We start from the raw sequence: 72,089 nt of genomic DNA on the forward strand, positions 1-72,089 counted from the left end.
TTCTAAATTGTGTGCGTGTGCATAGTAATTTAAATTTGCATACAGAAACGCCCTCAAATTACCTTATTTGGCAAACAACCTTCCTTATAAAAACCCAATGCCACCAGGGCACTATAGATCCCGTGAAGAGAGGAAAGAAAAAAAACTTCACAGACAATGAAGTGGAAGTGCTTTTAAATGAGGTACAACGTAATAAGACAGTTTTGTTTGCTGCTTTTTCAGGCGGAATGTCAAAGAAAAAAAAAGACTTGGCGTGGGGGCAGGTTGCTAATGCGGTAAATGCCGTCTCACCTGTATGTAGAACTACTGCAGAAATCAAGAAAAAGTGGTTTGATTTGAAAGTGCCCTCTAAAAAAAGAATTGCAGCCCACAAAAGAGACCTCGGTGCCATGGGAGGAGGCCAGAGTCTTATTTCAGTGTCACCACTGGATGACAAGATAGCGTCAATTTTTGGTGAAACGTCAATGAGCGGAGTAATCCCCGATGGTGACACTGAAAGAGCAGTCCCATCAACTGCAGGAGAGGCCGAGCCATCCGAAAATTGTTAGAAGGTTTTCAAATGTTTGTGTTGCGATATATTATTCATAGATAAATAACACTCACATTGCAAATGATTTGGATTGTTCATTTAACATTTATTTTATAGATCTGCCAGTTTTGCCAGGTCCTGCTCCGCCTGCCACTTCAGCACATCCGATGCGTTTCGAGGCACGAGTCCTGACTGATGCGGTTCTGAAAACACAGGAGGAATTAGTGAGAGGCATTGCAAGCGTAAAAGAGGAACTGCACCAAATCAATGTGAACTTGAGGAACATTAGTGATTCACTAAATGCATCATGCAAGTTTAATAAAAGCTCCAATTGATCTCACAATTTTCTCACAATTACTCCTTATTGTGAAACAGATTTAGAACCGTTGGATTATCCCTGCTCTTAGTTGCACGGCCACAGCATTTGGCATGGGGTCAAAACCTTCACAGGTGTGGGGATCGATCTGTTCTTAACTCAATTTTTCTTTTTGTAAAATCTTGATTGCTTTGTATGGATTGTAATAAAATTAATAAAAATTAAAAAAAAAAAAAAAAAAAACCTTCTGCCATGTGGCGATTTTCTTGTATCGGCATCTCATCCAGTGGTATACCGTTTTTAATGGCAATATTATGCAGCACACTGCATGCTTTAACTATATAGCACACCTAAAGCAAATTGATAAATATTGTAGTTATAAAATATAATTAAAACTTAATTTAAATATTTAAACATTCAAAACCTTGTCGGGTTTGTATTGCAATATGCCTCCTCTGCCTGACAGACACAGCCATCGAGCCTTCAGCAAGCCTGTTGCACGTTCTACTGTGCTTCTTGTGCGCTCATGTGCTCGGTTGTAATTCAGCTCCTTTTGGGATACAGGGTTTGCCACTGGGGTCATCAGCCAGGATTTAAGGGCATATCCTCGATCCCCTGCAATGATGTAGATTAACATAAAATACAGTACAGTAGATGGTGTTGAGAAGTAATCTAATCTTTACATACTTACCAATAAGCCAGCCTTTTCCAGCAGCGCTTTGCTGAAGAAGAAGTCCCACGATGCTGTTCTGCACAATGAAGGAATCGTGTGTCCCTCCCGGGCTGTTCGTAATGACATTTAGCAGGTTCAAGTGTGCATCACAGATTACCTGCATGTTAATGGAGTGATAGCCTTTTCTATTTACAAATACAAATTCATCAACAGTAGGAGCTTTCAGGGCAACATGTGTGCAGTCAACTGCCCCTATTACACTTGGAAATCCTGCGATGTTATAGAAATCGGTCATAATTTTTGTCCTTTCCGCTGCGGTATTTGGAAACGTAATGTACTGTGATGTAAGTGATATAATTGCATGTAAAACGTGTGGCATAATTCGGCTCACGGTGGGTTGGGAAATACCAGACCTGTCACCAACTTCCCTTTTAAATGTGCCTGTGACTAAAAAGCCGATAGTAGAAAGAACCTGAGTGTGCACGGGGACTGCACTGGTGCGCTTTGTCGGCCTCTCCAAAAGTTGCGAGAACTGCTCACACAAATCAAGAAAAATTGCCCTTGGCAAACAAAAACGACTAATGAGTCACTCATCACTCTCAGCGAGTAAGTCTGTGCAGTCCCTGAAAATGCGATCTCTGCGCAAAAGTGCTTGTTGCAGATCTTCAAGAAGCGCAAGGTCTGCCATTGTAGTCAATGGATTTCCAAAAACAGTTCTTCAGTTGTGGATTTTATATTATTTACAGTTCCAGATAACTCAGAATCACCTGTTGTATTCAATTCATCAATTTGTCAACACTGACATTTAAGTGGTGAAGTATAAGGGCACTGGGTTTATATGTGATTACAGTTCTCTACCACTAAGGGATTCTGCTTACGCACAGTCAGGAGTTCTTCTAAATGTGCCCACATTTTCACGCACACGTAAAAAATTAATGAATCACATTCTATTAGTGGAAATGTGCGTACGCATGATTTACACATAAAACCGTGTGTATGCACGCTTGATAAATGAGACCCCAGGAACTTACAAGAATGTAATGCCACATGTACATTTTCTAATTTTTTGATTTATTTTGCAGGGAGTTACCACACGGTTACTTTCTTTTCACAGTTTATTATTTGTTTTAATTTTATTTAACAATTTCATCATTAAATGTATGTGAATAGTTAGAACTAGTTTATAAATCAAAAAATGTCCCATGTACTTCAGCAGACATAAATTGCACACACGCATATGCACCAGGTTTTAAGAATTTGATAATATCTGTATTATTTCATTTTACATGATTTGTTTAACTACTCCCTCATTATTTTTGTTGTTTATACAGTTTATCATTATTTTGGTGATGTAATTGCATTGCCATTTTTTTTTTTGTTTTTAATGGGTGGTCCAGATATCCAAACTATGAATTCTCAAGGGAAACACTTTGTAAAAAGATATGGTTGTTTGCTATTTACAAATAAATAAATATTAGGATATTGTTTGGGTTTTAGTAACATTTTACAGCATACTAATTAACAAGAAACAATGTTTTTCAGCTACATTGCCGTCAGCTGTGTCATTATTTTCTCTTTCTGTTTTATATTCAAAATATATTGGCGTGGCGGCCCTGTGCAGGTGCACAGTTTGCACATGCCTAAGGCCGTGCCTGCTGCACGCTGCTGCAGCCTAGCACTTCAGTTGTGACGTTGCAGCTCATTAACTTTGGTCAAGGCTCGAGGCTATACCAGCAGATAACGTTTCCGGTACCGTAATGCCATGGGAAAACGCGCTTTTGTCAGAAGGCAAAAGTAAGAAAAGTCGATAAGTAACGCCGAAGATGCAGAATGATTCGATCACAAACGACAGTAATCATTTTGTACAAGTTCAGTGCTAACTAGGATCTATCATGTGGGCCGCACAGATTTCAAAAAAATTAAAGGAACACTTTTTAATCAGAGTATGGCAACAAGTCAGATAAAACTTCTGGGATATTGATCTGGTCAGTTAAGTAGGAGAGGGGGTTGTTAATCAGTTTCAGCTGCATTGGTATTAATAAAATTAACAACAGGTGCACTTTTTCCCACCTCATCTGTTTTTTCACTTGTTTTGCATTTGGCTATGGTCAGTGTCACTACTGGTAGCATGAGGAGATACCTGGACCCTACAGAGGTTGCACAGCTAGTTCAGCTTCTGCAGGATGGCACATCGATACATGCCATTGCCAGAAGTTTTGATGTGTCTCCCAGCACAGTCTCAAGGGCACGGAGGAGATTCCAAGAGGCAGGCAGTTACTCTAGGAGAGCTGGACAGGACTGTAGAAGGTCCCTAACCTATCAGCAGGACCGGTATCTGTCTCCTTTCGGTAAGGAGGAACAGGATGAGCAATGCCAGAGCCCTACAAAATAAACTCCAGCAGGCCACTGGTATGAATGTCTCTGACCACATAATCAGAAACAGACTTGATGAGAGTGGCCTGAGAGCCCGACATCCTCTAGACAACGCCTGGCCTCATGTGGAGAGAGTATGCAGGCAGTTCCTGGAGGTTGATGGGATTGATACCATTGAATGGCCCCCACTCTCGCCTGTCCTAAATCCAATAGAAGACCTCTGGGACATTATGTTTTGGTCCATCCACCACCGCCAGGTTGCACCTCAGATTGTCCTGGAGCTCAGTGATGTCTTGGTTCAGGTCTGGGAGGAGATCCCCCAGGACACCATCCGTCGTCTCATTAGCAGCATGCCCCCCCACCATGACGTTGTCAGACATGTATACAAGCACGTGGGGGCCATACAAATTACTGAGTATGATTCTGAGTTGCTGCATTGAACTTTTGGCACAATGGACTAGCCTGCCGCATCATTTTTTCACTTGGATTTTTGGAGTGTCTTTGAATTCAGCCCTCTGTAGGTTGATCATTTTCATTTCCATCAACTAATGTGGCATCCTTTTGTTCCTAACACATTACCCAGTCCATATCCCATTGAGATCTGATGTGTTTTCAAAGTGTTCATTAATTTTTTTAAGCAGTTTATTTTCATACACATACAGAATGTATATCATGGATTGAAGAATAAAGCAAATTACTGTAGTTATGGAAATGATTAGCAATTTTTTAAAATATAAAGAAATTAGTCGAGAGAAAAGTCAGTAAAGGCTAAAGAAATACAACCCCAATTCTAAATTAAGTTGGGACACTGTGTAAAATATAAATAAAAACAGAATGCATTGATTTGCAAATCTCATACCCATATTTTATTCATAATAGAACAAAGAAAACATATCAAATGTTGAAAGTGAGACATTTTGCTATTTCATGAAAAATATGACCTCATTTGGAATTTGATGGCAGCGATACGTCTCAAAAAAGTTGGGAATGGGCAACCAAAGGATGGAAAAGTAAGCGGCCCTAAAAAGTAACACCTGGAGGAACATTATGCAACTAATTAGGTTAATTGGCAACAGGTTAGTGACATGATTGGGTATAAAAAGAGCATCTTAGAGTAAGGAGGGATGGCCAGAGGTTCAACAGTCAGCAAAAAACTGTGGATCAATTTCAGAATAATGTTCTTGGATGTAAAATTGTGAAAACTTTGAATATTTCATCATCTACAGTACATAATATTATCAAACGACTCAGAGAACCTGGAGAAATCTCTGTGCAGAAAGGATAAGGTTGAAAAGTAATATTGGAATCCCATGATCTTCTGGCCCTCAGGTGGCAATGCATTGAAAACAGGCAAGATTCTGTCATGGAATCAGGCCCGGCCTTAGGCATAGGCGAAGTAGGCGATCGCCTAGGGCCCCAGCGTCCGGGGGGCCCAGGATCCACGGCGGCCAGGCCCCCGGCCCGCCCCTCCCCTCGCATGTTTAAATCACGTGGGCCAGTGGGGGCATGTCCGCGCGGGCATCTGTCTATAAAAGCGGAGCGGTTTGAGTCAAGATCTCTATGGGTCGAACGTTCACATTAGTGAATCAGCCCTCATCATCATTCGTCGAAGAAGAAAGAAGAAGTCAAGATCTCATAAATCCTTCCACCTCGTCAGTGTCAGCAGGTGGCATGGGAGCGGGAAGGCAGAACCGCAATCTGAGTTGCGAGAACGAATGAAACCCCTGTCTGTCAGTATGTCCTCGAAGCGTAAATACGAATCTGGAGCAGCTAAGCGAAAGAAAAAAGCCGATACTAATGCTTTCATTGCGTCTCAGAGAGGAGCTTTGCTCAATTTTGTGAGAGTTGGTGCTAGTAACAGCGTTAGTCGCAGTATGGAGAGCAATGAAGGCCCAGGCTGAGGCCCCCACAGAGAGAGTGCGTCATCGGTAGAATCAGATTCAGAAACTGCTGAAACACAAACACTTAGCCTCAGGCTTTGTGACACTGATGATGATGCAGAAATGAAAACTCAATCTGGTACCGTAACCATTAGACGCGACTCTGAAAACGAGCGGGATTATGAAGATTCTGAACGAGAAGCTGAACTTTCTCGGGTTCCCGAGTTGCAAGGCCGAGCGATTGCAGGCGCGGATGATGATCAAGGAAATGCAGCTCCTAACAGTAAGAGTAACAATGACACATCCGGTGTTTCTGAGTGGTGGAAAGATCCAGGGTTTTGGCCAGAGTTGCCAATATCTGATTCAGAACGTACTTTCCTAGTTGAAAAGGGGCCTCATCGCGATTTGAGCTTGAAATATCCCCCTGATGACAATTTACGCCATTTCTCGAATGGGTTCTTCTTAAGAAAGCTTCCAAATGGCGAGACAATTGATCGGCCTTGGTTGATTTACTCACCTAGGAAAAATGCTGTATTTTGCTTTTCCTGCAAGCTATTTTGTGAGCAACAAAACAAACTTACAACTAATGGAAAGAGTGATTGGAAGAACCTGGGCAAAATTTTATCTACTCATGAATCTTTTCATTTAAAAGTTTTCACATCTTGGATTGATTTACAGATCAGGTTGAACCAAAACGAAACAACTGATAAACGTGCACAGCAGCTAGTCTTGCAGGAAGTTCAGCACTGGAGAAATGTCTTGACCAGAATTCTCTCAATCATACAATTTCTTGCGGAAAGGAATTTATCATTTCGCGGTAGTTTCGATCGGTTGTTTCAGCCACACAATGGGCATTGTTGAATTTCAAGGCAAATTTGATTCATGGATGGCAGAGCATCTACGCAGAATAAAGAATCATGAAATCCAGGATCACTACCCGGGGAAGACGATACAGAATGAGCTGATTCTACTCATGGGGGATGCTGTTTTGAGGAAAATTATGACAGAGATACAGAATGCTAAATACTACACAATCATCCTTGACTGCACTCCTGATGCCACTCATCAGGAACAAATGACAATGGTAATCCGAACAGTAAATGTTGGGGCAACGCAAGTAGTACACTTTGTTGGATACATACCTGTAGAAAGCAGTACTAGGTTTGGGTTGGCTGAAGCATGTTTGCAAAGGCTTCAAGAATTGCAGTTACCATTGGCCAACTGCAGAGGGCAAGGATACGAAAATGGGGCCAATATGAAAGGCATTCATAATGGTGTGCAACGGCAGATTCTTGATAAAAATCCCCGAGCATTTTATGTGTTATGTGCGGTGTCATAGCCTCAATCTGGTGTTGGCTGACATCGTGAAATCGTCGGAGCCAGCTCTGTCTCTCTTTGGCATTCTACACCAAATATATACGTTATTTAGTGCCTCCACCACGAGATGGCAAATACTGACAAAACATGTGGAAAATCTGACACCCAAGCCCATTTCAGATACCAGATGGGAGTGTAGAATATCAAGTGTTAAAGCAGTCAGATACCAAGTGGGATTCATATATGATGCTATCGTTGAGATAGCTGAAACAGCAAAGGATCCGAAGGCCAGAAGTGAAGCAGCGGGACTAGCAAAACAAATGAAAAGCTACCCTTTTCTGGTGTCATTAGCTGTGTGGTATGATGTTCTGGTGCAGGTTAATGTTGCTAGCAAGATCTTGCAAAATGAGAACATGCAACTTGACGTTGCACTGAAATGCTTAGAAACAGTGACTGATTTTTTGAGATCTTACAGAGAAAATGGATTTAAATCTGCACAGATTGTAGCAAAGGAATTATCTGAAGAATTAGAGATGACCAATGAGGAGAATTTTTTCCCATCTCTGTCAACTGTGCGCAGGAGAAAGAAAAAACGCCAGTATGAAGCTGCTGACGAGCCTGTGAGCGATCCAAAAGACAAGTTTCGTATAGAGTTTTCTAATACCCTTGTGGATCAGGCCATCGCATCGATGAATCAAAGATTTGTCCAAACAAAACAATACTATGAACATTTTGGCTTCTTACACAACTTACAGAATGTTGTGATTATGACTGACGATGAGCTGATGAAATTCTGCATGGATCTTTCAAATATTTTGATGGATCCATGTGAAGGTTCAGACATTGATCCAGTTGATTTGTGTAGTGAAATACGTATGTTTGCTGGCTTAGTCGCAAGTAATTGTACTGCTCTGGGGGCGTTTCAATATCTGCATCAAAATAGACTAGCTACCACAATGCCAAATTTAGCTATTGCTTTGCGCATAGCACTCACAATTCCAGTAACAGTTCCTTCTGGGGAGAAGAGCTTCTCCAAACTGAAGATAATAAAGAATAATTTGAGAACAACAACAACGCAAGAACGCTTAAATAGCACTGATTTCTATAGAACAAAACATTGTTCAAACTTTGGATTACTCTGAGCTGCTTCATGACTTTGCCTCAAAGAAAGCGCGCAAAATCAATTTTTAATCTCATGTAGCTCAGTAGTAGCGGAGTAGCAATAACACTTTGTTTACAGTACGTGGTTTTTCGATTTTTTTTCCAATCACTGCTGCTACGCCTGCTCACTAGTTGTAATCTTATTGTTGCTTCGTTTGTCATAAAGTGTTCCAGAAACAGGAAGTTTGAAATATATCCCGAGACTCATAATTACTTCAGTAAAATAAAATAAGAATTAAGTATTAACCCAGAAAATTATCATTTCTCAAACATTCCAAAAGTTTCAAATATCCCAAAAAGTAAAAAAGGACAAAAAAACTAAGCTGGGCTTAGCTACATACTGCCACGTGGTGCCCAATGGAAACAGTTCAAACTGGCTAAATTGTAGCAGCTAACTACTCCAGGCGAAAAAGGGACGCAGGGTGATGACCTCGTAACGTTACAAGAAAACGTCCCCTTTGTCTAATTTTCACGCATTTCGCAGAGCTTCCAGGGGCTCCGCGCCCCTCAGGGGGCCCCTGGACCCCCCTTTCCCCTAGGGCCCCATAATACCTAAGACCAGGCCTGATGGAAATCACTGCATGGGCTCAGGAACACTTCCAGAAATCATTGCCTGTGAACATAATTCCACAGATGCAAGTTAAAACTCATGCACATGATCATGCAAAGAAAAAGCCAAAGGTGAACATAAACTAGAAACACCGTCCTTTCTGGGCCAAAGCTCATTTAAAATGGACTTAGGTAGTAGCAAACTATTCTGTGATAAGATGAATTGAAATTTTATATTCCATTTGGAAAACATGGGCGCCACATCCTCTGGACCAAACAGAAGAGGGACCATCCTGCTTGTTATTAGCATTCAGTTCAAAAGCCTGCGTCTCTGATGGTATGGTGGTGCATTAGTGCCTATGGAAGTGGCAGCCTGCACATCTGGAAAGGCACCATCAATGCTGAAAAATATATGCAGGTTTTAGTGCAACATATACTCCCATCTATACAACATCTTTTTCATGGAAGGCCTTGAATAGTGCATACTGCATCTATTACAACAGCATGGCTTTGTAGTAGAAGAGTACAGTTGCTGAACCAGCCTGCCTGCAATCCAGACCCTTCACCAATTGAAAACATTTCAGAAATTATGAAACAAAAAATACAACAAAGAAGACCCAGGACTGCTGAACAGCTAGAATCCTATAAAAGACAAGAATAGAACAACATTCCTCTCGCAAAAATCCAGCAAGTGGTCTCCTTAGTTCCCAGACATTTACGGACTGCTGTTAAAAGAAAAGGGGATGCTACACAGTGATAAATATAGCCCTATCCCAACTTTTTTGATACTTGTTGCTGCCATCAAACTCAAAATGACCTTATTCTTTTCTTAAAATGGTACATTTTCTCAGTTTAAACATTTGATACTGTATGTTTTCTGTGTTCTATTGTGAATAAAATATGGGTTCACGATTTGCAATTCATCGCATTCTGTTTTTATTTACATTTTACATGGCATCTCAACTTTTTTGGAATTGGGGTTGTACAAAAATGGAAACAAATAAACACCTAAAAATAAGGCAATAGCTGAGAAGGCAGATGTAACTTCACTATGAGCTGTGAAACTTGAAGTCTTTCGCAACGTTGAGCTCTTATTCAAAAATGATTTTGAGACAGGCTGACAAGGAGGGTGAACACACATTCATTTGAATATAAGCTTGTAATAAATTTACAAAATTATTCAAATCACTGTGTTAGACAAATAAGCAGGATAAATGTCATCACATAATAGTGTACTCTTTTATATAATATGTTGTGTTATGTGCATGTGTTGAGATTGACAAGAAATAAGAATTGCTAATGATTTCTGCTAAGCTATTATGCACTATTTTGTCTCGAGTATGTGTGACTTATGATTAAATAAGTAATTATCATCGGTTTTACAGGAGTGAACTTCAAAGCTGCATCTAAAAAGAGCACAGGTGATATTTTACTACTTTGTTTATCTGTGATATGAGTGATAAGAGAACCTTTACCACAAATTAAACATGTATCACAATATTTCTGTTAACAGGAGTATCAGATGGCTGAGTTTAAAAAGCATGGCCCATTTTTTCTGAGTATCATTAGAATTAGGACACATTCAGAGGGTATTTGTTTGTAGTTTGAATATGAGATACTGTAAACTTGGAATGGAACATTAATTTGCCATGCAAATATGTACGAGTTACTCCCAGTGGCTAAAAGTCATTTACATGCTCTCTCAATAGAGAAACACTGTTTTAACGTTGACAAACCTTAACCTATTTTAGATTTTTGTGGATTCAAATCATCAGCACTGTAAACAGAAAAATGGCAGTTGAAAAGCAATGTATTTGAAAACAGCTTCAAGAGAAACTGAAGAAAAATGGGTACAAAAGTGGAAAACACCTAAACCATATGTATTATTCTTTCATAAAGAATTGTAGCTATTAATTCATTGGAAATTATATCTAACTAAAGTATATTTCCTACTGCAAAATCATTTTGATTTACTTGAACTTATTTTTTTTTCTAAGTCCATTTAACATTTGTGCTTTATATGTCAGGTTACTGCAAAACAAATTTAGTTTAAACATTTCTGTGTATATTCATTTTATTATTAGCTGCCCATTCATGAATTTTGTGAAAATACTTACAGTATTTCATTACAGGGTCATAATATTAGGAAAAATTTCAGTGCTTTAGACACATGTCAGGAACCAATAGTGGACACACTGACACAACCATCTGTTCTTATTCATATTGAGCGATTTTAGAATTGTGAGCTAGCCTGATAAGTATATCTTTAGGATGTGAGTGTTCTGGGATAGCACTCACATGGACACAGTGAAAAAGACTAAGAAAATGACCAAGTGAGAAACTTAACCCAGGTCCTTGGAGGTGTGAGGCTATCCTTTAACTAACATGAGATAAATGATTCAGCTTATTTATTTATGTTCAATGTGCTATGTTGGCACAGTAGATAATGTGGCTGCCTCATGGATCTAGGATCCTGGGTTTAAAATCTCTGCTCTTCTGCTCTCTGTGTGGAGTTTGAATATCTTCCCCTTGTCTTTGTGAGTGCCCTCCACATTGTCCTATTTTAGTCCCATGTCCTAAAAATTCCAGACCTGCACCTGATATTGCTGTATCACAACACCCCGTTTTGGATTAAGCAATATGAAATATTCCGATGTGTAATACATGTTTGTTGAATTATTTATATTGTTTTACAAGTCATACATTTAATTAAAAAATAACAATAATACTGTATCTGTTATGCAATGGTAATTCAGTCCAAATCATTATTTATTATATACTAAACTCTTTCAGAAATGTGACTTTGCCTTTTAATAAAAACTCTCTCTACTAGATCTCTGGAAGCTATCTTTGACAGACTGTTTTATTTATTTTATCAGATCAGATCAGATAACACAAAAGATACCAGTTAATGTCAGAATCAGCTATGCAACTGTTACCTGTAACCTCTTACCTGTGTCACTGTCAGTACTGTACCTTGTGTATTCAACCATAGCTGCTTTGCAGACTTTTATTTTCGCTACTTTACTTCAACAGAGTTTACCACCAATACAGCGTCCTTCAAGAGCATCCACTTGTGCCCTTAAGGGACGGCGTTAAAACAGGAATGAACAATCTTAGCTTCTTAGCTTGCTAATAGCAATAATGGGACATAAGCTGGCTTCAAGCATATACTTAAAGATCATGTTTAATTGCATCAAAACAAATAGCTGCAAATATAAGCAATAAAAAGAATTATACAAAGTGGTTTGTTTTTTGCAGTAGTGAGCATTACATATTCAGATTACTTTTTAAAGTAATGAGTAATGTGATGCAATACTTATTTTATTGATGTAAAACTCTTGTGTTACTTAAAAAAAACAGATTTGCATACTGTGTTCCTTCTTTTTTTCAGCTTTGAAAAGAATTTTCCACGCTCTCTGACCTTTCCCAAATTTGCTTGAAATAATGCAGGTGCAAAGGGTGCTTGGCACACAGACGCCAAAGACAACAATAGAAAAAGTCACATTCTTTTTTTATATTCCAGATATTTTATCTAATGCATTTTCTTCACTAAAGTTTTTTGGCTGTGTATTATATCAATGCAGCAGTGTGACTGACACCCACCCCAATGTATGTGCTTGTCAGGGGTTTCCAGACACTGGTCCAAGAAGGGTTTGCAAAAAATGGATGGATCTATTTTATTATGTTCTTTATTTTGTCAAACTAATATTTTAATTATATGCAATTTTCCTGTATGTTAAATTGTTCAAAAATTGTGATACAGCATGCTGCTTAAAAGTGTTATCACAAAGACATGATCTTTATGATTGCTTATTTTATTTTGCAGTTACAGGCTGCTGTTGTGCTCGCTCTCTCCAAGTGCTTGTGGATATTAGATCATTCTTTCAGGTAGCTTGCTTGCTGTTGCAACACTTATTTAGAATTTTTATGCAACTTTCACAGGCTTGCCATTTGTGTTAGCTCTTCTACAGCTGGCACTGAAGCTGCTTTGTATGATGGACTGGGTCATGCATGCGCATCAGAGGATCACCTTCCAGGCTCATCTGAGGTATGTAAAACTCCACCAGGGTGAGAGGGGATAATGTCACTAACAGCATTTTCTCTTTTCCCTTTTACAACGCCGAGCAGATACCCAGTGAGGGCAGCTGACTCTGTCCTTTCTAGTTGGATCCCTATAAGACCTGGAAATCCAAAGAATAAGATGTCTCAATTGGACCCAAGCTTAACTGAGAATGACCTTCCAAATTGAAGACCTGCTGTACTGATGTGTCAAAGCTGAGGAGGTTATATTCTTTAAGTTGTCTGTTATTTTCTGTTTTGCACCCTCAAGCGCTTGTTTTGTTCACTCCAAACGAAGATTAAATGGGGAGACCCAGCTGGCACATCAACATTTATTTGGACTCTCCTGTGCTTTTGCTTGTCCACAACTGCCAGCTCATAATATGGGTGACTCGTCCCTTGGTAATGTAATAAAACTAAATATTTTTTCCTTCTTCAACATATGAAGGCATAATTTGCTTGATTTCACACAGTAAAATATTGTCATGAGCTGGCTCAGGGCTTCGGATTTATTAAGAAAGGCTGATCAGTGAAATGAACAATTTTTCATATAAAGGAAGAAAAAGTCATGTAAAAATAATACACTGTAACACGATACATTTTATAATACATAACAATATAAAATATTTATTTAATTTTTTTGCGAGTGACGAGTAAGGTAACTAAGTTACTTTTAAAAGTAAGATCGACAACACTGGTCCTAGATGTCATTTCCTACCTGGTAATATACGGACAGATGATCCACTGTGGCAACCCCTAATGGAAGAAGTTAAAAATGATATATCCTTAATCAAAAAAATTAAAAGGAAGATTTATTTCTGTGTAGAGAGAGCTCCTTTTCCAAGTGTTCATCAAAGGGTCCATGGCTCCCCAGGAAAATGTTAATTTTGGAAACTGACCTGAGCTCTTTACAAACGTGACAGAAATAAACTAAAAGTTCAATTTTTGCAACAAAGCACCAAATGAACTAAACTGAGAGAAGTCTTTTTAAAAAAAAGTCTAACAAAATGCCCTTTTTGCCCAAATTAGGCACACACATTTATCGTCCTATCTGTCTGAAGTTTCTCAAAACACAGAAAATGTTACTAGTTCATTATCACTGAGCCCAAGTCAATTCCTTTGAGAATCAAATGCTACTTGAAGATGGAAACAGACGGGCTATACAGAATATTCTAAGGTTCTGCTTCAGTTTCGAACTATGTAAAATACTCTGAATCCTGTTTTGACTTTCAGCTTTCAGAAAATATGTCTCATTTTTGTTTTGCATGACAAGACTTTCAGGCTAAGGCCTGTTACCTGAAATCTGTCAGCTGCAAAGTTTAAAGTGGGCAGTAGGCATATGCAAACAAGAAGTGCTTGCTTCTTACTCGACCTGATCAAATAAGTCATTGTGCAATGGTAGAGTCAGCTGATCATCAATTTCATCTTTGTGGAAAGGTTGCACTTTTGTTAGGGCAGCCATGTAATAGGACCTGTACTAGAACTCCATTCCTTTTTTTTTTTTTTATTTATTAATTTTATTACAATCAATACATAGCAATCAAGTTTTTACAAAAAAAAAGAATTATGCTAAGAACAGATCGATCCCCACCCTTGAGAGAGAGAGCAAGCCAAACGGTGTAAAATTTAAGGCTTTTAAAAATACCTAAATCAACAAATTCTCTGTGCTTTATAAAATCATTTCAAAATATTACTGATTAGATCCTGCCATGTTTTGAAAAAAGTCTGCACAGATCCTCTAACTGAGTATTTGATTTTTCCAATTTCAAATAATATAACACATCGGTTTCCCACTGACTTAAAAGAGGAGAGTTTGGGTTCTTCCAGTTTAGCAGAATGAGTCTGCGTGCCAACAGTGTAGTGAATGCAATCACAATTTGTTTGTCTTTCTCCACTTTAAGACCCTCTGGAAGAACCCCAAACACAGCTGTTAATGGGTTAGGAGGGATTGTGAGTCCAAGACTGTCTGAGAGGTAATTAAAAATTTTTGTCCAGAATAATGTTAATTTGGTTAATCTTAGGCAAGAAGAACTCCATTCCTGCACCATTCTGCATGCTATTTGCACATTCTCCTACTATCTGCCAGAGTACACTGGTTCTTCTTTCACTAAGTTACACTGATTGGTATATATGTTAGTCATCTGTGAGCACGTTTGGTTGTGTTCATGTGTGCCTCATCCAAGGTTGGTTCCTGTCTATTATTTGATGCTGCCAGGATAGTTGTGACACCTGTGAATCTAAAATTGATTAAGTGGGTATTTGAAAATCATTATTATTATACAATTGAATAATGCATTTTTTCAACATGATTTACAAGATGACAATGAAGATATAGTACAATTGTTTAAACATGTATTTTACAAATATTACACAGCCAGGTTAAGTGACTTGGTCAGGTCCATTCAGTGAGTGAGAACTAGGGATTAAACTGCAATCAGTCTGGTTATAAAGTCTAGAGCTTTAGCTACTACACCATACTGCCTGCATGGATGGATTATTTGCTATAGTAAAGAGGTATCTTTCAAATAGTGAAGCTACAATTAAGGGATAAACTACTGGATATTATGTTAATAAAACAAAAAGCCAGACAAAAGACTAAATATGTTCCTCTAAAATTCTGCACATTTTCTTACTTTTACATTTAAGAATCATGGATAATGGGGCTAGCATACAGTGTAAACGCATGGCTCAGTGATGTTAGTCTGCCAAGAGAGCAAACTTTATTTGCATTAAATAAGGCATACATCTTTCAGTGGTCAATTGGGAGGCGCAAAACTCACAAGCAGTAGATATTTCTTTCCTAGAGCTCATTCTGCCCGTACAGATTCCCTGTAGACATACTGCATTCTCCTTGATCTTTAAGGCCCTGAAAACAGAAGAAAAAACAGCAAGAGTACAACAAGGTGCAAGAAACAATCAATGAGGATTATAGCCAGTTTATGCATTCACCAAGCAGCTGAAACTCTTACTACAACACAGGTTATCATTTGACATTTTAATCTTATTGGGCAAAGAAGCAATTTACATGGGCAGCAATGTTTCAGAGTAGTAACTGCATTGTAAGGTGGTTTAGTTTTGGCCTTGTTTACAGGAAAGTTTCCCTTAAGACATCATAAGGCACATTCTGGTAATAATACATCATGTTTTAGGTGACACTAATGCACCAATAAATCCATAATGTGGAAAGAATGAAAGTCTAATTATACATTTAAATCTTAAGGCACACATTGATACCAATACATTATGTTTTAGTGTTGTAATAATGCAAAACTAAGTACATAAGAAAAGCATTATTAAGCAGTCACTATTCTTAAGTGTTTCCACATGGATAGTGGTAAATTCACATATATAGTATATATGTGCAGGGAGCATTAAATTCGTTTATCTATGTGCAGGGAGCATTAAATTCGTTTATCCTATGTTCTTGTTAAAACAGGTTGTATAATGTACACAAATACCACAAGCAACCAATGCACTACACACTTAAAAATATTTACTGTTTCAAACTAAAACACCTGATTGCCTTAAAATATGAAATTAATTTCAATGAAGATGATCATTTTGTAGAAGTAGCATAAGCAGCAACTAGATGAATCACTGTAAAAAATTATTTGTTGTTCCAAAAAATCAGGTTACTATTTAATCTATAAAGCACACTCTGTTTGTTTGTTGGTTCTTTATGCACAAATTTGTTTGACAATCCACTGAAATTTGCCACACAGCTACTTCTCACTCAAAGTCACATTTTTGACACAGAATGTTGATGGAAAAGTTTAGAGAAGGCCGGAAGGAGTAGCATTGCGTCTTTGTGGACCTGGAAAAAGCATATGACAGGGTGCCTCGAGAGGAGCTGTGGTATTGTATGAGGAAGTCGGAAGTGGCAGAGAAGTACGTAAGAGGTGTACAGGATATGTACGAGGGAAGTGTGACAGTGGTGAGGTAGGAGTGACGGATGCATTCAAGTTGGAGGTGGGATTACATCAGGATCGGCTCTGAGCCCCTTCTTATTTAAAATGGAGATGGACAGGTTGACAGACAAGATTAGACAGGAGTCCTCGTGGACTGTGATGTTTGCTGTTGACATTGTGATCTGTAGCAATAGTAGGGAGCAGGTTGAGGAGACCCTGGAGAGGTGGAGATATGCTCTAGTGAGGAGAAGAATGAAGGTCAGTAGGAACAAGACAGAATACATGTGTGTAAATGAGAGGGAGGTCAGTGGAATGGTGAGGATGCAGGGAGTAGAGTTGGCGAAGGTGGATGAGTTTAAATACTTGGGATCAACAGTACAGAGTAATGGGGATTGTGGAAGAGAGGTGAAAAAGAGAATGCAGGCAGGGTAGAATGGGTGGCAAAGAGTGTCAGGAGTAATTTGTGACAGACAGGTATCAGCAAGAGTGAAAGGGAAGGTCTACAGGACGGTAGTGAGACCAGCAATGTTATATGGGTTGGAGATGGTGACACTGACCAGAAAGCAAGAGACAAGAGCTGGAGGTGGCAGAATTAAAGATGGTAAGATTTGCATTGGGTGTGACGAGGATGGATAGGATTAGAAATGAGTACATTAGAGGGTCAGCTCAAATTGGACGGTTGGGAGACAAAGTCAGAGAGGCGAGATTGCGTTGGTTTGGACATGTGCAGAGGAGAGATGCTGGGTATATTGGGGGAAGGATGCTAAGGATAGAGCTGGCAGGGAAGATGAAAAGAAGAAGACCTAAGCGAAGGTTTATGGATGTGGTGAGAGAGGTCTTGCAGGGGATGGGTGTAACAGAACAAGATGCAGAGGACAAAAAGATATGGAAGAAGATGATCCGCTGTGGCAACCCCTAACAGAAGCAGCCGAAAGAAGAAGAACACTGTACATTATGTATATGTTAATTTTTTCATATATATAAAATGTCTAATCATATTTTCATATACATAAAATTTCTAATCACAGTGCACCTCTTATATATATTACTGCAGAAGACATGAACATCCAGAGGTTGAAGCAGCTATTTGAGGACAAACAGTAAGGTGTGACAAAAATGACTATTTATAAGTTCTTCTGTTACAGAGATGTCAAGAGAATTTTCTGTTCAATGTTTTCATTATCTGGGTGTCTAGGGCAAGGATGCTCAATATGCAAAATATATTCTTAAAATCATTAAAGTCAATTTAAAAATAGCTCTATTTTTCCTTAGACACCCAGATAATGAAACATTGAATAACAAATTCTCTGTTAAATACACATAATTATTAAAATATTTTTGATCCAATCATGATTTGAAAAACCCCAGAAATGTGTAAACAGCTAATTGCATTATCCTGAAAATGAAACACACTAAGGCAAATCTGATTTAACTTTACCTCTACTCTTGTAAGGAAAATAATTTCTAACAGGATTAAAAAGGTGTTACATTATTCTTATTAGAATTCAGAAAATGTGGGTCAAAGTAAACCTTGAAAATTAATCTGAGAAGGATTTTGCTGTTTGCAAAAAAGTGTGATTGCAGATTTAAGGCAGTTTATTAAAACAAAAGAAGCACATGCTCTTCAGTGTAGCTGTTATTGTGTAAAACATATAACCACATAAAGGTGCCTTTTTTTGGGGCGGGGGGACTTTTTGTCATATTGTGGTATTGTCAACTGTTCTGAGGAGACATTCAAGTGAAAATGTTATAGTACTATGTAGACATGACAAGAAAATTGCATTTTTTTTGTCTTAAATTAGCAATAGTGCTGTATTTTAAAAATATACAGCATAGAAATAATCCAGAATCTATTGGAAATCAAGTTGTGGTAGCCTTTTGCAAAATGATGTCCTTACCACAAGTATTGATTTACTTGAGTGCTCTCCCTGAAGGACCAGCGTTGCTGCTGGTTCTTATTTCAGATATGTCATAAATTACTAACTATGATGAAAGATATAATAAAAGGTTTATTGTACCAGTTAGTAACTTATTGCACAGGCATAACACAAACACAAATCAAAAGCTATTTAATATATCAGTTCTATAAATGTATACAATAAACAGTTGCAATAAATAAGATAATAAAATTATCTAAAAATACAGTCTGAGCTCCTTATTTACAGTATTGGTAACAGATTACGAAGGACACTAAAAGAGCTGGTTCTATATTCTGATATGATAGGTTCAACCCATGACACTAAATCAGGTCAAGAGTGTTTGAGATTGAGTTGTTATATTTTGTAAAGAATTTGTGATGAGCTGAATCAGTGTACATTTGCAAAAGAAAAAAGTATTTTGAGTTATTTATGTGCAGAAACAATAAAAGGTTTCAACTTCTACATTAAACTTTCTTTTTCAGCATGGGCATACCCTTTACCTACAGTATTTCTTCCATGTATTTTATATCTGTGTAAATAATCTCCACATGAATTTGCAAGATTTCCATGGTTGTTATAAATAATTGAACTTGTTTATCATGCAATGAGGTCTGAACACTGCAATTTTCCCCATTCTTCTTTGTAAAAGTGCTCACATTCTGTCAGGATGCATGGAGATCGAGAGTGAACAATGTTGTTCAAGTCTAGTCACATATTCTCAGTTGGACTGAAATATGGACTCTGACTCAGCCAATCAAGGACATTAACACTGACTCACCTCAATCTGGACCTTCCAGACACAGTGCATTTATGCAACAATCAAATGAAAGAGCTTGACTACAGGGAGGTGGTCTCCGTTGAAATAGTTATGTGACTTCTAAAACCAATTGTCGCCAGCAGTGATGATTTAGGTGTCATATTGAAGAGGGTGAATTGTGATGTGATCAGTTATTTTGTGTTTTGGATTTGTAATTAATTTAGATAATTTTCGAGAGATCTGTTTTCACTTTGATGTTAAAGAGACTCTTTATGTTGATCAGTGTCAAAAAAGCCAAATTAGATACAATTATGTACAGTATAATAATAAAATGTCTGAATACTTTTTATATTCATTGTAGGTAATTTTGCAATTCTAAATCTGGAATACTTTATTATTAGAAAAACACCTGGCTTCTACAGTTAAACACTTAAAAAAAAACTCCTAAAAATCCACTTATTTAATTTCTTTCTCTTAAAGTGGAGAGGTGGGTTGATTGACTCCTTTATCAGTTGTGATGCCATTGCCACCTTTCCAAAGCATGCTGCCATTACTCATGATGCTGGGAGGAATGAAGAAAACTAGTTATACTTAGCAGCGGTCACTTTGAATAGAAATGGAATCAGCAGATGCATCATAAAAACTAACCAGCCAGATCAAAATGTTTTATGTGAATTTTAGTCAAAAGGCAGAAAAGAGTTAAAAAAAGATTATTTCAAGTGCTCAAACAAAAAACATTACATATTAGGATATATCCAAAAACTTTCAGGATGAATGCTACACATTGCCAGCTTACTAGTTCTCACGCTGATGATGATGTCACTCAGAGAAGGTCCAGCAAGGCAATTTGTGAATATGTCTCTAACTACGGGTGTTCAACATAGTGCCGTGGGTGAATGTATTTACTTTTAAACACCATTTACAATGCATCAAATACAAAAAATAATATAATGACCAGATTCCTTGACTGCTAAACCCCCAAAACCAAGTTTAATCATTTTTTGAGGCCAAGGAAAAACTTTACAAAATCATGACACTATCCAAGACTGTCTCCATATTGGTGTAATCAATCATCATTGACACATTTATGTATTTGAAAATCTCCAGAAGGGTCTGGCCAGTGTTTTGGCTCTGGAATTTCTAGAGATTTATGTTCAACAGCATCCTCGTCAGCTTGAGTTTTTATTTTCCTTTTCTCCCTGGTTATTTCATCATAGGTTTTTATTTTTTTTATTAAGCTAGACATTAATGTTCTCATTTTTGCAGTCTTAATAATTCTTTTATAAATAATTCCTTACTTTTAATTTTATTCTTGCATCTCTCTTGATTTAGCCATTATTATTTTACTTAAATCTACTTTTATGTATTAAAATGTGCACTATATATTAACGTTGTTGTAAACTGACTCTGTGTAAGTGAGTGAGCTTTGTGATGGACTGGCTCCACATGCTGGGTTGGTTTGTACCCTTGATGAAACTGAAATACAGCCCCCAAGACTCTGATTTGAATAATGCAGGTTTGAAACTCTTTTGTTACATTTCTATATTTAACAGTATGGCCATCTGACTGTCCATTTTCTGAAGAAGCTCCTTCAAATGCAGTGTCCAGGTATCTCTAACCTATCTTGCACAAGCCAAGAAGTATTGCATTGGGTTCCAATCCCCCACACCAAGCCAGTTTAGAGATGATATTCATTATGAAATGTATGTCAAAAGGGATTTTGCAAAAGGACTGCTCAAATGTGGAAGTTGTAAACATAAATTCTTTGAAATTGTGAAAAGTAGATGGTAAAGTTTTTCTTGGGATTAGTTCAAATTTGGCATTGTTTTATGTATAAAATCTAAACATCATCTGGATTGCCACAACAAAAAATATTTATTGACCTTGAGCATAAAGTATTCATTTGTGCAGGAAGGAAAATAAAAGATTAAATCAGCAATAAGGTAGTCAGCTGTAAAACCTCAAATAAAATCATACATGTACAATTTCTGGTGGTTTCTTATGATAAGGCAAAATTAGAGAATACAGGAAACCAGCCAAATTAGAGTGGGGCCATTCAAAGAGAAACAGCCAGGCTTTATGGAAATGACACTTTGGCGGGACTACATGCTCTTTTTTATCAACAATTTCTTTGTGTAAGCACACATCAAAGGGCCTTGCATATGTTTTCATTTTGACCTAACTAGAAAATCACATCCACATGCTTAATAGGCATTCTGTTGTTTTTGCCGTGTTGATTAGATACCTTCGTGCCGTTTGCTTGCAAGTGTAGCAATATCATTAGCAAATGCAGAGAAATACTCTTATGGAGTTGCTAATTAAGACTCTTGGAAACCTTCCACACTTAGGAACAGTTTGACAACTTGCCAGTAAAACTTGTGGTACTCAAGATTTGTTTTGCCTGCCCCGTCTGGGAAAAATAAAACCAATGGTCCCATTTCCTAAATCCCCTCCTTTGCCTGAAGGAACTGCCGCTTGATCCCTGTTGACTGAAGTGCAAAGAAATTAGGAGCTGAGACCACACACACAAAGCACACGTTGCTCCTGCATCCTTAATCTACTGCTATTACATTCGACAGAAAGTAAGGTTCTCATTTTTCAGCCATCCTAATTAGCAAAGTCAACAAATCTGGGCTGTAAACCTTTGCCACCTGCGTATAATTTTACCACATCAGAATGTGCATAATCAGCCTCCTTGAAAATGAAAGCTGGTAGCATCTGAAAGAACGGTTAACATTTTTGTTTTTCACAAAAAATGAATCAACTCATTTATCCTGGCCTAAATGTGAGAAAGTCATTACCAGGATGATCACATTTATCCAAATGAAATTATATTTATCCTCAGTGCCCCTCCTAAGGCATACTGGGTTATTCTTATCCTTTGTATAAAGGCCAGCTTCTTGATGTCTTTCCACAAAACTCTCGAGTTTCCATTGTTTGTGTCTCCCATTGCTTTTCCTTCCTCTTTAATGTTTTGTCCTTTCATTGTTGTTTTGCAGTATATGTTTACTATTATTCACATGCAATGTGTTATATAAATGTGTATTGTAATTTGAATTGCTTCTGTTTGGGCATTATCTGTATGAACTATGCACATTATCTTTTCACCTTCAAAGGTTTTCTCTCGGTCCTGTGGTTTCCACACTCATTCTACATTAAGTATTAAGTATTAAGTTAATTGGTGGTTATGAAGTGGTCTGTTGTGGATGTGGGAGTATACCTTACAATGGACAGGTGTCCTATTCAGGATTGATGCTTGTTTTGCATCCACCACAACGCTACTTGAATAGGCTCAGCTCCTAATGACACTTTAAGAGAAAAAGTGGGTTCAGAAGTTGACTTTACCTACACTGCTTTGTAAAGCACTTTGTGACTATACTCTTCATGAAAGGTGCTACAGGAAAGACAAGTACATTATGATAAAAAAGTATATACAAGGTGAGACACAAAATCAACCGTATTGGTAAAAAAAAAAATATTTATTGATGAATTACAGTGAATTACGATGTATAAAACCTACACTTGGCGTAAAGCCACGCACTTTTCCACGGTACCTCATGGCTTGTCGTACACAAGTTCTCCGCTTGGTTTTGCAGACTGTGTGGTTACTCCTTATTTTCCTGGCGCGGCTTTATAAATACACTGAAACTAACCGCATATTGTTTATTAGTGTAATGCATCTGATTGTAATTAACTTGTACCAATATAATGGTCCAGGGAATAGCCATAGTATTCCAAATACCATAACTGCTTTAGCGTTGTTACTCTCACTTCTCCTTCTTCTTCTTTCAGCTCCTCCTGTTAGGAGTTGCCACAGCGGATCATCTTTTTCCATATTTCTCTCACTGCACCACTCAGAGTATTTATATCACTGTATCTGAGTGTGAATCACAGCAGCAGCTGATCAAAAAGAGAATTATCATTATACAGTTTCATGGACACGCTGTCTCAGCCACTGCAAAGCGTTTTAAAGCCTTTCCTGTACAGACCTCGCGGTTCAGAAACAGTTTCATCCCAAGAACTTTAAATGCACTCAATCAATTGCACCTTGTAGAACTGTTTGTACTTATAAGTACAATCACCCCACTGTAAACTTGCACTACAGTTATAATATCGCACAACCTGAGCCACTTTATAATATTTTACATATGATGATGATATCATTTTTGAGGTGAAATGCAGCAAAATGTTTATTAAATTATACAGATAAAACTTCATTTAAATAATCTATATTCTTCACTGGGAGTATCGTTAAGGATAGAATAATTAACCATGTACTACGAAGATATTTCAATGTTCTTTAAACGTTTTCAAGAATCGGCGCTAAGCTTACAGATGGCTTAACTTCTATTACAGAGCTGATTGTATGGCGATCGGTTACTTGGGGAAAGAAAAGCACTGACTGCAGTGACGGCTACTCCAATATATATTGAATATAAAACAGAAAGAGAAAATAACAACATAGCTAAAAAGCAGCGACAAATTTCGGCAAAAGTTAAATGCTTGTGTCATGAGCACGAGGCGGCTATGCAGTGTCTGCAACGGACGTGGCCATCCACCGTGCATAAGCTACCTTACTGACATTGGCGGGCGAAGGAGCCACCATTTCCTCCTCTGCCCAGTGCCACCACAAGCCTAGAGCCTCCCCTGAGTACTGCTGCAATAAATTATTTCATCGAAGTGAAACACATGTTTAATAACGTGCTTTAACTCCTATCATCATGAAAATGATATCACAGATACATCTCAGTATTTTAGTTATTCAGAGAGCTGTAATATCACGAATGTAATGGATTCTGTGTCCAGTTGGAGGAAGAGAGCCGGTTTAAGAAGCAAGTAGTGATTCACACACATAGAGCACATATAAGATCACGTACAAAAAAAAGCATTTAAAGTGCTACCCTAATAAGCTTTCATATGACACTCAGACAGTGGCTCGGCTTTTCACGGCGACTTTGATATGTGACTTCTTTTTTATTTCTGGCACTGTGCGATTTTGTGAATGTGAGCTTTCAAGTTTCTCCAACACGCTAAGTGACTCGATCAACTTTCTTTTGTTGATTATACCACGGTTTATTTGAACAAATAGTATGTTTTTCCTTTGCCTCCACTTGGTATTCGCTGAAATTCTTATATTTTCCCCCGTGCTTTGACCATTGTCTTTTCACAGAAGGCTGCGCTTAAGGACGATTTATATTGATTTGCATATTCAAAGAGGCGTAATTCGGGGAGGAGTTGGGACGTTACATAAAGCGTGTTCACGAGCGTTAGTTTTCACGCTGATCGGGATTTATGTAGCGGAAGAACGTGGAAGTTGGAGTACGCACAGATTCCTGCATCTGGATTTTTCTGTGCGTAAGCACATTTCGGCTTTTGTGCTTACGCCATGTTATAGTGCGAGTTCTACGCACGGCGTTATACATGAGGCCCCAGACCTGTAAGGAACATTTAAATCTCTGCAGACGCTTCTCAGACAGGCCTAGGAGGAGTGTTGCTGCAACAATATGGAGCAAGATGGAGACCTGTAACATATGTTTCCAGAGCCTTAACTAACTCTGAGCATAGTTATGCTCAAATTGAGAAAGAGGCTCTAGTCCTTGTCTACCCTTGTGAAAAATTTCATTTTTACATATATGGAAAACCAGTGAGGGCTGAAACAGATCATAAGCCATTAGTGACTATTGCAAATAAAGGGCCTGGCATACACTCCACCTAGAAGGCTGTTTTCAAAGTTGTTACTTCAGTGTGATAGGAACTTCACGGCTGTTAAGAGGGAAGCAGTGAATAGTGCGGTGCAATGGCAGGGTGCATGCAATTGTGAGACTTTACCATGTAAATTGGCAAAATCTTTTACATCTGTAATTTTTATTCTGAAATGGCTGCAGCCTTCATTTTTATTGAGTTTTAAGTTATCCAAATAGCATCGGCCCACATTACCTCAGATAATAGGGGCTCAACAGCTTATATAAGTATGAACAGATATTTTGCATGAGTAAAGGGATGAGAATCTGGGAAATCCAGTGACAAGCATTATAGCCCTCTTGTGACTGAAGTTCATTTCAGTTTGAGTTAGTGGAACAGCACTTAAAATAAACAAGCACATTGGTATAAAGTAAGATAAAAAAGGAAAGCTTTGAATTACAGTCGTTAATCATGCGTCATGCACATCAGCCACTGGCCTTTTCATCAGTGTTTTATCTATGACCCTATCTCCACCCTCTTCTGTAGCCTGATGTCTGGATAACCCCACAAGAGATTGTTTTGTTTTCTTGCCAAAATCCTCAAATGATCCCCAAGGCAAAAAAAGCAAGCAAGATGATTAAATTCTCTTGCTTGATTTTTTCCACACTCCATCAATGCGGAATTAATTGTAAAATACCACACCAAAAAAAAAAATCTCTTTTTGTTTCCACTTATTCTTTGTGAGGGCTTCAGTTTTTCTTCCAACACAGAATGCAAGTCGTTAAAATTTCAACTTTACTTAAAGGCAAATTAGCTATGAAAAACTACTTACAAAATTATATTCAAATGGTTTTGTCAGTTAGAACCTCAACCCCAAGGCTATTTTTGCAAATACACCTACATGTTCATTTTATCCCAAGTGTTCTCATATTAATAATAATTTAAGCCAATATAAATAATGAGGTGGCAAATAAAAATAGGGCCAAAATTAGAGTACAAGATAAAACAATATATAATGATTTGTTATTCCTGCCAAAAATACCAAAAAGGTCTGTTTTAAATGTGACCAGATGAAGTATACAAAAAATACAAATGAAACGAGGACTGTTCCTTTTCAGTTCTAGGAACACGGTCAACTAGCAGTAGGACTCAGCAGCTGTTTTCAGTTTGACTTGTTGAGTGCTGTTCAAAATCTCAAAGGACTGCCTAATAATGAAAGCCCAGTTGAAAAGAAAGGCGATCTGTTTAGATGAAAATGTTTAAAAAAATAAATAATCCTAAATATGATGTTGAATTGAGCTGTACGCTTGTATAGTAAGAGTACCTCTGAATAATCCCATTACTATATATAAAGTGAAGTGCTATTGAATTATTCATCACCCGATTTTATAAGTGTGTATGTGTGTTTATTTTAGCATTTCCAATTCATGGGTTTCTTATTCTCCCTGAGGATTTACTTATCTCATGACAGACAGGTGTGGGTGAGCCTACTGATCCTAGTGCTTTGGATACCGATTGTATCTTTTCAGATATGTGGCTCAGAAGACTAGGCCCTTAGGGCTTGTTGAACTCTATGACAGCAACATGAAGTGTTGTTAAGAATGTATATGTGTGTGTGTGTGTGTGTGTTACATAACCCAAAGTCACCATGACTCAAATTGCCTTCAGCAAACAAGGGCAAAGTAGGCCAGATCGGTCCAATTGTGCTTAAACAAGAAGGGTATAAACAGCAGCAGGTTACACAAACACCTGGATAAACAAACTAAATTGACCTTGTGTTGCTCTTGGACCTAACTACTACAAGCACAGGCATCTGCCAAACCTTGTGATGACTAAGCAGTTAACCCAGCACAAATCTTTTATTTATTTGTTTAAAGTCTGCCAGACTTGCACATCCCTCGTATTTACTTCTCCAGTGAATAACTGCTCTCTCTCCCGTGCACCCAGTGATACACTTAAAAACCTTCACCTCAGGGTGCGCTTTCATTCACTGCTTGGATGTCATATGTCCGAAAGTCAATGTTCAAAAATGAAAGGTCACCAAGTGGCTACAATCACTCAGTTTTACCCCTCTGATGTCATCAGTTTGCACCACACTAATAATTGTGGTGACAACCATAATGACAATTCTCCTAATAATTCTGTTTCTAAAAATAATAATTAGATAAACATTCACATTTGTTTGCCACACTGGGCTAAAAAATGCATGTCCTCATACTGGCACCATTTAGTTTATAGAAACAAAAAATAATAGTAATCTTTTAGGAAAAAAAGTGGTGGTTTCCTTAGTTTCAGTTGTTACTGTGCATAAATTACAAAATATACAAGTCTAAAGCCAAGTAAACTGATCTGATAGGTAAGGTCTAAAGGGGAAGTAGATAAAAATGTACAAGTTTTGAATTCAGTGTCTGGAGTGGTATGTTGGCATGAGGGTTTGCAGTTCCTGACTCCAGGATGCAAGGTTGGGAGTTTGCAAGTTCTCCCCTGGCCCAGTGTTCACTTGTTTTCTCCCAAATCTCAAACGCTTGCTGGATAGGATTTATTGATTACTTGAAGATAATTTTAGACAGAGTGGAACTCAACAATGAACTGGCATCCCATCAAAGTCTGCTTTGTGCCTAAAGATATCTGCATGGTCTCCACAGGCTTCAGTCCTCCATGACTCTATGATGGACTTAGTGGCTTCTAAAAATGGAAGGATACAATATATAATATAGTTGTATAAATGTAGGCTGAAATCAAACAAAAACTGAAAGCTGAAATCAAACAAATCACCAGGGGCCTCATGTATAAACGGTGTGTATGGACAAAAATGTTGCTTACGAACATTTCCACACTCACATCGTGATGTATAAAAACTAAACTTGGCGTAAAGCCATGCACATTTTCATGCCAGCTAAATCTTTGGCGTACGCAAGTTCTCCGCTCAGTTTTGCAAACTGGCGGCATCAAATGTCAAAGCAGTGCTTATGTTCCAGTGTGGTTTCACTTTCTTTTTTAGATCCACATCCCTGATGTGGCTTTATCAAATACACTGCATATTGTTTATTAGTTTATGGCATCTGATTGTAATTAACCTGTAACAATATAATGGTCCATGGAATGGCCACACTATTCAAAATACCATAGCTGCTATAGCGTTGTTCCTCTCAATGGACCACTCAGAGTATTTATCCAACTGTATCTTAGGGATACAGCATCAAGCACGCACTGCCTCAGCCATGTGCACCGTCTATTGAACTGCTCTCATACGGCAAACGCTTCAGAGCCTTTCCTTAGGGACCTCACGGTTCAGAAACAGTTTCATCCCAAGAACTATAAATGCGCTCAATCAGTCCATCAAGTGCTCCTTGTAGAACTGTTTTTATTTATAAGTACAATCACCTCACTGTAAACTTGCACTACAGTTATAATATTGCACAACCTGAGCCACTTTATGAAGCGCCTATTTACATATGATGATATTTTTAAGATGAAATGCAGCAAAATATGTTTTTTACATTATACAGATAAAATTTAAACATAATTTAAATAGTCTGTATTGTTAATAATTAAACATGTGAGGACACGGCATTGCAGCGTTAGTAAGGAGCTGGTGCCCCGTTCAGGGATTGTTCTTGCCTCGCGCTGTATTCTTGCTGGGACTGGTGCAACACTGGTGGGATAGAATAATTAAACATGTACTACAAAGATATTTCAATGTTCCTTAAAAGATTTGAAGAATCTGCGTTCCAAACTTACAGATGGCTTGAGATCTATTACAGTGCTGATTGTATAGTGATTGGGTACTTGGAGAAAGAAAAGGAAGGACAGGAATAGGAGGTTAGTATGTTTGAAAGAGACAGTACTACTGCAATAAATTATGTCATCGAAGGTCGCACACAGCGCAGCAAGCATCTTGCATGAGGCAGGATCAATCTCTGGACGGGGCGCCAGCTTGTCACTATCACTGTGCCACTGTGTTCCCATGTTTAATAACATGCTTTAATTCTTATCATCATTGAAATGATATCAAGTATACATCTCAGTATTTAATTTATTCAGAGAGCTGTAATATCATGAATGTAATGGATTCTGTGTTCTGTAGGAGGAAGATAAAGCTTGTTTAAGAAGCACAAAGTGATGCATACACATAGAGCACATAGAACAATACATACAATACAAAACATTTAACATGCTACTTTTGTTACGATGGTATTTGAGAAACTAGTAAATTAAACGATTTTCAGATGAAGTTTATGATGTTCTACTTTAATGACAAAATAAACTACATGATTAAAGTGGAAATTTCGAGATTAAAGTTGACATTTCAAGCTTTTTTTGCCACTGTGTGCCTATTTTCTGTCTTTTCTCTGTACCCGAATAAGCTTCCATATGACTCTCAGATGGTGAGCTACGACTCGCCTTTTCACGGCGACTTTGATATCTGACAACTTATTTTTCTATCTATTTATCTATTTATTTTGGGCACTGTATATGTGCACTTGAACTTTCGAGTTTCTCCAACACTCTATGTCACTCGATCAACTTCCTTTTGTTGTTTATACCACTGTTTAAACCAACAAATAGTATGTTTTACCTTGCCTCCACTTGGTATTCACTGAAATTCTTCAATTTTCCCCCGTGATTTTGCCATTGTCTTTTCACAGAATGCTGAGCTTAAGGGCTATTTATATTGATTTGCATATTCAAAGAAGCGTAATTCTTTGAGAAGTTGGGGAGTGGCAACAAGCCCTTGCACTGCGTTACTTTTCACGCTGACCGGGATTTATGTAGCGGAAGAACGTGGAAGTTGCCGTATACATAGATTCATGCATCTGGATTTTGCCATATGCACATTACTGCTTTTGTCTGTACGTCATGTTTTAGTGTGAATTCTATGCATGGCGTTATGCATGAGGCCCCAGGACCAGATAATATTTACCCACCAGTTCTTATGGAAGTTAATGAGTACATGCAGTATATAAATATTAACACATACAGTATTTTTAGGAAGTCACTACACACTGTGGAAATTCCGAAGGACTGGGAAAAGACAAATATTATATCCCATTATATAAAAAAGGTGATGGGGCATATCTAAGCAACAATAGCTTACCATTTACCACAGGTACATTAATGGAAGGAATTATTAGGGAAAAGACTGAGCAACACATCACAAGAACAGGAGTTCTACTGAACATAGATTAAGTTCAGAAGAAGGAGGTTGTGTTTTACTAACATCCTAGAGTTCTATGAGGAAGCAACTACAGGATACAATCAAAGTATTATTTATCTTAATTTTCAGAAAACATTTAATAGGGTTCCACATGACAGGTTAGGAATCATACTAAAAGAAGTGGAAGTTCAGGGTGTTGTTTGTAGACGGGTGTAAAATTGGGTCAGACACAGGAAGCAGAAGGTTATGGTGCAAGGAACCATATCAGAATTAGGTGACGTTATGTGTGGTGTTCTACAGGGGTCTACTCTAGGGCAACTGCTGTTTTTAATATATACAAATTATTTGGATAGGAATATAAGTAAAAAGATGGTTACTTTAAAGATGATACCAAGATAGGAAAATTGGCAGATAATCTTGAATCAGTTGCATCAATACAGAGAGATTTGGACAGCATACAGGTTGGCCAGATTTGTGGCAGATGAAATTTAATCTAAGTACTGTAAATGTAAAGTATTACACATAGAAATTAAAATAGTTAAGTTTGGATGCACAATGGGAATGTCTGAAATTCGAAAATACACCTTATGAGAAGAATTTTGGATTCATAGCGAACTTGACACTATTGTCTACTGCCAGACAATGTTCAGAAGCCATTAAGAAGACTAACAGAATATTAAGGTATATAGCGCGAAGTGTAGAATGAAGTCCAAGAAGGTTACGCTCAAGCTTTATAACACAGTGGTTCGACCTCATCTGGAGTACTGTGTGCAGTTTTGGTCTCCATGCTACAAAAGGGACATAGCAGTACTAGATAAAGTTTACAGAAGAGTTACTAGGCTGATTCCAGGGATACAAGGGGATGAATTATGATGAAAGACTACAACAGCTAGCCTTTTCAGTTCAATCAAAAGAAGATTAATAGGAGACATGATTGATGTTTTTAAAATTTTGAAGGAAATTAGTATACTGAATCAATACTGTCACTTATAAAGGAGTTCAGGAAGAACATGGCAACACAATTGCTAATTTGTTAAGGGTAAATTTCATACAAACTTTAGGAAATTTTTCTTCACACAGAAACCCATAGACACATGGAATAATTTCTGGACTTTTAAAACTTAACATGATGTTATTTTGAAAGAAAATAAGAGGATGGGAATGTTGAGCTATGTTGGGCAGAATGGCCTGTTCTCATCTGTAATGTTATTTTTTTGTAAAACTTATGTTATGTGTATGGAATGTTATTTGATTTTAATAAAATCAATAAAATTAAAAAATATATAATTTTCTAAAAAAACAACAAAACTGGGTTTTCTTGAAAGGTTCTTTCACTTTATCCAGGTTACTATTAGTCAGTTACAGTGTAGCCGAGATGGTAACATACTTGCTCTGAATGAAGACCAAACTATATAGTATGATACTAAAAGGAGACAATCCTCAGGTCTAAGTGTGTCTTAGTAAACAGTGGGATAGCTAGTCTTGTTTTGGTCGTATGTTGTTCCTTGGTTTGCTCAGCTGGTTGTCTGATTGTCAGTTAACAGCAATGCACTGGCAATCTCACCCCCTCTCAATTAACAATGAGAATAAGAAAACAGTACATATTTACGTAAACTTAAGAAAAACTGATCATTAAGCTACATTAGATGAGTGTCACTGTTGATATTGTAAATGTTATCCACTTAAACCATATGAAAAGGCCCTGAAATCCCATATAGAATGTAATGACAACAAAATGTACATCTTAGTAGAATCATATCTGGACAGGAGAGAATCTACCGTCAAGGCGTTTTGGGTATGCACACATGGGCCCATGACAGCAAGGGGCCTTTTCACTAATGTGTCACCCAACCACCCTGGGTCTTAATCTGAGATAGCATCTGGAGCATAATTGTTCCTCTGTAACATATTTGCCAAAGGGTTTATAGCTGTCACTAGGGGTGTACATTCTTGGCCACTTTGCTTGCTATCGGTACATGGTGGAATTTTTTGTTAAATGAAAAAAAAAAAAATCCTTTTTACAAAATTTCACAAAGGAAAGACCCAAGATGCAAACTCACAATCTACTTACTGGAAGACAGCCATGCTACAATTTCTCCAAATGCGTTGCTTGTTGCCTGCTACCACACAACTCAACCACTTCTGTTCTTAGTGGAGCAGATGTATGTAATGTACTTTTTTGATGTGTTCATGTTAAATAGGTTGTATTGACATAAGAGTATCATTGTTTTATTCTCCTGATGAAGATACAAAAATGTATATATAGAAGTATACTACATGACGTACGGTTTTTGAAGAAAAATAAGCGTTGCATGAAAACATTGCATGATTTAGCTATTCCTTTTACAGTATATATATATCTCTCTATATATATATATAATCCAACATCTGTCTGTCTGCTTTTCACAAGAGAACTACTTAATGGATTTAGATTGGGTTTTTTTTCTATAATTTTCTTGAACATTCCGGTTGATTTTGCGACCTCTCTCATAGCGCTAAGTATCATAGTTTGCTTGCGGTCCCAATTTATTTGCGAGACAGACACAGTGGGCTGAGTGGAGGGGGCAGAGCCCTCCTCATTCACGTGCCAGCCTCAGTGAGCATCTTACATTCACTTAGCTAGTGAAAGAGAGAACTATTAAACAGATTTAGACCTGGCTTTTTTTTCTAGAATTTGCTTGAACATTCTGGTTGATTTTGCGACTTATCTCATCGTGTTAAAAATCATAGTTCGCTTGCAGGAATGATATATATTATATATACACAGAGAGATAGAGAGTAGATTTATTATGCACTCAGCTTTTCTTAATAGCTAAATGAACCCAAGTGAATAAAATGGAGATTCAAAAAGTAAAGGCAACTACCCTTTAACACCAGTGACTGTGAGCAGATTTCCATAACAGTTATAGCTCTTCTCCACATAGTCTCTCTGCAAGGTCAATGTATTTCCTCTTCCACAAACTTCTTCATTCCTTGGGTGCAGAAGCATATCAGCTACTCCCGAACCCAGGTCTGAACTTCCTCTACCTTACCATCAGAGATGAGCTTGCAACCATGTAGAGCCTCTTTAAATGGACCTAAGATGTTATAGTCACATGGAGCTAGATCAGGGCTATAACGGGAATGTGGAAGACATTCAAACCACAGCTACTGCATTACCTCCACCGTTGTGGTCGCTGCAAATGTGTTGTCATGGGTATATCAAGAAAGCCTCTTCTTTTGCTGCCGAAAGAAATTTAACTATGGCGTGATGTTCAACAACGGTGCAATCCTGCAGCAGAGTGTTCATGTTCATTTTACCTTGGCTTCAACTAGACTACTCACAACTACTCATAAACCTTAACGAGTATGTTGTATTGCATCAGCTTCAATCTGTGATGGTTACTGTATAATTTTCAAACTGCCCTTACTTTTTAAGTTATACCCTTGTACCTGGTCAGATGCTGAACAATATTTGTAAAGAATTTCACAGCGCAAACTTCACAGCAGAGTAAAAGCTCTATATAATACATACTGTTAGAAATTTCATATCAGATCTGGAAGAAACCCACAAAGTCATTTCCACAACACTCCAAAGGAATACAGCATGGAAGAAACTGGCAACATCTTTCAAACTGGCAGCCTAGTATTTTCTTAATAAAGGGACATTGATTCTGTGTCTTTTAATTCAGGATTAATGTTTACATGTGTGTTGATATGTATTTTTCCATACATATAAATATTTCCATGCATCACTTGTCTTCTTATATGGCACTGAGTTAAATATATTTGATTCAATTTCACTCTATGCTTAACTCCAAATATAAAATAAGGTTTCCATGTTTTTTTAATGGTGTATAAGTCTTTTTTATTGCATGTAACTGTCTGGCTGATGTGTACAGAATTCATTTTGCAGCATTACCCACCATAATAAGTACACTGAACCTGCTCAAGAGGTGGTCTAAGTTAATACGCAGCTTTGTTACCCTCCTCCATGTACTTTGTACAAGGAGCACACTACAATAGCACTTAGTCTTAGTTTTGGTATGTTACTACTCTGCAACTCTGGAGCACACTGCAACAGTGCAGTCTTCTTACCATAAATATACCATGATCAGTACAGCAGGGGATCATCTTAAGCTCATAACACACTGAAGATGACCCTTTTAGCCTCCTGCAGCCACAAAGAGTCAGGAATGAAGTCTAGGAATGAAATGCTAACAACCTGGTTAAGAATAGTACATTTAAAAGCAGGTTTGGGTATCTAGATTTCTAAATAAGTTGGATATCGATTTTGGTTGAATTACTGTACATGTAGGAGCCTGCTGGTACAGCAAATTACTGGAGGATGGAGTAGAGCAACACCTTGCACATGATAGAGTTTATAAAATTAACATCACCAGTAACACAGCATCTAGTTTATACACATAGAACAATGGTCCTCTACGGTGGTAGTATTGAAGTTAATACATTTTGTAGGAAGAAATGTGTAAACAAAACTTTCGGGAAATTTCAAGGTGAGCTGAGAAGAATGGTGCTTCTGGGTCTGAAGTCAGCCCCTAGCCCTCTCTTTTGCCTGCAGTTTGCCTCTTATGCTGTCCTATCTACTGTATAGTCTGGGAAACACTACTTGAACTGCAATTATGTTATGGGAGGAGGAATGGATTAATTGTATTTACATACAGTCCTATGGGGGAAATTACTTCGGGTCACGTGACCCAAGGTTCCACTGTATAACATGAGTTCTTGTTTAAAAAGTTACTTTAAATGTACTTCAATTAAATTGTTTACCTAAAATTTGAATAAGATGATATACTGCATTCTTTTTTAAATACTTATGTTAAGTGTGTCTGTTGTAACTCATTCCTACTTTCTTCTTTCATGTCTTGTGTATGCAGCAGGTGTGAATTGACGGCAGGCCGGCTGTTTTCAGTTACTTTACTTTTCTTTGTCATCTTACTCAAGTAGGCTTTATTCATGCAAATTTATTGTTATTACTAATGTAAGAGGCAATCTTAGAAAGTTAATGCTTTAACTTAACTTAAACTCATATTAGTGTTGTCTTAATTTGAATAGAATATCATTTTCTTTCATAGCTATAGATTATAGTATAGCCTGTAAGTTAACATGGGGTAGGACCTTCTTAGCTATATATCTAATACAGTGTGTTAATTAAGTGTGTTTTGGAAATGGTTCATTCCTAGCATGGACTGAAAGACCCATTTGCAGTTTGCAGTTTTCTGACTGTTTAGAAATGGTACAACTGTATGAGAAAACAAAGAATGAAACAAAATATATAAGCTTTAAACATAACTTTTCTTCAACAAAAATGTTTCTTTTCTTTGCTATATCAATTTTGTGTAAACTGTTTAATTTGAATTTTTACTAACGCTCTTAAAAATGAAGATATTTTGTCTCTGGAAGCATTTCAACGCGTCAAGCTATTTCCAGAATCCCATGAAGAATACTGAAGCTGCAGAACTTTGGTCATTTTGGTTTCTTATAAGAAACACCTGCTGTTGCAGTACTAGATGGAAAGCACCTGTCACTTTGCAATCTTACCTATTTTACATGCTCTACTGCAGCTGGTTCTGATGCTGCTCATTTATATGAAGGAATACCAGCTTATATGACTGGTTACTCATAACAAAGCTGATGTAACTTTTCAGTGCAAATACATACCCCTTGCTCATCCTTGTACTTTTCATAAGGACAGAGTGGTCTTTGTTTCCACAGGAATTGTGCTGCCATATGGCATTCTAGGTCTGGATCTTAGCTTTGAAGACCCCTTCAACAGCTGCTCTGTAACACCTCTGCTATCTGCCTCTCCCTTTGCCTATGCTGTTTTCCTACCAGCTGAACTCACTTGGGGTCAGTGGAAACTTGATCTGACACACTTTTTCCCAGCTCCATAAGACCAAAGCTCAGCCAGTCCAATGAACCTTACCAGATGGACAAGTATTGATGGAGCTACAGAAGTAGCAGTTTTTATTGTTTTTTTCCCTGTACTGATGCTGCAGCTGGCCTTCCAAATTCTACATTTCAGCCTCAAGACTTTCCAGTAGCTACTCTGAAGGGCCCAACAAGTCCATTTTAGGTTTCCATGGTACTCTGAGCATTGTAAGTCAGATTGTAGGTCTACGTTTTGTCCCATTTCTGATGCCAATATAGCACTGGTATCAAGAGCCAAATGAATTCTTTGGTCTTTTATATCATTCTTAGAAGGGCTGCTTGATGTTGACACTCAATGTTGAATTTATTTTGCAACTTTGCAGGCTTGCTATTTTTTATAGGTTCCCAGGCAGCTGGCCCTGAAACTGTTCATTTACATGATGGAATAACAGCTCACATTGGCAGTGGCTAATCCCTAGTATAATACAACCTGCCAGCAAAATTACAAAATAAATTTTGTTGTGATAATGCAATTAGATTGTATATTTCTGACTATATATATCTACTAGGGGACTTAGCACCTGCTTGCTTCGCATGGCAACCCCCTTTTTCTGCACTACATGTCAGCCACTTCGCGTCTCTGTCACTCGTGTTGTGAAGAGGGGGGCTGAACGCACCCCAAGGAGATGCAGTTGCTCCTCCAAAACCCCCTCTTAAATGGTGATACAATGGGGAAAAAAATACAGGCTTTGTTTTACCTCCTCTTTGCTCGATCAGCTACTGGCTTGCTGCGTGATCTGCATCTCACGCGGCACTTCGAACATTTAAAAGCCTGTACAGCAGCTGTTTTTGTCATCTACACTTTGTCTTTTATTTCCGGCCCCGGGCATGGTTAAATTTCTTGGCACAAAGTCTTGTCTCGTAGGACGTGAGTTCTTGATATTTTTTAGTTTATAATTTAAAAACTGAATAAGAATCTGAAAATCTAACAATATTACATTAAAGTTCGATAAATATTGAAAAGAATGATACCAAACATATATATGTAGGTTTTAAAATAAGCCAGATTTAAAGCGTGACAAAAAATGTGATATAAAATCTTTGCAATTTTAGGCTTAGGATTTTATATATATAGAGTAGATATAAACAAATTATAACTTGTTTTGATGTGTGTTTGTTCGCCAATCAAACAAAAACAGCTGAATCAAATTTTAAAAAATTTTACATTTGCATTACTGTTGGTCCAACTTAACATTTATGTGATATTGGGGAAAGAAAATATAATGGGAGAGGGAGTATCCATAAAAACTGCACTGACATGGGGACTACCATTCCCATCAGGTAGCAGAAGTGTGCTTGTGCTGATGGGTGGATGTCTTCAGTGTGCACAAACATTTGTAGCAGCCAAAATACAATCTGAAAGACCACAAATATGTACTGCATTTTGTTTGCAACTCATTTGGATAACAATTTTATTGTCTTGCTGGATTACACCTTTTATCTAGGAGTATGTCTTTTTGTCTAATCATGAGTTGTGTTTAGCCATGTTGAATTTCCAAAAGACATTATTTTTCTGTATATTTATACCTGGGAAATGCAGGTACTTTTATATACTATAAAACTAATCAAAAATGTTAGTTTTCTTAAAATGCAATTGCTATTTGGTTGTAAGAGGGATGTATTTGTTTATTCAAGCTTTAATTCTTGTGTATCCAGCTAATGTCTCTTCTTAGGGATTCTTTAAAATGTATAGCTTGTGGCAGATGGCGGGTAACTCATCCTGGCCGGGACGCCCATGATGGAAGGATGGGGGAAGGCAGCTTTTCTAGGACACTGACTCCCCCAAAACGCTAGACGGCATCCTGTGACTTGGAGTTCAGTTGCATAGCCCTGTTGGGTGCCGTGGATCCCGTCAGGGGGAGCTGGAAAAGAACAGAAGGACTCATGCCGTATTTATAGCCCGGAAGTACTTCCAGGCTGAAGAAAAACCCAATTCTCAATCTGACTTGGAAGTGCTAACAAGTCACGTGAGTGGAAGAACAGAAGCACTTCTGGGTCAAGGACTATATAAGGGACTGTTGGAGACCCAACAAGTGAGCTAGAGGTAGAAGACAGAGCTTCTTGGGAGGTTTGAGGGAGACAATTACTATAATTGTGATTATTTATTTACTTGTATATGGTGGCTGTGGTGCTTAGAACAATACTAATAAGAAGAATAAGAATTAAAACTCTTCTTAGTACTTTTACCTGGTGTCCTGAGTGTTTGTCTTTCGGGTTAGAGGAGCAACAGCGGCTCCTAGTGTTACCAGCTACAGAATAACAGTAAATGTTATACTATAGAAGTACAAAGAGTGCATGAAAATGTGTAAATTTTAAAAATATCGCAATTGAAGGAACTACAGTATGTATTGCTATGACGAATAGACAAATTAAAGTAAAAAATATTAATATGGTGGGCGGCACGGTGGCGCAGTGGTAGCTTCCCGGGTCCTCCCTGCGTGGAGTTTGCATGTTCTCCCCGTGTCTGCGTGGGTTTCCTCCCACAATCCAAAGACATGCAGGTTAGGTGGACTGGCGATTCTGAATTGGCCCTAGTGTGTGCTTGGTGGGTTGGCACCCTGCTCAGGATTGGTTCCTGCCTTGTGCCCTGTGTTGGCTGGGATTGGCTCCAGCAGACCCCCGTGACCCTGTATTCGGATTCAGCGGGTTGGAAAATGGATGGATGGAATATTAATATGTACAAAATATGCAACTGAGCTGGCAAAAGGTAGAGAAACAACAAAAACAGTAAAATGCTCTAAAAGGCCCCATCATTAATCTGAAAATGAAGTTAATTACGATGAGTTTAAAGAGTATAAAACATATATGAACAACTCAGAAGACCTCAGAATGAAGGTCAAAATCATGAAATAATAAAAAGTAAAAAAAAAAATACAAATATCAATTCATCAAAGACTGCCTCTGACCTTGCCACTAAGAACCCTGAATTTGGTTAAGTAGGTTTGAGAGTCTTTTTTAAAATGCACAAAAGAAAAAGATGGATATTTAACTTTGATCTGAAAATATTGCAATGAAGTATTGTAGTATTAAAAATGGGTTAAACTGCTAATGTGTGATGAAGGTGGTGTCATTCAGAGCAGTTGAAGCACTTATAAATTTTATGTTACCACTATTGTTTTACAAACTACCTCTGGGGAAACAGTAAAATTTTATTTAAATCAGTTAATGAATCAAACAAACCACATTTTCTTTATATAGCTCCTTTAGTATAGCAAACACCATCATGTAGCACTTTACGAGTATAAAGGCACAGTGCAGTTGTTGACATTGATTTTCTACTATTGGAGCAAATGTACATTAAGAGAATTGCTCCAGGTCACAGAGGGAGATAGAGGCAGGGCTGAACCAAACACTCTGGGGTTTAAAGTTCAAAACCTTAACTAATACATCACAGTGCACAAGCTTCTCTTAGCAGTATGTCATACCATTATGAATACAGCTAGAAAAAGCTGAAAAGGCACAGATCTTATCTCACTAGTCATAAGCAAAAGACATCTAAATTCGCGGAGCTTATAAACTAATTAAAACCATTATTTTGAATGGATATATCTTTATGACTTCATAGGACTATAATTAATGCTTCATTTCTAATCAATATTTTGTTTCAGGCTTATTTACTTTACCACCTAAACCACATAAACACAGAAGGCATCAATGCATTACCCATATGTGCCATCATAACCAAACAATATCTAAATAAAAAAAATCCAAAAGTGAGATTATCATATGCATAAAACAAAGCATCGAAATATTTTATTAGAAACAACATTCAGCCTGCCTCTCAGTCAAGGGCCACTGTTTATGTTCTCCTATCTAGCATATTCACTGTTTTCAACTCCCCCAGATATTACTTTCATTTCTCCACCTATTCTCTGTCTCATTCTTGCTTAATGTCTGGCTACACTGCCATTTAAGTCCTTGCACCAATTAATGTACCTTATAACTCCAGACTAAATGTGGGAGGGGATGTGTTCCTTTTGAGACCACTCCCAGACATATTTACAGGGGTAATGATACCCTCCTAATATTCAAGGGAAGACAGACTAGGCTACAGTACCCTCTGACGATTCCTAAAAATATTATAAGTATTATAATAAAGTCTATGGGCTGTTTACCCTTTATGACAAATAAAATGGTACAGGCACCCCATATGGGAACAATTGGATGCTTCAATCTATTTATGTAGTTTTTAGCCGTTTTTTTGCCATTTTCACCCTCTCATCTGGTAAAGATTTTTTTGCTACTTGATTCATGTTCCTGTAGTGAACTGAAGCATAAGTGGCGAAGTGTGGGCATAAGGATGAGAGGAATTGGATCTACTAGGCAGTAGTCTCTAAGATATCAGTTTCTTTTGGTCCATTAGATACAAATTCCTTGAAAAGAGAAAAAGAAAGATAACAAATTATTGTCTGGAAAGCATAGACTTCTATCTTAGGGAAAAAGAGAACAAACTGATCGGGAGACAAGAAGGTCAAAGCCAAACATACCCAAAGCCATGACTCAAAATGATTAAAAAAAATCAAAACTAATGCAAAGATCTAATTCCCTGAATATTTATTCTAGCAATGTTTTGTTTCTCTATGTTAAATTGCATCACAGTACAACTTCCTGGTCTCACGTTATAAGCAACAGGGCTAACAACAAAAATATGGCTGCCAGCCTAATAAATAAACTGAAAAGGGTGGTGCCCAAAAAATGGTATAGTGAAAATAAATTTAGAAAGATAAAATTCCGTCATATAACAAAAACATGTACAAAAATTTAATCAGTACAGGTAGTTGTTGACTTACAACCATGTTCGGTTCTGATGGACCAGTCATAAGTCGATCTGGACGGAAGTTAGACCGGTATATGTATTCAAACCTGACCATGTTTAAAGAGCTGTATAAGTCCCTTAAGTCATATTGTTTGTTTTATAAACTTTTTTTTATCATCATTCTTAGTTCATTGTTTTTATTCAATTTGATTGATTTTTTTATTTGATACCTTTAATTATCCCTCTTTTGTTTACTTTTTGGTTTAATAAACCTATTTCTGATACTTTGGGCTTTTTTTGTTAGAGTGTATTGGTGTTCCTACTGACAGTCACAAATCTACTGTATACTAATAAAAGGCAAAGCCCTCACTGACTGACTGACTGAGTGACTGACTCATCATAAATTCTTCAACTTCCCGTGTAGGTAGAAGACTGAAATTTGGAAGGCTCATTCCTTATAGCTTACTTACAAAAGTTAGACAGGTTTCATTTTGAAATTCTACGCATAACAGTCATAACTGGAACCTACTTACATATATATATACGGCCATAGCCTGCAGCTCGGTCGCCGTGTGAGGCGGAGTTGCGTCCCTCATCGTCATGCCTCCCACGTAATTGAGTGCCTGTCCATATAGACACGCTGCCGCGAAATAGTTGTGGGTGAAGGACTGTGCTTATGCAAATGAAGATGAGATGGTCAGGGATAGACTAGTGTTTGGCACAAACTCAGCGAAAGTGCAAGAGAAACTTTTAAGTGCCGGGTCTTAGCTAACATTAAATATGCCGTGGACATTGCAAGATCGCACAAGATAGCACAAGCAAAGCTGAGAAACTTCGATGCATGTACTCCGAGCGGCTCACGTGAACTAACTGTGAACACAGTACGCAGGGAACAAGCAAGAGCTCCAAAGAGCGCTGAACAAAAAACGCATTACACAATTGAGAAGGCAGAAAAAGAATATAAAGCGAGTGACACATACAAGCATATTCATAAGTGTAGCTACTATGAAACAAATCACGGTGTAAACCTTAAGTTTAAATTAAGTTCATAGACACGCTGCCGCTGGCGTTTGTCATGCCTACGACAAAAACGATATTCGCGAGATACAAGTTTAATGAGAAGACGTAGGGTATAAACAAGACTTTTGATCACTTTGTAACGGAGTTAAAATTGCTGTAACGGAGTTAAAATTGCTGGTGAAGGACTGTACTTATGCAAACGAATAGGAAAGCAAGGTATAAAGCTTAACTTTAAATTAAGTTCATAGACACGCTGCCGCTGGCGTTTGTCATGCCTAAGATGAATACGATATTCGCGAGATACAAGTTTAATGAGAGGACGCCGGGTATAAATGAGACTTTTGATCACTTTGTAACGGAGTTAAAATTGCTGTAACGGAGTTAAAATTGCTGGTGAAGGACTGTACTTATGCAAACGAATAGGAAAGCATGGTATAAAGCTTAACTTTAAATTAAGTTCATAGACACCCTGCTGCTGGCGTTTGTCATGCCTAAGATGAATACGATATTCGCGAGATACAAGTTTAATGAGAGGACGAGACTTTTGATCACTTTGTAACGGAGTTAAAATTGCTGGTGAAGGACTGTGCTTATGCAAACAAAGATAAGATGGTCAGGGATAGAATAGTGTTTGGCACAAACTCAGCAAAAGTAAGAGAGAAACATTTTTACGTTCACAGACACGCTGCCGCTAAATATTCGCAGGCAAATCCACAACTTAATACCGGGAATGCCTGTTGAACATCTTAGATTCACGAGTACCGATTTGGGTAGTGATCACTTCGATGAATGAAACCTGTTATCTTTACAACGGTTGACAACGAAGATGAGATGGTCAGGGATAGACTAGACAAACACGGAATGTAACTTGAACACAACACATCCTCCAAATACGAACCGGATTGAAACAATGATAATCAAATCCTTGATCACAGCAACACTCATAACAGTCACAAAACAATTACATTGACAATCATGCTACGTTATTTTTAAAATGTTTCCTTTTCTTTTTCATAACTTCTTTAACACACTACTTCTTCGCTGCAAAGCACGGGTATTTTGCTAGTTCATTATAAACTGATTTTTATCCAGTGATTTCCTAACCACCTTAAGTCAATTAATCTCTAATTGCTTCAAAGATCCAGTACCTTTGCTTTAAATTCCAGACTGGGGTTCATCTAGGCAGAGTTTGCACACTTTCCAAGTGTCAAAAGTTTCTGCTAGTTTTACTTCTGCATCCAAAAAATGCCAAATAGACTGAATGGAAACTGTATAATTGGCTGTGTTTAAATAACTGTGCCTTCTAATGGACTGGCACCCTGTTTAGGGTTTATTTTCTGCAGTATGCTTGATATTGTTCTGTTAGACTGTATTGTGATATATACACAAGAATGGCATAATCACACTAACCCTTATACACCCTGAAAAATTACATTATGAAGATAGCATCAAAGAAAATGCAAAAATTCATAACTATTTGAAAGCAACATTTTAGAAAGAAAATTAGATTGTAAATGAATTCTAAAATAGTGAAAATAATTTCATATACAGAACAGAAGAATTAGCTCAACAGAAATAGTAAAAAAATTACTAAAGATACCAATTTCGACAGTACTGTGGCTTTCACCTCTTTCAGTATTTTTGACCTCAACTTCGTTTTGCCCTATAATGATCCAGTTTGGTCTTTTTCTCGCTCACAATTGTGCCCAGCACTTTGCATGTCATAACATATCCACAAAAATGAGTTGGAAGCAATAAAGAACCCAAAGGGGAAGGTTTAAAATTCTTGAGTCCTTTTGAATTATTGACTGTATAAATAAAAGGTATAGAATATCCAATTACCCTGATGAACCAATGAACACCTAATATCGTTTTGAAGTTCCAACTGCTGAACGGTATAAATGCTGTAGTTCTACACAATAACCAGATTCCTGCTGTAGGATAATTTATTGTATATTTTACTAGATATTTTCTTTAAACAGATTTTGACCTAAAAATGTTGTTCTCATTAATACTTTTACATAGTAAATGAGAAATTTAAATAACTGTAATCTAATTTGGTAAGTTTTAATATTTCTTAGTGATTAAGACAACTGAATATTCAATTCAAATTTTTTTTTTTTTTATTTTATTAATTTTATTACAATCAATACATAGCAATCACATTTTTACAAAAAAAAAAAAAAAAAAGAATTATGCTAAGAACAGATCGATCCCCACCCTTGAGAGAGAGAGCAAGCCAAACGGTGTAAAATTTAAGGCTTTTAAAAATACCTAAATCAACAAATTCTCTGTGCTTTATAAACTCATTTCAAAATATTACTGATTAGATCCTGCCATGTTTTGAAAAAAGTCTGCACAGATCCTCTAACTGAGTATTTGATTTTTTCCAATTTTAAATAATATAACACATCAGTTTCCCACTGACTTAAAAGAGGAGAGTTTGGGTTCTTCCAGTTTATCAGAATAAGTCTGCGTGCCAACAGTGTAGTGAATGCAATCACAATTTGTTTGTCTTTCTCCACTTTAAGACCCTCTGGAAGAACCCCAAACACAGCTGTTAATGGGTTAGGAGGGATTGTGAGTCCAAGACTGTCTGAGAGGTAATTAAAAATTTTTGTCCAGAATAATGTTAATTTGGTGCAGGCCCAGAACATGTGACCTAGTGAGGCTGGGGCTTTTGCAGCGCTCACAGGTTGGATCATGCCCTGGAAACATTTTGAGAGTTTTAGTCGAGACAGATGTGCTCGATATATAATTTTGAGTTGTATAATTGTATGCTTTGCATATGGAGCTTGAGTGAATTCTCTGCATTGCTACTTTCCACTCCTTTTCTGATATATTAATTGAGAGGTCATTTTCCCAGTGTCCTCTTGGATCTTTGAAAGGAAGGGATTGTAAAAGGATTTTATATATTGTAGAGATGGAGTCTAACTCCTTGAAATTGAGCAATAAATTTTCCAGCGTGGATGAGGGTGCAAGATGAGGAAAATCTGGAAGGTTCTGTTTAACAAAGTTCCTGATTTGAAGATAGTGAAAGAAATTTGTAGCTGGAATGTTAAATTTGGAATGTAATTGTTCATAGGATGCAAAGACGTTGTCTATATAAAGATCTCTAAGCAAGTTAATTCCAAATTTTTCCAGATATTAAAACTGCATATGTTTGTGAGGGTTGAAAGAGGTGGTTCTTTTGCAGGGTGCCACAGAAAGAAGCTTCTCCGTCTTAAAATGCTTTCTACATTGGTTCCAGATTCTAAGTGAGTGGAGCACAATTGGGTTATTAGTGTATTGCCGATAACGTGTGTTTATTGGAGCACAAAGCAAGGAATACAAAGAAGTACTGCAGGATTTTACTTCTATTGCGGTCCATGCCTGTGTATGTTCTTCTATTTGTGTCCAGGTTCTTATCGACTGTATATTTGCCCAGTAATAAAACTGGAAGTTAGGTAGAGCCATGCCGCCTTCTGCCTTTTGTCTTTGTAGGGTCGCTCTTTTGATGCGTGGATGTTTAGAATTCCAAATAAATGAGGTTATTGTTGAATCTAATTGCTTAAAGAACGATTTATTAATGTATATTGGTATGTTTTGAAATAAAAAGGAGCTTAGGAAGAATATTCATCTTAACAGTGTTAATTCTTCCAGCTAGTGTGAGATGAAGGGTTGACCATCTATGCAAGTCTTGTTTAATTTTTTCCATGCAGACGACGAAATTTTGTTGATAAAGAGCTTTATGTTTACTTGTGATGTTTACCCCGAGGTATTTAAACTGTTCTGCAATGATAAAAGGAAGGGTGTCTAATCTAATATTATATGCTTGCGAATTCACCGGAAAGAGTACACTTTTATTCAGATTAATTCTGAGACCAGAGAGCTTTTGAAATTCTGTGAGTGCTGCTAAGACTGCAGGCACAGAATTTTCTGGGTCCGATATATACAGTACCATGTCATCTGCATATAATGAGATTTTCTGTTCCAGTCCTTCTCTGCTAATCCCCTTTATCTGATCAGTATTTCGACAATGTATTGCCAGTGGTTCAATGGCAATTGCAAACAGCAGTGGTGACAAAGGGCATCCTTGTCTTGTGCCACGCTCTAGTTTAAAGTAGTCTGAGCAAATGTTATTGATGCAAACTGAAGCTTCTGGGTTAGTATACAGTAATTTAATCCATGCACAAATGTTCGGGCCAAACCCAAACTTCTCCAAAATAGTAAAAAGGTATTTCCATTCAATCATGTCGAATGCTTTTTCTGCATCCAATGATAATAATATTTCTGGGGTGTTTGATTTAGTTGGTGAGTATATTACATTAAACAGGCGTCAAGATTTGAAGATAAGTGTCGGCCCCTAATAAATCCAGTTTGGTCTTGTGATATTACTGAGGGGAGCACTTTCTCCATCCTTCTAGCTATGATTTTAGAGAGTATTTTAACGTCGTTATTCAGAAGTGAAATTGGTCTGTATGATGCACATTGTAATAAGTCCTTATTTTGTTTTGGAAAGACAGTGATTAGTGCTTGGCGAAAGGTTTGTGGAAGAGATTGGTTATCTCTGGCTTCTGTAAATGTTGCTAATAGGAGGGGAGCTAGCTGAGCGGAGAATTTCTTGTAAAACTCTGCAGGGTAGCCATCAGGGCCTGCTGCTTTTCCACCTTGGAGTGACTTTATAGCATCCAGTAATTCTGATAATGACAGAGGTTTATCGAGCTCCTCCACACTAATAGCGCCAATTTGTGGTATCTGTAATTTATCCAGAAATGCATTAGATTGTATATTGTCTTCTTTAAACTCAGTAGTATATAGGGATTTATAGTAGTCTCTAAAAGTGTACATTATATTTTTGTGTTCGATGATTTTATCTCCATTCGTGTTAGTAATTACCGAGATTGCTATGCACATCTTGCTTGTGAATTTGTTGCGCTAAAAGCTTATTAGCTTTCTCCATGTTCATAATAATGATGTCTGGATTTGTAAATTAGTTGTTCGGTTTCTTTAGTTGTCAAGAGGTTTAATTCTGAATGTAGAGCCTGCCTCCTCTTATGTAGAGTCTCGCTTGGTAGTCTGGCATGTTCTTCATCTATTTTAGTAATTTCGCTTTTATCTCTGCTACTTTCTTCGCTCGGATTTATTTCTGTGGGAAAGATATGAGATAATCTGTCCTCTTAAGAAGGCCTTAAGAGTTTCCCAGAGTATTCCTGCAGAGATCTCAGGGGATGTATTTGTCTCTAGAAAGAATTCAATTTGTTTGGATATAAATTCAGTACAATTCTCGTCAGCTAATAGAAGCGGATTGAGACGCCATCTGCGGGTGAGTGTATGGGGCTTAGTAATTTCAGCTCCAAGATCATCGGAGCATGGTCTGAAATAACAATAGCATCGTATTTACAAGATTTAATCTTAGGCAAGAAGTTATTATCTATAAAGAAGTAATCAATCCTTGAGTAGCAATGATGTACTGGTGAGTAGAAAGAATATGTTCTTGAATTTGGGTTTAAAACCTCCAGGGATCTGATAAGTTGTGATCAGTTATAAACTTTGTAATTATCTTTGCGGTGTTAGTTGCGTTCCCCTGTGGAGGAAGTCTTATCTAAAAGTGGATTTAGAACACAATTAAAGTCCCCAGCCATTATAAGTTTATGAGTGTTCAGATTGGGAATGGATGCAAATAAATTTTGTATAAATTCCTTATCATCAACATTAGGTGCATAAACATTTATCAAAATCATTTTACAGTTAGATAAGTCTCCCATGACCATCACATATCTCCCTTCAGGATCCAATACTACATCTGATGCTACAAATGGTACTGTTCTATGTATGAGAATTCCCACCCCTCTAGTTTTCTTTGTAAAACTAGAATGGAACATTTGGCCAGTCCAGTCTTTTTGCAGCCGGAACTGATCCTTACTTAGTAAGTGGGTTTCCTGTAAAAATACTATTTTAGCATTTAGACCTGTTAGGTGAGAAAGTACTTTCTTTCTCTTTAATTCGTGATTCAGGCCTTTAACATTCCAGCTTACGGTTAACTGTCCCATCATGGAGACACTGATTCTGAGTTTTTGGTGTCATATTATAGTCTTAACTGGAAGTGAAATAGTTTAGGTCTTAATTTCCTATTCCCCCAAGAGTTGTTGCCATGCAGCTTATTATTACGTTGATAGTTATAATTATAAAGATTGAGATGATAGATTAGATATAGATCAAGCCTGCTCTCTTTCTCTTCCCCTTAACCCCCACCCTCCCTTTTTGCCTCCCCAGGTGAGGCTAAAACCCACTTCATGCAGTCCCAGTCCTCTGACATACCCAGAGACAGAGCACGCCCAAAGCACATCAAGCCCCCATGCAGTGGCCCTTTAAGGTTAAAAGATAGAGATATCTGTTACCAATATAGTCTTTAAAAGAGAAAAAAAAAAAAAAAAGAATTTTGCACTTAATATATATATATATATATATATATATACACATATACATACATATATATATATATATATATACATACACATACACATATACATATAATCTTCATCAATTTTAGTGCATTAAGATGATATCCCCAGATAATAAACCCAGGTGATGGTGTTAAAGATGTGTCCAAAACAAGCATAACAAGTCTTAATGCAGTAATAGCAATAACAGCAAACCAAGGGTATGATATTGAACAGTCTCATTTAGGGTACACATGAAATAATTAGAAAAAAAAAAAAAGAGGAGGAAAACGTAATTAAGCACAATAAAACATAAACATTTAGCCCTAGTAATACTAAGTAATGATAAGTAATAAGTAAGTAATAATAATATAAGAATATGAGAATATATGCTGATAAAAACCCGTATTTTAAAACAAATAGATCAGACAGTAGATTATTAATCCTAGCGTTATCATTTACCGCCATGACTCACAATTATGTATCAGAATAGTCCCGGGATCAGCTTTCTTAACTCATTTTCTGCCTCCTCCTTGCTAGCGAAAACATAGAAATGACCCTGCCATTCCACTTTCAGTTTTGCCGGATACAGGAGGCCGTATTTGACATTGGCTTGCCGTAGACGCCGTTTAATATTATAGAAGGCGGCGTTTGATAGCTGTTGCTGGAGAGAAGTCAGGGAAGACGCGAATGTGGCAATCTTCATATATAATATCTTCCCCTTTTTTTTTCCTGAGGAGTTCCATCACCTCTAACTTAAATGATAATCGTTCAAAACGAACTATAAAAGATCTTGGTCGGAGTCTGACGGTGTTTGATCCGCGTACGCGGTAAGCCGCTGCTATCTCAGATTCTGCTTTAAAGTCGCCCCCGATTATTTTAGAAAAAGTTCAGTTGCGAATTTCACCGGGTTTAAACTTTCTCGATTCTCCGGCAGGCCTTCAATTCTGACATTATACCTTCTATTCCCATCTTCTAAAGCAGCCAGTCTGTCTCCAAGTTTTTCTCCGAGTTTTTTACATTCCGAACTGACATTTACTGCTCTTTCCTCGGCACAGGCAGCTAGATGTTCGGCTATTTCGATCCGATTCGTGAATGTCTCACTAAGATGCTCCAATCGATCAGCAAGCGTGCTCAGTTTAACTGAGTTTTTCTCAATGCGCTCTTCGATTCAATTCAAATTTTAATGGGCAAAATGAGCATTTCTGTACCAATTACACCAACCAAAAGGTAACTAATCTGTGTCCAAGAAATATTAACACAATGTAAGGATAGACCTACAACTTTTTAATCTACAGTGAAAATTAAACAGTCCTTGAAAAACCAAACTTTCTCACACATTTGTACAGAAAATTCCACTCAATGCTAAGATTTGGCTGGTAATAAGTATTAGTCATATAATTTTATTTAGTGCAATTAAAGTGCTTATGTGTGAGCTTCACACAGCCAAAAAAAATCATGTAAATCAAGGTCAGATATAACATGGTATTGTGTGGTATGATCCAAGGTTATTATAGTTAACGAAAACTAAAATCAAAACTGAAACTATTATTAAAAAAACGTTTTCATAAACTGAAATAAAATAATTAACAAAACCGAAATGAAAAACTAAAACTAAATAAAACTATTAAAGTAGCTGGAAAGACTAACTGAAATAAAATAATAATTTACTAAAATATTTTACGTTTTCGTTTTTGAATGAATATTCTTGCTGTTAGTCTTTAACCTTTGTAAGTTTAACTCTAAAACAGAATTTGTGGTGACAGAGCAAGCTGAATACGGGTGTGTAAAGCATGTGAAATAGAAAGCGATTTACGCCGCACTTTCTTGCGCTTTGTTGTATATTAAGACGTAATTCAAACGGCTGAAATCAGAATGTGCTGGTCAACAAAACCTTTACCATATGGACAGAAAAATCACAAAGTGAGTAACATTTCAGTTTATTTCTCACGGACTGCTTTTTGTCGACAGTAATTCACCGCCAACCAAGACAGGAGAAATCGTGTTTACTTTCTCATATACGAGGTATAGAGAAAGTATAATAGTCATGAAAACATTCAACCTCGATATTTTGATGAATCTTGACGTTATAGACCTACCAAAAATACAGTTTTTTGAAATGGTATGTGTGTGCAAGTGTGTCTCTGTGTATATAAACACGATAACTCAAAAACGCAACTAGATAGACAGCATGTGGTTGTTACACTACAATTGTAAATGTGTATTTGGGTCAAATACATCACCCGGAAGTGGTACTTTACCTGAACACATTTTTTTTTATCATGCAGCTGCAGAATCCGATTTATTCAACTTTACTTTTATAATAATTGTTCAATATATTATCAATTTGATTTGATTTGTTGTTGATGGTTCCTTAACGTAAATAATATAAAAATATAATAATTGTCTTGTGGTTTACACCTCAAATATTCATCCCCATATCCAAGTATACAAGATAGTGTACGGGAGACCACTCCTGGTTTTTGAAAATAAAACGGCACTGATTGAGACACTGACTAGGTCATCCATCATACAAGATCAGCGTATTGTTGCTGACCAATCCCTTTTGCTTTAAAAACGTTGTTTAACAGTGAAGTTTACACAAACAAAGGTAGGTAGGCGAAGAGAGTCTGCCAAGTGATGAAAAACTAAACACACAATGGGTTTTTTGTATTTATTCTATGTTTATTCATTTATCTTTTTTAGTACATATTCTCAACTCAAAATACCTGATATTGTGAAAGTATTCCATTAGCAGAATTACATTTTAAAACATTTGTCTCCCTCTTTTCATGTTTCTCTCTCTCTCTCTCTCTCTCTCTGTCAATATAGATAGTTGAAATATCATATTCTTTTTGTATTTAACATCAACCTCATTGCATACCGGGGATTTTTCCTGCCTTACATCCAAACCTGCTGTGGTGGGCTCCAGGTTTCCTGCAATCCTGCTCTGGATAAACAGGTTTAGATAATGTATATACGAGGTGTGGCAGAAAAGTAATGAGACTGATTTTTTATTTACCAAAGTTTTTCTTTTTTTCAAACATCAATGTTATCCCCTTCAAAGTAGTTCCCTTGGGCAGCTACACACCGATGGAGACGTTGTTCCCACTGTTGATAGCAGTGCTGGAAGTCTTCAACCGGTATGGTCTTCAGCATATCCGTTACACTCTTTTGGATGTTTTCTAAAGTCCCAAATGACGTCCTTTGAGGACATTTTTCAGTTTAGAAAAGGAAAAGTCACACAGACTGAGGTCAGGTGAATAAGGGGCTGGGGAACCACAGGAATGCCTTTTGAGGTCAAAAATTCTGTTATGGAGAGAGCAGTTTTTTGGCACCATTTTGGCACAGACCTTTCGCATGTGCAAATGTTCAGTCAAAATTTGATGAACGGTAAATCTGTTCAAATTTAACTGTTCACTCAACATTCTTAATGTTAAACGACGGTCTGATCTCACAAGAGTGTTCACACGTTCGATGTTTTCATTGGTTTTCGAAGTTGAAGTCCTCCTGGCCTGAACGGTGTTCATCTTCAACGTGTTTTCTGCTTTCCAAAAATGATTTGTGCCAGCGAAAAACTTGAACTCAGGATAAAGAATGTTCCCCATAGGCCTGTTTTAACTTTTCAAAAGTCACACTTGCTGTTTAATGGCACAACGTTGCTCCAAATTACACTGTTCCATTTTGCCTGACGCACAACCAAAAACACAACTTCGCTAATAGCAGTCACAAAAATCAAGTAGTTAACGGAAGGAGTTGAAACTCACACTGAGCTATGAGAGGGTACTGATACACGTGCTCTATCAAGGAAAACAGCGCAGCGTTGCCAGATCGCTTGCAGTGTTGCCAGTCTCATTACTTTTCTGCCACACCTCGTATTGTTCTTACTCTCAGATGCTATCTGTCGTTTTATGCCTATCCGTACTCTATTACCTGCTGTTGCTCTGCTCATTATGGGTTTGCTGTCCTTTATGTTGGGCTATTCAAGTCTCACTGCCCCTAACCTTCACACTACATGTTTGCTGTTCTTTGTTTCCCTCAATACTGCTATGTGGGGTCTGCACACTGATTCAAGTCTAAGAGTCCTGTTCTTCCTAAGCCCCCGTGATTTTCATGAGAAAATATTTTAAAACTTATAAAATTGTTCATATTCACTATCTAGTTGTGATTGTTTGTGCTTGTTTTTATCAAAAAAAATCAAAACCAAATAGTAAACCAAGTAGTGCAGTAAGCTTCCACTAACATTAAACTCGTATCCAAATCCCTTAAGTGTACAGTTCTGCCTGATTGTGACACAAAACTAAACTCCGTAGGAGCTCCATGCCATAATTACTAAAACTAAAACTGAAACTATTATAAATAAAAATAAAATGGAAATGTCTTTGTGAAATAAAAAGTAAACTAAAACTGAAAATACATGATGAAGGAAAACTAAAACTAAACTGAATTTCCAAGTAAGGTCAGAAAAAATATAGAAATAAAAACTAATATAAAAAGGCAAAACTATAATAACCTTGGTATGATCAGATTAACAACATTCTTATACTAAATAGTGTAATCCATAATGCAACCTGTAAAGGACATAAAGTGAGGTTAACAATTACTATTTTTCAAATCCAGTCTTTCAGGCATAAGGATTTGTATTATCTTGTGATAAGCACAAGAATAAAGGACCCAGAACACTGAATATTTCAGGTTATTCCCAGAATGTTTTTACTTTCCTCTTGTGGGGCCTCATGTATAAACAGTGTGCACGCACAAAAATGTTGAGTATACCCTTTTCAAAGCTTACATCGAGATGTATAAAAACTAAACTTGGTGTACGCACAGCCACGCACATTTTCATCCAAAACCGGTGGCATCCAATGTCAAAGCAGTACTACTGTTCCTGTGTGGTTTCCCTTTATTTTTTAGATTCACATCCCTGATGTGGCTTTATCAAATACGCTGAAATTAACAGCATTTCGTTTTTCAGTTTAAGGCATCTGCTAGTAATCAACCTGTAACCGTATAATGGTGCATGGAATGGCCAACATATTCCAAATACCATAGCTGCTTTAGCGTTGTTACTCTCAGTGCACCACTCAGAGTATTTTAACCCATTGTATCTGAGTGTGGAATCACAGCTCTATATTAGCTGATCTGAAAGCTCTACGGCAGATTGTGTCAAGAGCAGACAGAATTATCAGGATACAGCATCTACCCTGGAGAACACTTACAGTGCAAGCTGCCTCAGCCATGTGCACATAGACATAGACTCAGCCAGTCTATTTAAACTTCTTCCATTCGGCAAATGCTTCAGAGCCTTCCCTGTAGGGACCTTGTGGTTCAGAAACGGTTTCATCCCAAGAGCTCTAAACACACTCAATGAGTCCATCAAGTGCTTCTGGTAGAATTGTTTGTACTTATACATACAATAACCTCACTGTAAAGTCACTTTGCAGATGTAATATTGCATAACCTGAGGCACTTATGCTTTCTTATTGTATATTTTTAATTGTTTTTTTTATAGTATTACTATTATTATTGTTGTTATTTTACCATTTTATAGGAAAATAAGTTTATGGAGTATTTGCATACTGAATCTCATTGTACCACACAGTAAAATAAAGGAATTCAATTCAATTCAATAGAAGAGAGCGCTTATTTACAGATGATGATGACTGGCTTCTAAGTCGATTTAGATTTCCAAGCGCTATCTTCTAGGAACTCTTGATATCTTTTTAAAGATGAAATGCAGTAAAGTATACATATTACATAATACAGATACACTTTTCATTTAAATGCAGGTAATGGGTGTAACAAAACAAGATGTAGAGGACAGAAAGATATGGAAGAAGATGATCCGCTGTGGCAACCACTAACAGGAGCAGCCAAAAGAAAATTAAGATACTGTTAATAATTAAACGTGTGGACACAGTGGATAGCGCTAGCGATGAACTGGTGCCCCTTTCAGGGATTGTTCCTTCCTTGTGCTGTATGCTTGCTGGGACTTGCATGTCCCTAGATGGATAGATGGATGGAATAATTAAGCATGTACTACAAAGATATTTCAATGTTCCTTAAAAGTTTTGGAGAATCGCCGCTCTAAGCTTACAGATGGCTTGACATTTATTAAAGAGCTAATTGTGTGGTGATTGGTTACATTGAGAAAGAAAAGAAATGACAGGATTAGTACATTTGATAGAGACAGTACTGCTGCATTAAATAATTTTATCGAGGGTTGCACAGCAAGTATCTTGCGGGGGACAGGAACAATCTCAGGATGGGGACAGCTCATCATTACCACTGCGCCATCTTGCCCCCATGTTTAATACATGCTTTAATTCCTATCATCTTGAAAATTATATCAAGTATACATCTTACTATTTAAATTGAGGAATATTTGTATTGATTTGCATATTCAAAGAGGTGTAATTCTGGGAGGAGATGGGTTAGGCCGGCAGGCGTGTGCACGAGTGTTACATTTCATGCTGACCGGGATTTATGTAGAGGAGGTGCATGGAAGTTGGCTTACACATGGTTTTCTGCATCTGATTTTTTTTGTGCGTACGAACATTTTGACTTTTGCCATGTTTTAGTGTGAATTCTACGTGCAGCATTATGCATGAGGCCCCTGGTTGTGATAGTAATTTTGTGTTATGCTTTGCAGAAGTTAAAATACCTCCTAACCAACAGAAAAAAGCATATACCTCCAAGCTGAAAGAATAATCATTAGATTGTGGCATAAGTATTATGTCTTGCATAAAGAAAGGCTGATTCAGAAACAGAAATGACTGGGAGAGGAAACATTAACTGAAACCCAGGTCAAAACCAGAGAGCTGCCCTGTCATTCATCACTTCCAAAACTCAAATCAAAGAATCGTAGCAAGAAAATGAAAGCATAGTCAGGAACTTGGAATTCTAAAACATTTGCATTATACCAGCTGCAGAAAATCCAAAATGGGACAGCATGGAATAAAAAGAGGCTAAAACAACAAAACAGCAATATATATACACACACACACACACACTTTATACCACTCTAAAGCAATAAGTAAATAACTTGTTAACTATGTATGTACAATTATGTACCCCTCCAAATCTTTACTTTTAAAATTATTTTTCATGCTAGTCCTTGAATTTGAATGTGTGCTACAAAAATTCATTAATTTTTCTGAGCTGTAATTTAAAAAATACATCATTTCTTTAGAAGATCACATGTGGACCAATTAAAATATAATTGTACAGGCTTGAGTTTTTGCTGTTTTTCAGCTAGTTTAAAAAATCAAAGTTCCTGAGATTAAAAGTTACTGTGGATTTTTTCAGAATTTAACATTTTTAAATTTCCTTTTGAATTAAAAAAAATCACATTGTAGAAAGAGAATTATACATTTTAATTGTAGGTGTTAAATCATGTCATTTGTTCTTCCAATATCTGTTGAAGTGGCATTTAAAAATGGAAATATGTTACATTTTTAGATTTCAGATTTTGCCTTTTTTGAATATATTCACTATATAATTTTCTTAGATGGATAATGCCCACAACCCACTAACGTGTATTTGCTAACTGGTAACAAATTCCATTTCTTTCTTACCTTTATATTATATCTTAATAAATATACTGTTACAGCATATAGACCATTGATGGTTTGACATGTGGGAGTGGAACACAAGTTGTTTTTTTATAACTAAATTGCTGCTGTATAAATTTTATGAACACATCATACTGATTATGGGCTGCTCACGCCAGAGAGTAATCACAGATAACACTGAGTAAGAAGAAAAGGGACTAATTATGGAAATGCACAGTCAGGAGGCTCTTTATTTAGAGAGAGGATTGTGAAAAAAGTTGAGCTGCAGATTCTTTACCTTTGTTTTTCTTTTTTCTTATTTGTTAATGGAACAGAAATAACTGAACAATAAGAAATCTGCATGATGTCACTCAGCCTCCACAATCAACACTTTTGTTTCACTTAACTGTTATTAAAAATGCTTCATGGCCCTCTTAATTTATTCCGGTTTTTCTACTGTTGACTTGCCTTAAGTGAATTCAAATATGAGATAAATGTTATTTTATTGGCATAATATTTTCTTACTGTAAGGCCATGAATCTAATCTTGTTGTTTAAAGCCAATTAGGCCTCTATATTTGCCTTTTGTTTTAAAATTAAGTGTTATTTATTTTATCATAAAAAACACAAATTATTTTGTATTCATATAATTACATTCAATATTTTAAGTCATATTTTTCATTCAGTCAGTAAAGTATTCAATTCAGTTTGCTTCTATAAAGTATACTTCAAGGTATAAGCCCAGTGAAATATACCAATAGGTCTTCAGCCGTGAGTTTACACTGAAGATGAATGTCTAATATTGGTAAGTAGAGTTTACTAGAGTTTGGGGGCTGCTTGGCTTAAGGCTATCACTCCTAGTAAACTTGCAAAGTTCAGGAGAGGTAAGCCAGTTATAGCTTTATTTATTAAAATATCTTTTTAAAACTGGATTAAACTTAACTGGAAGCCAGTGTAGTGACTTAAGACCTGGAGTTATACTGTATGGTTGTATATTTCCCTGTAATTGAAATCTCAGCTGTTAACTTTTGAATTAATTGCACAGTAGTAAAAAAAATGATTTGTACAGCCTGACAATAACACTTTACAGTACTCAGTTCTCCTGAATAAACTGACATTTCAACATCCTGCACATTAAGAATCCATAATAAGCAAAAAACAGGCATTCATTTTACTGTATATCACCTAAAGTGCCATAAATCAGTCAGATGAAGGTGTTATTACATGTATGTAACATAACATCCCTAGATGATATTGTCAAAATCTAGCTTAGAAATGTATTTTTTTTTCCCCTGTTCCTTAGTCTCCAAAAATTATCTGAAAAGTTTTGGCAGTTTCTGAGTGCAAGGAATCTAGTGGTTGTATTCATCTTTTGCTTCTTTGTGTTTTTAACAATGTACGTTTTCTCAGAAGACACCATCTTGTATTCTTTTTGGACGGTGCCATATTGAAGACTGTTTGCTAGGTCACATTGGTGGAAGGCAGTTCATGGAGGTATCTTGACATTTTATAAAGCTGATGCCATGCATACCTAATCAGCCAAGATTTGTGAACAAAACATCTCTATTATATAAAAAAATCGTTCAATTGACTTTTTGGAGACAAGATTTTCTGAAAGAGATTTTTTCAAGTCATGCCCTCCTCTCAAACATTTTCAAACAAGACCACGGTCCTCTGAACTCCCATTCATGTGAATGCTTTTGTCAGACACACTTCCTGCGCTCTGAGCTCTTATACATTTTAACATTTTCCTCACTTTAAGTTCCCAATTAAAGAAGACATATTATGTCCAAATCTTATTGAAAAATTTCATCATGAAGGGCTATTAATATAAAAAATGAGTGCACGCGCAATCCTAGCACTGAGAAACAAGGAATGCAAATGAATTAATGGTAAAAATGTTGATCAGTTACACATCAGATTTGTTCAATGCGTCCAAAAATGTTGAACAGTTACATGGCAGACTGGTTAAATGCGTATCAATAGACTATGCTGAAAAAATTGGTGGTGATCATCTTACAAAACACAGTCTTACAACATACGAATTACTGTAGAAAGATGGATGTGTCCAAGAAAGGTAATTTAGTACACGTTGATATGCCATTCATATTAAAACGTTTACAGTTTCAGATTAGAACAACTTTTGCAAAGACAATTACCATTTCAGAGCCAAACATTTGAAAAAGTAGTTTGATTTAATAAAGAGAAAGAAATGAAATTCAATCACAGGCAGTTATACATTGCTTTGATGCATATGTAAAAATTCCCATGAAAATAAAATTCTGGTTAAATTGTACATCTGCATCCCTATACGCAGGCAGCAGAACCACAAAGAGGCTAGCACATAGCGCAGGCAGGGAGGTTGGCAAGCAAAGCCCCCTAGTAAAAAATATATATGTGATATGATTTACACACGTGTAAAGCAAAAAAAGGTGTGAGGCCTCCAAAATAGACCCAGAATGCAGGCTAGACAGCCTACTACCCTGCCCAGATAAGTTTTACTCTCAAACAGTCTGGCTGCCTACTCCAACAGCTGTCTTTGGTCTACACCAGGCCAAATGGTCCCAAAATATGATCAAATCTTACTCACAAGAAGATGATTACAGTAAATCTGTCTTGCAAAAAGAGGCCACAGAACAATCTTTATAAAAAGAGATTCAAAATGAAAAGGAAATACAAGAAAATGGTCAAAAGAGCAAAAAAGAGGCAAAATGAGTTGTCAGCACAACAATCCTAAAGCAAACAAGTCTCTAATCATAATTTGCTATATTACACATTATTTACATAGTTTTATTGTTAGGAACTTGTTTAGGAATAATCTGAATTTATTTTCCTTTTCATGTTTATTGTCTACATTTACACAATTCCAAGTAGGCCAAGTGCTAGGTTTTAGTTTTTTTATAGTCACTGTTTTTTACTGTCAAGTTTTAAAATGTTTTGGTTGCTTGATATATTTTTTTATCTTCTGGACCTTGCCTGGGACCAACTATGATTTGGGTTCAAGTTACTACCTCTCAAAAAAAAATTACATTATCACATTAATTATTAACAATAATTATTATTAACACTGCAAACAAAACTCACCTCCAAAGAAAATTCAATGAACCACAAGGGACTACATTTCCCATAAGCTTTTATATGCTGGCAGCAGTCCCTCAATAGAGATAGACAGGTGGCTCCTCCTCCTGGGGAATCGCCCACAAAACACAGAGAACATGGACATTTAAAGAAACAGTGTATAAGTATTTTTGAGTGATAAAAGTAAAATAATGCATTAAATATATAGACTAAATGATATATGAACAGATTGATATTAAATGAAATAATCATACTAAATAATTCAAACTGCAAAATGAATATAAAGGACAAAGAAAGGGAATATATACATAATCCAGGGAAGAAATCATGGCAACTACATAACAGTGTCATTTTATATTGTTAGCTTTTAATTTACTGTTTATTTTTTTCTGCACACTAATTATGATTTATGTCTCGTGTTTCTTGGCTCTGGTTATGTGTACCCTTTTTGGCTCACGTCTTACCACTCTGTTCTCCAACCACGATTCTGGCTACACATCCTGAACGTTCTTTTTTAATTACTGTTTTCCCCATTTCAACTACTGTGTGATTTTAGTGCCATCTTCTAATTCCATTTTCTCTCAAAACTGCTGTCACCCTGCTCAAGCAGTATAGATTTGAAAACATTGTAGACATCTACATTTTGCCTTTGTAGATGAATAAAGAAAGTCATGTTTACAAATTACAGGCTTGTATGCATTATAACTTTTTTTAATTGTTGCTTGTTCTTTTTCACACTGAGGTAATCAAATAGTAAAAGAATTTATGACAAAACACTGAAACCATTTTTTCTTCTTTATTCTTGTACTACATGGAATCAAAACCAAGCTGATGACCTGCCATGAGGTGTTTTTCCAATACAAGCAAGAACACATGGTACTTTATACTGTTATAATTGCTTATTTACTCTCATAGAATACATAAAAGAAATTACTGCCATGTTCATTTCTCTTTTTGGCTCTTTAATTATATTCTTTTAGATTTTCTGTCCTTTTACACTGCAAAGAATACCCCTTTCTCCCAAAAATCTTTGATATTTGCCTATATGCTTTACTTTGTCACACATTGCACGTTGAACACTATAAATAATTTTGTCTTTGGTCCAATACACTCATGACTCCATTTTGCATGAAAAAAGAATTTGATTAAAAAACTGAACAAACTAAACGCATAGTTTAAAATTGGTATGCAGAACAATTGTGCTTTATTTTATTTACAGGTTTGTCACATGTATGACAGTATGGCTGAAACCAAACAGTGATGCAACAGGTCAACACATGTACAGGTACAGAGCAGAGGCCTCATGCATAAATGGTGTGTATGCACAGAAATGTTGCGGAAGAACGTTTCCACGTTCAAATCTTGATGTATAAAACCTACACTTGGTGTAAAGCCACGCACTTTTCCACAGTACCTCATACCTTGTCGTACGCATGTTCTCCGCTTGGTTTTGCAGACTGGCGGCACCAATCGTCAAAGCAGTGCTACTGTTCCTGTGTGGTTACTCTTTATTTCTTAGAACCACATTTCTGCCACGACTTTATAAATACACTGAAACTAAAGGCATCTTGTTTATTTTTGTAATGCATCTGATAGTAATTAACTTGTAACAATATAATGGTTCAGGGAATAGCCATAGTATTCCAAATACCATAACTGCTTTAGCATTGTTACTCTCACTGCACCTTTGTTTTCTTCTTCAGCTGCTTCTGTTAAGGGTTGCCACAGTGGATCATCTTTTTCCATATTACTCTCACTGCACCACTCGGAGTATTTATATCACTGTATCTGAGTGGGGAATCGCAGCAGAAGCTGATCGGAAAGAGAATTATCGGTACACAGCATCAAGCACACCTTGCTTCAGCCACGGCAAAACGTTTCAAAGCCTTTCCTGTATGGACCTTGCGGTTCAGAAACAGTTTCATCCCAAGAACTTTAAACAGTCAATCAGTCCATCAAGTGCTCCTTGTAGAACTGTTTGTACTGATAAGTACAATTACCTCACTGTAAACTTACACTACAGTTATAATATTGCACAACCTGCGCCACTTTATAAAGCGCCTATAAATATTATTAAGAGCTCTTGATATCTTTTTAAAGATGAAATGCAGTAAAGTCTGCGGTGGGTTGGCACCCTGCCCAGGATTTGTTCCTGCCTTGTGCCCTGTGTTGGCTGGGATTGGCTCCAGCAGACCCCCGTGACCCTGTGTTCGGATTCAGCGGGTTGGAAAATGGATGGATGCAGTAAAGTATACATATTACATAATACAGATACATTTTTCATTTAAATGCAGGTGATGGGTGTAACAGAACAAAATGCAGAGGACAGAAAGATATGGAAGAAGATGATCTGCTGTGGCAACCACTATCAGGAGCAGCTGAAAGAAGAAGAAGAAGATACTGTTAATAATTAAACGTGTGGACACAGTGGACAGCGCTAGCGATGAACTGGCTCCCCTTTCAGGGATTGTTCCTTCCTTGTTCTGTGTTCTTTCTGGGGCTGACGTGACACTGAAAGGGTAGATGGATAGAATAATTAAACATGTACTACAAAGATATTTCAATGTTCCTTAAAAGTTTTAAAGAATCGTCGTTGTAATCTTACAGATGGCTTAAAGTCTATTACAGAGCTGATTGTGTGGCGATTGGGTATGTGGAGAAAGAAAAGTAAGCACAGGAATTGGAGGTAATTTCATCGAAGGTCGCGCACAATCACGCACCGTGTTCCCCTGTTTAATAACATGCTTTTAACTCCTATCATCATGAAAAAGATATCACGTATACATCTCAATATTTTAATTATTCAGAGAGCTGTAATATCACAAATGTAATGGATTGTGTGTCGTGTCGGAGAAAGAGAAAGCGGAAGCACGTAGTGATTCACACACATAGAGCAAAAAATCAAATACAAAATAAAGCATTTAACGTGTTACTTTAATTACGCAGTGATTTGAGAAACTGGTTAATTAAACGATTTTAAGATGAAGTTTATGATGTTCTACTTTAATGACAAAATAAACTACATAATTAAAGTGGAAATTTCAAGATTGAAGTTGACATTTTGTGCTTTTCTCCTACTGTGTGCCTTTTTTTTCTCTGTACCCTAATAAGTTTTCATATGACACTCAGACGGTGGGCTACAACTCGCCTTTTCACAGCGACTTTGATATGTGACAGCTTCTTTTTTATTTTGGGCACTGTGCGACTTTGTGAACTTGAGCTTTCGAGTTTCTTTGACATGCTATGTCAATCGATCAGCTTCCTTTTATTGTTTATACCACTGTTTAAACCAACAAATAGTAAGTTTTTCCTTGCCTCCACTTGGTATTCGTTGAAATTCTTCCATTTTCCCTCTTGCTTTTTCCATTGTCTTTTCACAGAACACTGAGCTTAAGGGCTATTTATATTGATTTGCATATTCAAAAAGGCATAATTCTGGGAGGAGACAGGGCGGAACAGCAAGCGAGTGCACGAGCGTTACTTTTTACGCTGATCAGGATTTATTTAGCGGAAGAATGCGGAAGTGGGCGAACGCACAGATTCCTGCATCTGGATTTTTCTGTGCATAAGCACATTTCGGCTTTGGTGCTTACGTCATGTTATAGTGCAAATTCTACGCACGCCGTTATGCATGAGGCCCTGATGGACATTCCATGAATATGCCAGTAACATAACAAATTTACATTAAATAAACAAAAAAAAAGACTAAAATGTGTCTCATTTTCCCTGATTTGCATTCCTATTGGAAAAGTGCCATTGAAAATTTCAGCTGTGTTAGAAAACATTAGCCTGATAAAATTTATAACATAGAATAACAGCATCAGCATAAATGTTTATTGTGCCTTTGGGATGAAATAGAAAAATAATGATAGCAAGAAAAAATAAATTAAAAGAGTCAACTCAGTACCAGGCTGAGAAAACTGAAAAAATGTGGACTCGCCCAAGAGAGAGAAAGTCTGAATACTGGGCAACTAAGGTAAGAAATGGGAATAGAAAATTTGCAAATCTACAGTCTTTGAATTAATTTCATAACTGCATGATTTGTTAGATGTCTGCAACATCAAAATTAGTAGTGGTTTAACAAATTTATTATCTATTTATCCATATTTTGAACCTGTCCATTTAGTTTGTAGGATCATGAGGTTACTTGGAGAATTGGGAGCAAGGCAGGGTTTACACACACACATTCATTCACTTGTAACAGGACCAATTTAGAGCAGTCAATCTACCTGACACACAGGTGTTCAGGATGTGAGAGGTAACAGGCTACCCACAAAAACACACCCAGGCACACCATGGAGACATGGATCACTCAGCCAAGAAAAAAGAGACAATACTCTAGAATTAATATTTAGCCCCAGCCATGCCAAACACTTTTATTTGTCAGTCCAAAGCAAAATATTATTAATGTTAAAAGTGTTTTCAGTTAAAAGAGAGCTTTATAAATGTACTGATAAGGCAAACCAAACATCTTAACTCCATTTTCAAGATAGCAGAGGATACTATCTAATCATTACTATGTCAGTAAGAAGTCTTCTCTCTGGAAGAGTTATATTAATTGAGAAGAAATTCTGCCTTCTGTCTTTCCTTTTATTTACATCTGGTGTTATATGAACTTCTTCCTTTTACATTTAAAATTTATTGACTTGGCCTGGCACTCTGGTACATCCACTATCCCTCTTGTGTGTGTCTTGCCTTATAACTTCCTGTCCAAACTCGGAGGCATCTGAAGTTCCTAGCCCACTTTGTAATGCTTTCTCCTCTGCTTCCAGCTTATTTTGCCCAGAGAGGCAGAGTAACAGATAATAATACTCACTGATAATGGCACCAGAGAGTGACAGCATCTTGGATTAGCACATGCAAGGATGAATTTCACTGTATTATGTACATGAGATACTACTGATCCTATAAACCTAACAGTAACAATGTATGTACTAGGATTGCATATAAACACTTTGTACTCTATAAACTTTTTGTGCACAGATACTTTGTAAAGACTTTTAAAACAAATTTGACTATAGTTAAAACTATTAACACTAAGGATTATCAGCCAGAAATGGCCTAATTTATTTTATAAAAATTTCCTGTCAGAAATGTTTGAAAATTATCCATTGATCAGAAAATTATTAAAGAAGTAGTTTAATTAAGTAGCACACTATCCTTAGAAGGGATGCTTGCTATGCCATACTACAATGGTAACAGCTTGGCTATGGTAGGTTTGATTTTTTATTGGCTCCCCCTATTTATTGATTCATCACTGCTGGTGTTCTTATTTTTTCCTGTTCCCTGCTGCTGCTACAGTCAACACCATTACAGCATAAAACAGTGGTTCCCAAACCCGATCCTGGAGACCCACTGTGGCTGCAGGTTTTTGTTCCAACCCACTTCCATTTTTCATTGGACTCTTAGCCTAATTAAGTGAGTCATTACTTCCCAGTTTCTGTGTTTTTGAGTCAATGTAGAAATTACAAACTACGTTTGTTAGATTTTTATTAAAATCTAATAAGCAGTTATATGGGGAATATGTAGTATTGTTAAGTCACTATCAGTATTTTCAACCTAATTTTCATTCTGCTTTTCCAGGTGTTCTCATTATTTAATTGATTATTTACTAATTAGCAAGTTTGACACTGTAGTCGTTGCTGCTTTCATCATTCCGGGTGTCTTCTGTGCTGGTTGTTAATTGTCACTATTAGGGTTAAATGAAGGGAGCAAACTGCACAGGAAAAGGGGAAAATAATAGGAAAACAACAAAAAAGAGTTAATCGTTTATAGCTTTAGAAAAAAATAGAAGTATTTCTAAATGTCTTATAAAATGTAAAAACCATACTGTTGTTTTTTTCTGACAGAATAACGAGAAGAGTAAAAAAGACCAGCTAATTAAATGAGATCAGTTGTTACTGATTATTATCACAGATTGTGAATCTGGTTGGAACAAAAACCTGCAGCCACAGTGCATCCCCAGGATCGAGTTTGGGAGCCACTGGTATAAAACACTATTTCTTAAGTTTTTCTAATCATAAATGGATGAATCTGTAAAGATGTTCATTGGTTTTGTGATATGACAACATCCTGTCCAGGGATAGTGCCTGCCTTGCACTTAATTCTAATGGCATAGGTTCCAGTCTTCAGCACCCTGAATGGGATTAAGTTAGTCTAAGTACAGAATGTGTATTTTTTTTTTTTTTTTTATTAATTTTATTACAATCAATACATAGCAATCAAGTTTTTACAAAAAAAAAAAAAGAATTATGCTAAGAACAGATCGATCCCCACCCTTGAGAGAGAGAGCAAGCCAAACGGTGTAAAATTTAAGGCTTTTAAAAATACCTAAATCAACAAATTCTCTGTGCTTTATAAAATCATTTCAAAATATTACTGATTAGATCCTGCCATGTTTTGAAAAAAGTCTGCACAGATCCTCTAACTGAGTATTTGATTTTTTCCAATTTTAAATAATATAACACATCAGTTTCCCACTGACTTAAAAGAGGAGAGTTTGAGTTCTTCCAGTTTATCAGAATAAGTCTGCGTGCCAACAGTGTAGTGAATGCAATCACAATTTGTTTGTCTTTCTCCACTTTAAGACCCTCTGGAAGAACCCCAAACACAGCTGTTAATGGGTTAGGAGGGATTGTGAGTCCAAGACTGTCTGAGAGGTAATTAAAAATTTTTGTCCAGAATAATGTTAATTTGGAGCAGGCCCAGAACATGTGACCTAGTGAGGCTGGGGCTTGGTTGCAACGTTCGCAGGTTGGATCATGCCCTGGAAACATTTTGGAGAGTTTTAGTCGAGACAGATGTGCTCGATATATAATTTTGAGTTGTATAATTGTATGCTTTTGCATATGGAGCTTGAGTGAATTCTCTGCATTGCTACTTTCCACTCCTTTTCTGATATATTAATTGAGAGGTCATTTTCCCAGTGTCCTCTTGGATCTTTGAAAGGAAGGGATTGTAAAAGGATTTTATATATTGTAGAGATGGAGTCTAACTCCTTGAAATTGAGCAATAATTTTTCCAGCGTGGATGAGGGTGCAAGATGAGGAAAATCTGGAAGGTTCTGTTTAACAAAGTTCCTGATTTGAAGATAGTGAAAGAAATTTGTAGCTGGAATGTTAAATTTGGAATGTAATTGTTCATAGGATGCAAAGACGTTGTCTATATAAAGATCTCTAAGCAAGTTAATTCCAAATTTTTCCAGATATTAAAACTGCATATGTTTGTGAGGGTTGAAAGAGGTGGTTCTTTTGCAGGGTGCCACAGAAAGAAGCTTCTCCGTCTTAAAATGCTTTCTACATTGGTTCCAGATTCTAAGTGAGTGGAGCACAATTGGGTTATTAGTGTATTGCCGATAACGTGTGTTTATTGGAGCACAAAGCAAGGAATACAAAGAAGTACTGCAGGATTTTACTTCTATTGCGGTCCATGCCTGTGTATGTTCTTCTATTTGTGTCCAGGTTCTTATCGACTGTATATTTGCCGCCCAGTAATAAAACTGGAAGTTAGGTAGAGCCATGCCGCCTTCTGCCTTTTGTCTTTGTAGGGTCGCTTTTGATGCGTGGATGTTTAGAATTCCAAATAAATGAGGTTATTGTTGAATCTAATTGCTTAAAGAACGATTTATTAATGTATATTGGTATGTTTTGAAATAAAAAGGAGCTTAGGAAGAATATTCATCTTAACAGTGTTAATTCTTCCAGCTAGTGTGAGATGAAGGGTTGACCATCTATGCAAGTCTTGTTTAATTTTTTCCATGCAGACGAAAATTTTGTTGATAAAGAGCTTTATGTTTACTTGTGATGTTTACCCCGAGGTATTTAAACTGTTCTGCAATGATAAAAGGAAGGGTGTCTAATCTAATATTATATGCTTGAATTCACCGGAAAGAGTACACTTTTATTCAGATTAATTCTGAGACCAGAGAGCTTTTGAAATTCTGTGAGTGCTGCTAAGACTGCAGGCACAGAATTTTCTGGGTCCGATATATACAGTACCATGTCATCTGCATATAATGAGATTTTCTGTTCCAGTCCTTCTCTGCTAATCCCCTTTATCTGATCAGTATTTCGACAATGTATTGCCAGTGGTTCAATGGCAATTGCAAACAGCAGTGGTGACAAAGGGCATCCTTGTCTTGTGCCACGCTCTAGTTTAAAGTAGTCTGAGCAAATGTTATTGATGCAAACTGAAGCTTCTGGGTTAGTATACAGTAATTTAATCCATGCACAAATGTTCGGGCCAAACCCAAACTTCTCCAAAATAGTAAAAGGTATTTCCATTCAATCATGTCGAATGCTTTTTCTGCATCCAATGATAATAATATTTCTGGGGTGTTTGATTTAGTTGGTGAGTATATTACATTAAACAGGCGTCGAAGATTTGAAGATAAGTGTCGGCCCCTAATAAATCCAGTTTGGTCTTGTGATATTACTGAGGGAGCACTTTCTCCATCCTTCTAGCTATGATTTTAGAGAGTATTTTAACGTCGTTATTCAGAAGTGAAATTGGTCTGTATGATGCACATTGTAATAAGTCCTTATTTTGTTTTGGAAAGACAGTGATTAGTGCTTGGCGAAAGGTTTGTGGAAGAGATTGGTTATCTCTGGCTTCTGTAAATGTTGCTAATAGGAGGGAGCTAGCTGAGCGGAGAATTTCTTGTAAAACTCTGCAGGGTAGCCATCAGGGCCTGCTGCTTTTCCACCTTGGAGTGACTTTATAGCATCCAGTAATTCTGATAATGACAGAGGTTTATCGAGCTCCTCCACACTAATAGCGCCAATTTGTGGTATCTGTAATTTATCCAGAAATGCATTAGATTGTATATTGTCTTCTTTAAACTCAGTAGTATATAGGGATTTATAGTAGTCTCTAAAAGTGTACATTATATTTTTGTGTTCGATGATTTTATCTCCGTTCGTGTTAGTAATTACGAGATTGCGTTGCATATCTTGCTTGTGAATTTGTTGCGCTAAAAGCTTATTAGCTTTCTCTCCATGTTCATAATAATGATGTCTGGATTTGTAAATTAGTTGTTCGGTTTCTTTAGTTGTCAAGAGGTTTAATTCTGAATGTAGAGCCTGCCTCCTCTTATGTAGAGTCTCGCTTGGTAGTCTGGCATGTTCTTCATCTATTTTAGTAATTTCGCTTTTATCTCTGCTACTTTCTTCGCTCGGATTTATTTCTGTGGGAAAGATATGAGATAATCTGTCCTCTTAAGAAGGCCTTAAGAGTTTCCCAGAGTATTCCTGCAGAGATCTCAGGGGATGTATTTGTCTCTAGAAAGAATTCAATTTGTTTGGATATAAATTCAGTACAATTCTCGTCAGCTAATAGAAGCGGATTGAGACGCCATCTGCGGGTGAGTGTATGGGGCTTAGTAATTTCAGCTCCAAGATCATCGGAGCATGGTCTGAAATAACAATAGCATCGTATTTACAAGATTTAATCTTAGGCAAGAAGTTATTATCTATAAAGAAGTAATCAATCCTTGAGTAGCAATGATGTACTGGTGAGTAAAAAGAATATGTTCTTGAATTTGGGTTTAAAAACCTCCAGGGATCTGATAAGTTGTGATCAGTTATAAACTTTGTAATTATCTTTGCGGTGTTAGTTGCCGTTCCCCCTGTGGAGGAAGTCTTATCTAAAAGTGGATTTAGAACACAATTAAAGTCCCCAGCCATTATAAGTTTATGAGTGTTCAGATTGGGAATGGATGCAAATAAATTTTGTATAAATTCCTTATCATCAACATTAGGTGCATAAACATTTATCAAAATCATTTTACAGTTAGATAAGTCTCCCATGACCATCACATATCTCCCTTCAGGATCCAATACTACATCTGATGCTACAAATGGTACTGTTCTATGTATGAGAATTCCCACCCCTCTAGTTTTCTTTGTAAAACTAGAATGGAACATTTGGCCAGACCAGTCTTTTTGCAGCCGGAACTGATCCTTACTTAGTAAGTGGGTTTCCTGTAAAAATACTATTTTAGCATTTAGACCTGTTAGGTGAGAAAGTACTTTCTTTCTCTTTAATTCGTGATTCAGGCCTTTAACATTCCAGCTTACGGTTAACTGTCCCATCATGGAGACACTGATTCTGAGTTTTTGGTGTCATATTATAGTCTTAACTGGAAGTGAAATAGTTTAGGTCTTAATTTCCTATTCCCCCAAGAGTTGTTGCCATGCAGCTTATTATTACGTTGATAGTTATAATTATAAAGATTGAGATGATAGATTAGATATAGATCAAGCCTGCTCTCTTTCTCTTCCCCCCTTAACCCCCACCCTCCCTTTTTGCCTCCCCAGGTGAGGCTAAAACCCACTTCATGCAGTCCCAGTCCTCTGACATACCCAGAGACAGAGCACGCCCAAAGCACATCAAGCCCCCATGCAGTGGCGCTTTAAGGTTAAAAGATAGAGATATCTGTTACCAATATAGTCTTTAAAAGAGGAAAAAGAAAAAAAAAAAGAAAAGAATTTTGCACTTAATATATATATATATATATACATACACACATACATATATATATGTATACATATATACATAATCTTCATCAATTTTAGTGCATTAAGATGATATCCCCAGATAATAAACCCAGGTGATGGTGTTAAAGATGTGTCCAAAACAAGCATAACAAGTCTTAATGCAGTAATAGCAATAACAGCAAACCAAGGGTATGATATTGAACAGTCTCATTTAGGGTACACATGAAATAATTAGAAAAGAAAAAAGAGGAGGAAAACGTAATTAAGCACAATAAAACATAAACATTTAGCCCTAGTAATACTAAGTAATGATAAGTAATAAGTAAGTAATAATAATATAAGAATATGAGAATATATGCTGATAAAAACCCGTATTTTAAAACAAATAGATCAGACAGTAGATTATTAATCCTAGCTTTATCATTTACCGCCATGACTCACAATTATGTATCAGAATAGTCCCGGATCAGCTTTCTTAACTCATTTTCTGCCTCCTCCTTGCTAGCGAAAACATAGAAATGACCCTGCCATTCCACTTTCAGTTTTGCCGGATACAGGAGGCCGATTTGACATTGGCTTGCCGAGCCGCTGTTTAATATTATAGAAGGCGGCGTTTGATAGCTGTTGCTGGAGAGAAGTCAGGGAAGACGCGAATGTGGCAATCTTCATATATAATATCTTCCTTTTTTTTCCTGAGGAGTTCCATCACCTCTAACTTAAATGATAATCGTTCAAAACGAACTATAAAAGATCTTGGTCGGGTCTGACGGTGTTTGATCGTGACGTGTAAGCCGCTGCTATCTCAGATTCTGCTTTAAAGTCGCCCCGATTATTTTAGAAAAAAGTTCAGTTGCGAATTTCACCGGTTTAAACTTTCTCGATTCTCCGGCAGGCCTTCAATTCTGACATTATACCTTCTATTCCCATCTTCTAAAGCAGCCAGTCTGTCTCCAAGTTTTTCTCTGAGTTTTTTACATTCCGAACTGACATTTACTGCTCTTTCCTCGGCACTGGCAGCTAGATGTTCGGCTATTTCGATCCGATTCGTGAATGTCTCACTAAGATGCTCCAATCGATCAGCAAGCGTGCTCGAGTTTTTCTCAATGCGCTCTTCAATTTTACCCAGCACCTGTCGAAGTTCAAGTTGTACTTCTTGACGCAGCCTTTCATTTGCCTGTTGGATTTCCTGTTTTAATTCCTGTTTCAGTCTCTCAAGTGCCTTTGCCGTTGCTTTCGCATTAGCCTTCTCGCTTTTCTTTATATCTTGCGTGAGCTCAGCGAGCAACACTTTCAGTTCAGAATGTGTATTTAAATGACAATACAGTATAATATTCAAACAATACACATGTATTACCTCGGTAACTTTAGTTTAGCTACTGTAAAAATGCATCTACTCATTTACTTTTATGTAATAAGATGGCTTCCTTTGGTGTTAACCTTTACAAAGCATCAACAAAGTGGTTATTCATCAGAGAAATATGGAATAGTAAAATAATTTCACTTTGGAACAGTCAGTGGTGGCTTAAGTGAAGTATTATTTCTCTTGATATTTAATACTTCAATATAACATCTCGGTATCCTTCATATAGTAATTTTACTAGCATATCAAATGCTTATAATATGCCACACCATACAGAGATGAAAAACTACTGATGTTTTATAGGTGTAATAAAGAATCCTTTGTTAATGTCTTGTTACATAAAAGTAAATGAGTAATAGATATATTAAAAAAAAATAAGAACATTTGTGTACAACTAAAGAGGTTATCACATGGATCCTGCATAGGACTGGTGGGAGAATGGAGAAATTGGCCTTATTATGGAGGGAAGCCCAGTAACTTATAAAGTCTCTTGATTATAAATTGGGGATGTGGAATGCAAGAATGGCCCCAAAACAGATAGGATGTTTTCTTACCCCAAAGTAGTTATAGGGAAAGGTCAAGAAGTAGCCACTGAGTGGGTTTTACAGACTAATTCCTGTCAGATGCCCGTTGCAGTTGGGGTCAGGAGGTGAGTTGAGGTAAATACTCAACTAGTAGGGAGGTAGTACTGTCAGATGTTAAGGATTGAAAAAGCCTCTTTTGGCCAATTATATTGTTTTCTTTACATCTTTTTACACGAGAAGTATTGTAATCGTTTAAAAATTCGACCTTGAGATTTTGATAAATCTTGGTGTTTTACACCTCCCTGAGTCTGAAAATACCATTTTTGGAATTATGTCTGTGTCTGTCTTTATGTGTGTGTGTATGTAAACACAATAACTTGAGTATGCTTTCACTTAGGTCAACCAAATATTGCATACTAGTATTAGGTACAAACGTAGATTTCCATCAACTTTTGAGCTATTTCTGCTAATCGGAAGTGATACTTTTTTATTTATGCTGCTGCAGAATCCAATCTACTCAACTTTACTTTTATAATAATTATTTAATGTATTATTAATTTGACTTGATTTGTTGTTGCTGGTTCTTTAATGTACATAACATTAAAATATAATCATTGTGTTGCGGTTTACTCCTCAAATATCCATCCTCATATCTGAGTATACGAG

Source organism: Polypterus senegalus, chromosome 4 (assembly GCF_016835505.1).
Source record: "Polypterus senegalus isolate Bchr_013 chromosome 4, ASM1683550v1, whole genome shotgun sequence".
Taxonomy (NCBI): domain Eukaryota; kingdom Metazoa; phylum Chordata; class Cladistia; order Polypteriformes; family Polypteridae; genus Polypterus; species Polypterus senegalus.